Consider the following 72089-nt stretch of genomic DNA (forward strand, 5'->3'; position numbering starts at 1 on the left):
GGATGCTCAAAGGAACTGCAACAATCAAATGTAGAACTGACCACATCAGAGTTGCACCAGTTTAGCTAAAAATTACAACAATATCCCCTATTTGCAATTCCATGTGTTTCATATTGGACCTGAGAATATGAAGCATTACTCATGCCACTTTGGCCATTCCCATTTTATTGAATTGGGTTATTGTAATTTAGTTCATTGAACCAAACGTGCGCTAAAGGTTTCCTCATACCCCATTTGGATGACCCATTGTCGTGACAAACCACAAGTAGAATCCCAGATTATCGGGTGTTGGATCTACTTTGCACACTCAAAGAACTTATCTGATGGCGAATAATGATCTAATGATTACTCCAAGCAAACACTAACAAAATAAAAAAATAAAAAACATAAGATGGATTTTCATTCATGTAACTTGCACACGGTTGACAAATCAATACCAAAATTTCAAAATATCATTTCAAATTCACATTCACTGTTTCTCTCTGAACCAAACATTTATTTGTTAAGCAGCAACCATCACTAGGCTCTTCAATATGTACATAACATTAAATTCAAATGATGTGGGTGATGGAGAGAGGCTTCCACCATCACCTTAGCTTCTTGAGTTTCTGGAAGCTTCTTGAGGTTTCAAGGCTCTACAAAACAAAAACCAAACAAAGATGGAAAATATGAAAATCACAGAATGAAAGGGAGCTTAACCCAACTTCGAAAATGATGAGAAGTTGAGAGCTTGAGGGTGTGTTTGAATGCACCCCTAATCCACCCACATTGTGGGATTATGTTTTTCTACCCAAATTGATAATCAATTTCATTTTAGGTAGGATTTGCAAGGAAATGGTTACCAATTTTGGGAGAAAAGCATCCCGTCCACCCCATGACTGTTGGGACATTTGAGAGCAACATAAATATCTTAAAAAGTATTTTAAAGAACGGTGAAATAATTCATCATCTTGGTATCTAAAATTGGTTAAGAACAAAGCTTCAAAACGTCGAAATGTGTCATATCATATCTATAATGCATCACAACCATTCATCTTGTGATATGTCTGAATTGCAATATGGGCATGTACCAAAAACTATCATTAATTTGTATCAGTCTATATAATTGTTATATTGGGATACATACATACACATGCATCAAATTGCACCATCAATATATTCCTCCCCATACAATTTTAATGGAATTCAATGACCAACATACAATAAAATCAAAAGGTATTGTATGTATTATGATAAATCTATTCAACTGCATGAGACGCTATGATATTCCGAACCTTTTTAACAACAATGAAATATTTCGATTTCTTGACACTACTACTTTTCAAATGGCAGGTGCGGAAGTACAAAAATTAGATAATTGTGAAACAGGGGAAAGAAACGGCAGATATGGTTATGCCCCCAAAATCCATGATAATCCTTTTTTCTATTTTTAATCAGCTAGGAATTCTTTATGATTTTGGAAGAAGCAACAAAAATAGTAGTCTAGATCATAGTTCTAAAACTTGGTGGCTGAGGCAACTCAAATCAATGATATTTCGAGCTGGGACACCATGACACTGGGAGAGATAAAAATGTTCACGACTCTGCCGGACTAATCGAGTCGACTTGCTAACTTGATTGACCCGATGTGACTCATTATGACTTGAACCGAGTCACTCACTGGGTGATTGCTTTTCAGCATAAAAAGTAGGGGGTGGAGTGTGAGATTTGAACCCATGACCTTACTTGGAGAATCAGCTGAATCTGCCAACATATCATGGGCTTCATCTATGACCATCCATGTCAATTTTCATATTCATAATCTATTAAATAGCCACAATTACTTAATTATTCTTATTAATTTATAATTAAATACTAAGTTGAGTCTAGTCGAGTCTAGAGTCGAGCCAACCCGACCGGACATTGACTCAAGTCGAGTCGAGTTTTTCGGCTTTTGAACTATGCTCTAGATTGGTAATATACACCTTACATTCAAATAAAAAAGGAAGATCAATATGTCATGACAGTGTCAACGAGAAAGGCAAGAACTTTGCCTCATTCCATTTTTGGTGGAAAAGCTCAGTAGGCAAGGGACCCACCAACAGGATCCCCTACCCAAACAGACCCTAATGTATGACTCTGATTTCTTCCCATCATTTTATAAAAAAATTTACTGCCACTAGAACCATTTTCCCTTGTTATTTTGGACCATTTAAAAATATATGAATGAGGATTAAGGCAGCGATGCAGATTATAAAATATTGGATACATTTAAAAGGCTAAAACATGGAAAGAGTCCACAAACATCTTAGAGATGTTCATGTTTCTGGTCCTTTGTTTATTATCCTCCGACTTTGCCGCCGTTATTTCCTTCTCCCTAGCTGTTGTTTCTCTTTTCATTTTCTTACACTCTATTTCCATGGCCTTTGACAGCGTGTCAACCTTCTTTACAAGCATCTGTGGAGAAATTCAAGCACATGTTGTGAGAAAGAGAGAGGGGTGTGTTAGTGATTCAACATTGTGATACTCCGCAATGAAGAACATGAATTATATGAATCCTTTTGCGGCAACTTGGGTTCGGGTCAGGTTGTTAGGGTTGGAAACAATCACACGTATTTGGGTCGAGTTGGGTTAGGTTGGATCAGGTAAAAAGGAATTCGGGTTGGGCACCTCAGGTTGGAATTCAGGTCAGGTCGATTGCAGGTTGGTCATCTTGAGGTCAGGATGGGCTGGGGTTGACCCAAAACCTGACCCAACCTGCCCAAGTTGCACCCCTGTCCTTGACTCAAGGATATGCGTGGTACCCTCGGCTTTTCAAATAATACAAGCGGGGCCATGTCTCAAATACCTGGGCCATTGACATGATGAACCCCACGGTGGCTAGATGATGCCCCAACATCCCCTCAATGGGAAGATCCTAACCCTTCCATTGGTTGCCTGAAAATAAACAGTTACTAAAAGAAGAACCACAAGTCCTCATTCAACTGAAAAAACCACTGATGATTGGATTCACAAGGATCTCAATCTGGGAGGCTGTGGAAGCATGGCCCAACAACAGTGGGCCCATTGGATCAATGGACCATGGGACACTATTATAAACTGAAATCAAGGATAATATAGTTCGTCGACAAATAATTGCATTCTTTTATCTTAATTTATTCATCTTTGGTGCTCAAAGACCCATCTTTCTCCTCACTTGTTTTTCTTAAATTTATAACCTCTCTCTGTAGCCCATCATACAGAAAGCCAAAGCCAAAGACTAAATCTTCACCGCCACTGTCTGTAACTCTCTTATTTTCTGAATCCATGTCGCTATCAACCTTGGTTTTGATTTGTTCCGCAACCACTGCCTCATGAATAAAACCATGGACATTGGCATCCGAATTTACCTTTCTTTCTGTGTTTTCCTTTCTATCATCAGCAAATTTTTTGGTAGGAGCCCATAAGTGCTTTTCAACATATTTTCACTTGCAGCATACTTCATTTTCAAGCTATTCACTCGTTTAAGATTTCTAGATGCATCAGCAGTTTCTGGCCTCACATTCGGCTGCTGCAATACTGAGCTTTTATTGACAGCAAGAGAAGCTCTAGGCTGAAATGTTGATCTCTGTCTAGGTTGAGATGTTGATCTCCGTCTCGGTCCGATGTTATTTGCTAAGAATCCCAAGACATGCTCAGACTTGTTTTCTAGTTGTTGGGATGCAGAAGATGCATTGGGATTAGCTGAGAAACTCGACACATGCATCAAACCTTCTTCTAATGTCTTTAGCCTCAAATCTCGCTTTATCTAGAAGTGGTAGTAGTGAAAGTTAGTGTATGTTTGGATGCTCAATTGAACTGAATTGCAATCCATACAATTCAGTATAGAGGAAATGGCCAAAGTGGGCATGGCACCACTTAATTCATAATAACAAACCAACCCCTTACTTGCAATCCCATTCATTTCAAGTTGGACTTGAAAAGGTAGCAATCGCAATTTGTGGGCGAGCCACTCCTTTGCAATCCAATTCGAGTCAACATAATTTTTTTTTAAAAAACGGATATCAAGAAGCAGGGTGCAAGTACCTCATGACAGAAAGAGCAGGGTTTTCATAACTGTTAAGTTGCGCTTCTGCCTTAGCTGTTCTCTCTGACACCGTTAGCTTGTCCCTTAATCGTTGTATCTCCCCCTACAAATGCAGTACAGTTTCAAGTCACATACAATCTAAATGAAAAGAGAGATTGAAGCTTCTCCCATATGAATTTGCTTCATGATTTCCTTGTTCTTTCATGCTTCTTATATAGATCTTTCACCTAGTCCACATGAAACCTACTACTCTTATCTCTACATGTGCCACCACGGTGCTAAGTGGGACATCCTGTTCATGTATCAAGTGGGCCTCGCTACCACATGGACCACTGGCACAAAAAGTAATGGATGGTTAAAATTCCCACGCATGTCACACCAGCGGGTCTATTATTTTCAGTCTCAAAAGTAATTTTAATGGTGGGCCTTCGATCACCGCTGTTTCCTGTGGTGTAGTCTACCTAAGTTTTGGATCTGCCTTATTTTTGGGCTTATGTCTTAAGGGTCGAGTGTTTGATTTTTCAAATCCTCTGTAGATACCCTATAAATGGTGATTATTACTCTTGTACCCTATTTAAAAATCCATAGGAATTTCTACTCTGAAAACCGGTCCAAAAAGACTAGTTTAAATTTGTGGGACCCACTGTGATGTATATGACATATTGGTTTCCATTTTATCAAAAATTTTAAGGCGCGATACAACAAAAATGTGTAATACCTGCACTTTGGGTGCAGCATGCACCGGCGCTATTTAGAAGCGGGCCCACGGATGTTTCTATGTATGTTTGTATATATATATATATATATAACGCGATTGCATTTTGCTCCCAAGTCTCTCTCTTTCTCTCCCGACTCTCAGCTTCTTCCTACCTCCAACTCTCTCTCTCTCTCTCTCTCTCTCTCTCGCGCGCGCGACTCTCAGCTTCTTCCTACCCCCGACTCTCTCTCTCTCGCGCGAGCTGCCATTAATTTCAGGGCTTAGATGAAGATCTGAAACAGGTAAGAGTCTAGATTTCATCAATTTCAACCTTAGTGATTTCCTAATTAGGGATTTACTATGTTTAAACCCTAATTCAAATTTGAAACCCTAATTAGGGATCTCTCTCTCTCTCTCTCTCTCTCTCTCTCTCTCTCTCTCTCTCTCTCTCTTTCTCTCTCTACCCACGTTCTTGTTGCTGAAGCCCTACCCACGCACGCCCTCTCTCTCTGAAGCTGGGTTGAGGTATTTCTCTCTCTCTCTCTCTCTCTCTCTCTCTCTCTCTCTCTCTCAATCTCAATCTCAATGCCGATTTAGGGATTTTAGGGTGGATTGTTCAAAATAGGGATTTGGGGATTTTAGGGTGGATTGTCCAAAATAGGGACTTGGGGATTTTAGGGTGGATTTGTCAATGCATATGGGGATTTACGTGATCAGGACCCATCCATTCTGCAATCCACGTTGTAATGGGCTATGACCAAAGATCAGTCCAATTGGACAGTCCAAGCTCTGCTTGATTTGAGGAAAAAAGGCAATTCTTGGGCCCTGTTCTGATTGAGCATTTAAGATGGTCTGATAGGCCTGATTTTTTGAACCATGCTCATGTGTGGTGATCTTGTACAAGTCTTCCATACATTCCTGTGGAAACTTGTGTGTAAAAATGTGTAAAGTTAGCATTTCATCATACTCTTGCCATCCTTAAAGCTCCTGGTAACAAAGGAAATTCTAAAATGGCGCACATGCTCTGGTAATCAAGCAAAGGGCGCACATGCTCTGTGGATTTTGTGCATCTGAAGTCAGATTTAAGTGTGCTTTTAATTTATTTTTATTTTTAATGCAAATAGGCGTGTGCATTAAAGAATGGTGCATAGTATGATGTATGATATGGAATGCATCAAATGCTTCAATATAATTGCTAAATGCCTCTTTAATCAAATGAACCATATACATGTTTGCAGGAACTCTTGCATGCTTCCATTGCTTGCTGCAGGAAACTTATAGTGGAATGGGTTCCAGCTGCCCACCTTGAAGATACAATTGCAAAAGAGGTTTATTGACATTGACTTCAAGCCATACATTTCTGTCCATACTCTATTCTCTCTCTTGAATTTGCAATGCATTCAACTTTCCACTTGCAGTCGCCTGATGTTTATAAGGCTGCATGGAATATTAGGAAAGGATGAGAGTACCTTTCTAAGGCAGTTTTCCTTGGGAAGGAATCAAATCTTTATTTGCAGCATATTACCAGATGCTGAATTCTATCACCAGGGAGCAGGACTCATGTGTGACACTGGCACCTAAGTGCATTAAATGTTAATCCCACTTGGTTGTGGGCAGAGTTGTGTCAACATAGGATCTGGTAAATTACATTTCTAAAGGTACCTTTGATGTGCGTATTGACTGATTTAAAGAGTAAATATAAAGACAAAAATAGCAGTTGACTGATTTACTACTGTCGTTCATATTATTTCACTACCAGAGAAGTATCAAAAGAGGCCTGAGTCATCTATTGCAACTGCTTTGTTATCTGTGACCCTTGCTACACTGATGTGCTATCCTTTGGACACTGAGAAGGCAGATGCAAATGAGGGGTTCACCATACAGGACTATTCTGGATGCTTTTCCAGGTAAATTGGTCACCTCTAACCATTAAAAACTTGCCAACATAACCGATTGAATTGATTGATTTTGCTAACTTCGTTTAGTTGGGTTCTAATGTGTTCTTTAAGGCGCAATTTGAGTTAGGTTGTAGCTGTTTTAATTGTTCCCTACTTGTAGAAAATATCATTATCGAAATCATTTTCATATATTTCTATCGTTTTGTTTATTTTTTTATTTCCAACAGTACCTTACATGATGTGTCTTTCAAAGAAAAAAGAATAAATGATGCATTTTCATCAACAAATATGGAATGTTTGATCTGTTGGAAGTCAGAAATATGAATCCCCTTGTTGTTTAGAATATCGTGTTTTGTGCATAGTGGGATATTTTCTATCATCGTCCTCATTTCCAGATCAGTATTTTATTGTGCTTGAATTAAATATACTCCTGTATCATATTTTGCTTATTTGGACTATCTACAGCTTGAAACATAAGTACAGAAACAAGAGGTCTTCAAGAACCTTTTTTTTTTTTTTTTTTTTTTTTTTTTGAGAATTCCATTTGGTGGGGAGTTTCAGTTGTTAGGCTGGCTTCACTTGTTGAATTTCCCTTTTTTTTTTTTCCCTGGTCAGGCTATTGTTAGATGTCAGTTGTAATGTTAGTGCTTGACATCACTGCTATTCACTTTCAAACCAATCAAGCGCTTCTATGAAAAAATTCTAGGTGCAAGTGTTAGACGTTGTCCATTTACAGCTGTAAGTACATGTTTTCTGTGTACACAATTTGACTGCCTTTGTTGATGCTGGTGTAACTCGAGTGGACAGATGCCACAAATGTATCATTTTAATTTCAATTCTAGGTGTGTGGATTGCTAGTGACTGGTGAAGTAAATGTGGATGGATTGGTTGAAGGATTACATGTGGGTGTGGTTTGGGTTCTATCTGATGTGAAAAATGGAGTTCTCTGTGCTTGGATAATTGAGCATTGTGGGTTGCTCTTCTGCCTTCGGCTGTGCAGAGGTCTTTTCTGGGGACAGGATACAGAGCTGTCACAGTGTTTATTTAATGACATGCAGCTCGGTAGGCATTTACCCGCAGACTATCTAATGCTTTTATGTTGTGTACATTTAGCCTGCTCTGATTTGGATGCATACCGCATCTTAATTCCATAATGTGCGGACATCTTCTCCACTAACATGGATCCTGATGGATCCCCCTGGTGAATCATGGTAGGGTAGACAAGGACCGCATAGAATGGATTGTTCAATGGGCCATGATTGGATGGTTGGTCGTATACTAATGAGGTTGGAAATTGGACTCTGGTTAGCATGTGTTAATTTGGTTAAATTTTCAGTAATTCAACTTGAACTGACCATACACATATTGTATTTGCTGTGCACATGCATATAAAGCATCCTATGCAAAGTTAGTTATGGATGCAGATTTGAGATTATCTACAGATCCCAAATGCAATAAACTGTGTAGTTCTCTTTGTTTGAATTCTAATCAAAGTGGAATGAGATTTGCAATGTTCTGCCATAATGTAAGAACTGATGTCTTTCATGGGTGCTCATGCTATGACAGTGCATAAGCTTTGATAATTATACATTTTATTGTGTTTGTGGAAGAATTGGAGATGCCCATCAGGCGTTTGATGAAACCGGGGAAGAGGATGAGCAGGGAGTTGAAGAAGATGGAGAGTATGAAGAAGATGATGGTGAGGGTGAGGATGAGGTGAGATTCTTATCTTATTAGAAAAAAGGACTGTCCTTTGATTAATGGTTTGTTACTTATATTTTTTCGTCATCATTTCAGTGCTTTCTTTTACTTTTTTGGTGATTTCATGGTTATGTATTTTGGTTTTTCTCATTATATATGATTAATATGTTTCTATGAGGGCTCATTCTCTAGATACCTTATTTTGAATTCCTTGGTTGGATAATAGAATGTTTTTTCCACTTGTTCTGATGATAGAGGGCCCAAATGGTGAGTTTCACTGAAGAATCTTTGCAGGCTTGGAACATCAGGAAAAGATATGAATGACAGTTTTTTAGTTTATTTTTTTTCCCATTTTTTTATTGTTTGGTTATGTACTGGGAGTGTCTGTCATGTGTTAATTTCGGCGTCCACCATGTATTTTGTGGTGTTTTATCCATCTAGTAATTAATTAACTATAGACACTTTTATTTATGCATAAACCATTTTAGGAGTTAGCAAGTGGGGTAAATTGTAAGTTAATTGTATGAAGTTTGCCAATAATAATGTGGAGAATGCTTCTTCCATGCTCTCCTTCAAAATTTTGAGAACTAGTAGTTACAGCAGTCATATCATTTCCTATGCAAGCTTTTATTTTGATTTTTGGCCTTTTGAAGATTTTAAGATTGAAATGTATCCTCCCTTAGATCTGGTTTGTCGTCTAGAGGAGAGTAGGTAAAAGTGATCTTCAATGGATCTGACAGGTGTGATCTTGGACCCATGGGATTTGGGGTGTTATTGATGTTTATCTTGTATAGCTTTCAAGTAATGAAGTCTCTTTTCGGCGAGAAAGGCTTCATGTCAACAAACTTAATATTATATTAGTTCAGGTAAAAGCCAAAATGGTTGTGTTATCTATAATTTCCAATTGTAATTTTGGAATGACAACAATCTATAATTTGTAGCTGAATTGGGCTTTCTTTGGAATTCTGATTTCATTTGGAATTTTAATTTCATTGTTGTATTTTTCATTCAGATGAGTTTTTAGGTCCCACATGTAGAGTATTATACATATCCATGGATGTGCTATATTTTTCATTGTAGAATTTCATTTGCATTGTTTAGCTTGTCCTGTATAGTGATTTTTGGAAATTTTAGCCTGTAATATATGTTTTATGATCTGTTACAGACACATTTTCCATGGAAATTTTAGCCTGTAATTTTACCGACACCCCCATTTTATTAGCAATGCTAGTGACACGCAAGCAGCAACTTCAGGTACACTTGTTACAAAGTCAGATAACAACAGTTCCAAATAATCCGCTTGATTCCCCTGCCTGTAAAGCTAAAGGGGAGTTATTTGATACTCTGGCAGTGCAGGAACTTTTGATATGCATGCACCCCTACATTTCGATGGCTGGGAACTTCCATTTGGTAGAGTTTTAGGACAGCTTTTTAGTACATTCTACATTTTAATTATTCTTTTCTTTTACTTTGTGGCAGGTGCACATAGATGGATCCTCAAGCAGTACATTCAAAGTTATCCATGGTGTGGACCTAAAGTTATGGTTGATTTGTTAGAGTAGATTGGGGTAACCTTTTAAATTGCATTAGGAAAGTGGTGGTCTCTTATTTTGCTAGCAAGACCGCCCCCTCTTTTCGGTCTCTGCATGCCGGTCCAGTCATCTCATGGTCTAGTAGGTGTTCAGTACTCAACTGCTACTATATCCTTAGTTCTGTGCTTTTGCCTTTGCTCTTGAGTACCATAAGACACCAATGCCCTTGAATTTCAAAGATTGCCACCATTCCCTTTCTTCTCAGCACTTGGTTTGAGCCAATGGACTGCACGTTTTGTAAAAGTTTGCATACAACTCTAACATTCGTTCTTTATGCTACATGATATTCTGCTAGTTGAGATCCACAACTTACTGATTGCTCAGAAATTTCTGGGAGTTGATAGGCGGCTGCAGTTCCATGGTGGCCCGTTGGATTATCTTTTTTCCCTGTATGTGGATTTTTTGTAGGTTGACTACTTTAGATGATGTTTTTCTGAGGTTTGCTAAGCCCCATGTGTGTGCAGGGCATACCATGTACAAGCTACAACATCTGCCATCATGGCAGGCAGGTGGACTATTAGAAACAGGTGGATAGCTTAGAAAAATTCTGCATCTAAGTTGAGTGCAGAAAACATGGCTAGCTATTCAAATAAATGTGTCTCTTGATTTTCACTTAAACTGCAAATCATTTTTTTCAAGTGCCTGAGATCATGATCACCTATCAATAAAATATAAGCATATATGTGTATGCATGCAGATGTGCAGGGACTAAAAAAGAAAATAAATTAGATCGAGATTTAGGCAAAAAATAAAAATAAAAATAAAAATACAAACATATATGAATTTGCATTTGGCCCTTTTTTTTTTTCCTTTTATACTAAACCTCCTAATAGAGTAGTAAACCTCAGTGTGACTGTGTGATTCTAATCCTTATGAATATTATTTGGCAGTGATAGTCGCCAACTTCTGTTAGGCGTTTCTAACTTTTCCCATTTCCACTTGTTATGAAGGACACTGATTATGTGGAGTAACTGAAGGAGGCTTTCAAGGTCTTTGACAAGGATCAAAATGGTTACATTTCTACTGCAGAGGTAATTGTTTTCTTCCTTCTATGTAATATGACTAGATGTTAATGTGTAGTAGTTATCTGTCAGACAACTATCTAATGAATGGGATGCTACCAGAATTGAGGCCTTGCATTGGATTGCAACACTTTTGGCAAGACATCGGGCTGAGGCAATCATTGATGATTTCTTGTTCATTTATAACATCAGTTCATGCATATGTACTTGCTGTACATTGATCACTCGTATAGGTTTCCTGAAGTAATATCAAATGCTGTGTTCACTGCCTCTGTTCTTGTGAGTAAATATCATTTACTGGATTTTAAATATTTTAAAACAGAATAATGTTTTTATGTTTTTTCTTTTTCTTTTTATTTTTCTGCTGGTGACAATTGTAAAAATTTTGGTGACCAAGGAAAATATTGCTGCTAATGGCTTGCTATAAGAGGCATGTGCATGTTAGCTTTCCGTTTCAGGTGGCTTTCTTTTCCAAGGTGGAGTGTGTTTGTTTTATTTTTTAAGTTGATGAATTTCTTTTTCACTTATAAGTAACTGTTGCATCTCATTTGGATAGCATTGGTCAGAGAAGAATGAATCCTTTGCAATCTATCATCTATTGAGTTATACACATCACTACAGGAAATTGACTTTTGTTGGCTGGCTTTAATTATTATCTTGTGAATCATAAATTATTATCTTCAATCCACAGCAGAAGATGATCCTTTACCAGCCATAGAAGCCCTTCAGATCACTGGTGATGCTTTCCCTGGACAAGTACTTCAAGCATGTGGATATTCTACTAATGGAACAACTAGTTGTAATTTTGAGGTGTATGCTGGGTTCCCACTTTCATTTCTTTGTGAGTTTGTTTATTAGAATGTTTGGTTATTTAAGCACCTAGGATGTTCTTCCTTATTTTCCATGCATCAATGTAGGGCCAATAGATGTAATGGAATTCAAGTTACAACATTTGTTGCCTTGATAGTTTTTGACTTTTTAAGGATAGGATCAAATGATTGATTATTTTCCATGCATCAATTTGTTGAATGCTACATTTTGACTCTTTTTGTTTTCTTGTGCAGGATTTTAGTCAATTGTGCCTGAATTTAGGCCTACAAGCACGTCAGCCTTTTGACGCCACTCGTGCCACGAGTAGACCATATGGATGATTTGTTTTTATTTATTTATTCGAGACCATTTTTAATTTATTGTAATAAATATTATATTTTTTTATTATGAAATTTATTTAATATTAAGTTTTAATTGTATTGCATCATTTTTTTATGTTTCAAATATTTAAAAAATGCAGGTTTTTCAATTGAATTATATATAATAAAAAAAATATTATTGGTCTACCGGGGCCTTTCAAATCTCTACAAAGACTTTTACTGGTGTGGCGCTTTTCTGTGAAAAAAGTGTTCCTATAAGGTGCACTGGGAGAAGCTCTTGGCGGCGTTTTTATGCCTCTGCCGGCGCTTCTGTTAGAAATACCAGCAGCCACGAAAAGCGGGCGCCCGGCGCTTGCACCCGGCGCTCACACAAGCGCCGGGAAAAGAAAACAGCGGCGCTTTTAGGGTTTATCGGCACTTCTTCTTGTAGTGCACGTGACCCAAAAAATAAAGTAGATCCAATGGCTTAAGAAGTTTTTAACTACAGGTGTTTGATTTCTTTTTCGATTTCTTTTTCCCTATGATGTGGCCCACTTGAGCTATGGACTTCCCTGATTTTTTTTTGGCTCATGCCATAAATTCAGCTAGCATAATAGATAGCAGATGTGAATAAGTGACATACATCACAGCGGGTCCCACAAATATTTTGTAGCACTCTATTTCACATCTAAAAAGTAAGAGGTCAAATCAAGCATGGGGAAGGATGCAGTAAATATTTAACAAAATAATTATTATTCAAATAAATTTGGGACTGTGGACCCCACCTTTTATCTAGCTGTTGTTATGAAACAATACAAACTTTCTTTGGGAACTTAGACCTCCACGTACTGACTGCGAAATTCAAGATGAAAATACCCCTGCTTTTTACGTAGGCAGCTTATGAAGATATGGCGGCCATTTCTGGCTACGGATTATCACTGTAGCCATAATTACCATAGCCAATCTGGTAACCAACTCCAATTTAATGTCTTGTCCCACTGTCACGGTTGATGTCAGATCGGATACAGTACCTGTTGCTACGGTTATAATCCATAACCATAGGTCTATGGTAATTACTCGATATTTGTTATCGATACTATCGATCATTTCTCGATATTATTGATGACTTATGCTCGATACTATCGAACCAATCTTGATAATATCGAAAATTCATCCATTTTTCGAGTTTTGTTGCTGGGCAATTTGGCATTCATCTTCGATATTATCAAACTATGGTCGATATATCAACAATCTATGGCTACGGTTATAATCCGTAGCCATAGGTGTATGGTCATTTTCTCCTCTCTTTTCCCCACAAGTACTATTACTTTATCAACTTTCTTCTTCACACCTTATGCAAAAATAAATAAATAAATGAGACAAAACAAAAAAAAAAAAGAAGAAAAGAAAGAAAGAAACAAAGCATTAAGACACCATAGAGAATGTAACCTTAAAAGGCAATGTTTTGTCCGTCTGAGCTTCATGGACAACATCTTCCTACAACATGAGAAAGCTTAAATTATGAAAGGAGCAAGTATCAACAGGATTCTTGTCCTATTCCATAATAGGATGATGCAGTGATGATAATGCAATCAGACCAATATTTGAATTACAATATAATATATTTTATAATATAACTCATGTAATCTGAAGTCTGACTCAGTTTCTAACTTCCATCTGCCTGGCTTCAATAAATGCCTAATGTGATGAATGTTACTCTGATAGTTCACATGGTTGGAGTTGGTTATAAAGAGTGTTCCATGTAGAAACCTCTGCCATGTATTTCCTAAAAGCCAACCCAAATTCTTAGGAGAAGACTAAGATAATAATGGTGGTGATGATGCATTTGTAAATTCATACACATATACAAACATACATACTTATAGAAATATATAGATATGGATATGCACATATAGATACAGATACATGCATGTGGTTTTGATTGTATATGGCGATCACACAATGCAGTTTTTGAGATTTCGGAAAAGTCCATCTTTTTCATAGCCAACAATCATGGCCACCTAAGACCTATCACTTGCCATGAAAGAGAAAAAGCCCTCAATTTATTTTCAAAAATGCAACAAACCCAAGGCATCATTTCAGTAGCAATATTGTAGGATACGATGTAAAGTAAAAACCTACTACACCTCGTGAATCAATGTAATTTCAAAATAAAATTACGCATGCATATAGGGCTGATTTAGATAGTGGACTCAATCCAATTCCAAACAACACATTCCATCCAATTCCATTGCAAAATTCTTTTAAAAAATTCCGAATCAAGTTGAGAAGTATTAACAATATCCATTAATCAATGTAAAAATGATACCTATCAAGTTGAGATGTGACATGCCAAAGTATGTATATTACACCATAACTCTATCAAGTTATTTTGAATTTTTAGTAACATTCCTCCATATTATCATGCAACAAGAAAGGCTTGTTATTTGATTTGTTGCTCTTGAATTTAACAGGGACTCAATGTTTGAATCATTTTATGAACATGTTTGATAACAAACAAACATCACTATTGGGCCTAATATGGTTTCAACGGTGGCAATCATCATGCAAACTGTTTCTCGTGGTATGATCCACTTGATCTTTTGATATGCTTCAATTTGGGGCTCAACCCTTTAAATTAGATGGAAAAACGGATGGACGACATGGATATACTACATACATTCAATGTGGGCCCAACTGAGTTTACTCAGTATGATGGGAGTGTACTGACTAACTCAGTATGCAATCCGATTACGCTTGCTACTTAGCAGGGCAAACTAGAAATTAAGCAGGGCGAATTAGAAAATGAGCAGGGTAAACTAGAAATTGAGCGGGGCAAACATGAAATTGAGCGGGACAAACTGGAAAATGAGCAGGGCAAACTAGAAATTGAGCGGGGCAAACATGAAATTGAGTGGGGCAAATTGGAAATTGAGCGTGGCAAACTAGAAATTGAGCAGGGCAAACTGAAAATTGAGCGGGGAAAATTAGAAATTCAGTGGGGCAAATTGAAAATTCAGCGAGGGTAACATAAATTTCAATGAACTTGAAATGCAATTGAACTAGCCTAACATGAATTTCAATGAACTTGAAATGCGATTGAAGTAGCCAAACATCAAATTCTAAGGTCATTACTCGGGGAATTCAACCAATCATGAACCAGGAATGTCCGCGACAACTCGAGCATATTGCCGAGAAGTAGGTCAAATAGACCAAGAACTCTTGAAATTTGAAATCATTTTGATCAGTATGCTTTTATCGTGCTAAGTTAACTGAATTGGGCCCAAGATTCAACTTGAATGTATGTGGACTATCCACGACATTCATCCGTTTTTCTATCTATATTAAGGGTTTGAGCCCAAAACCCAATGTCACTTGTTACGCCCCATAATGATGTTTTATTTGTAATCCATCATGTTCATCAGATGATGTATGTATAGATGAACCAAAGGCCCAGATGCAAGCTTCATCCAACATGCAATATATGAAAATATACCTGTGGTGCGTGCTTTCTTCAGTGGACCAACAATTTCATATTTACCCTGCTTAATTTCATATTTGCCCCACTGAATTTCGTGCTTGCCCCGTTGAATTTCATGTTTACCTCGTTGAATTTCATTCTTGCCCCACTCAATTTCACATTTGCCCCACTCAATTTCATGCTTGCCCCACTTCATATGAAATAGAGATAGAAATTGAATGAGGAAATACCGGAAATTATGCGAGACAAACTATCAACATAAGCGAGACAAACTAGAATTTGAGCGGGACAAACTGCAAATTGAGTGGGACAAGCATGAAATTCAGTGGGGCAAATTGGAAATTGAGCAGGGCAAACATGAAATTGAGCGGGGCAAATTGGAAATTGAGCGGGGCAACCATGAAATTTAGCGGGGCAACCTGGAAATTGAGTGGGGCAAACTGGAAATTGAGCGAGGTAAACATGAAATTCAGCGGGGCAAACTAGGAATTGAGCGGGGCACGCATGAAATCCACGTGTTCTTCAATCTACTAGCTAAGGCACCACACGTGATAGAATATATTAGTCAAAACATGATACTACACATAACAGTCAGAGATGATGTTTTGTGATGAGTGCATTACTCGTCCATAACACCAAATCGCTTTGATGTATGATTTATCTCGCTGCTTGGCAATTGTGTAGGCTATGCTCAACTCGCCTATTAGCGAGGCCCGTTCTGACGCTGATGTAGAGACTCGGTATGTGATCAAAACCGGCAAACACCCCTCAAGGCTTTGCTATTTGAAATATGATCAAAGATTAATATGTAAGAAAATAAAAAAGGAAAACAGATTAAGGATTCCCGAATTAAACAGTTACCGTAAAATTCAATGCGTAATCTCAGCATTCAGTGTGTATTCCTGAATAATCTCAATTTTCAATTATTCAACCATTGCATTTTACCAAGTTTAACGTTAGCCAGATTAGTGACCATTTATATGTTTTGATGCAACAACAAGATGTTACTTGTAATAAGTAGTTTTGTTGATTGGTTAATTGGTCACATTTCCTACTCCCACACTCTTTTTATCAACTCCTATTTGGAATGTAAACCTCATGAAACTCACACAGGAGCTCAACTAGGTATCTTGTTTTGACAGTATTTAAATTCCTTCCAAAGCTTACATTCCAAACAAATTTAACCTTATTTCCATTCTATAACCCCTCCCTTTTACCCAATATGTCATTCCAAATTTGGATCATCCAAAGAAGGTGTGTTTGAGTGAAATGCCGAAAGCTGTTTAGCTCATCTCAGTTGCAAATAATTATAAGTTGTTTCTCTAAAATTACCAAACTTTCCTTTGTCACACCCTTCCCTTCTCCCTATTCTAGTATGACACTATGTTTTGTTACAAGTATAGCTGAGTATAGGCTTTGTGATTCATTTGGAAGAACTGGCTTAATTGATGCACCTACCCTTATTATCACCTTTCATATTTTAATAAACATCAAATGAACATGCTTCCTTAAAAGCAAATCATGTTTTCATATGAATAGGGTACCAACATTACCAAACAGATTATAGATATGATGCTTTTGAGTCCTAATTGCAAGAATCTTCTACTAAGTTTTCACTTCTTTAAACTGACGCTCCCACTCCTAATCCCATTGCCTAGGTTTTTGCACTTAGTAACATTTTAGAAAAAAAAAATAAGCGAGGAAATACCAGAAATTGTGCAATACAAACTATCAAAACATGAAATTGAGTAGGGCAAACTAGATATTCAGCAGGCCAAATTGACAATTCAGCGGGGCAAACTGAAAATTGAGCGGGGTAAACTGCAAAATTGAGCGGGACAAACATGAAATTCAGCGGGGCAAACATGAATTCAGCGGGGCAAACTTGAATTTGAGCGGGGCAAACTAGAAATTCAGCGGGCAAACTTGAATTTCAGCAGGGGAAACATGAATTTGAGTGGGGCAAACTAGAAATTCAGCAGGACAAACTTGAATTTTAGAGGGGGAAACTTGAATTTGTGTGGGGCAAACTAGAAAATCAGTGGGCCAAACTAGAAAATCAGCGGTGCAAATAATACCCACCTTCGATCCCTCTCCCTCCACGCCTTTCTCATCGTTATCATCTGACTTGTCATCCTCTTTATGATCATTCTTATTACCCTCCTCATCATCTTCCTGGGTCTCAGTGAGCTATAAAATGTATAGATGAATATGTCAGAGTAAGGATAACTTTACAATGACAGATAAAATATAGTTCATTTTTCATAACATCTCACCTGGAAACTGTCACGCACCGAGCGAACGGCATCCGTTTCCCATTCTCGTAGCGTTGGTTCTAATTTCATTACTACTAATATCTGCAAAAGAACAAAGGGTAATATTAAATAAAAAAGCGTATACGTCAAGTTAAGCAAAGTAAATGCTAGAGATATATATAAACTTACAGCTCTACTCTCGAAAATAACATGTATTCTCTTCTACCTCCAACCCTTCCAGCCTCGATATTAAATGAAGCATGGAATTTGATGAGGAATATACGAAACAACACACTCTTGTATGGCCAGTAATATCTTTACTGCCCATACCTGCTAGAATGAAATTGTACTAGGTTAAAAATTTAAATTTGACTATAGAGGGAAAACATATAGAAAATAAAAGGTGTTCTTACTTGTAGAGGAATGACGCAACTACATACAGTGTACTGAGGGAAACTTGATGTGGCAACGGCAGAATTGATTTCTTGTGACATTGTATTGTATCCCAAACTACCCTATGAATACCTATAGAAATCATCTAGCAAGTCTACCAGGGACAACTAGAAGTAGGGCAACCTTCATGACGTCCTCAAACACGTCCATGTTGCACATGCTTATTGGTGTCAACTAATCTCTCAAATACGTCCATTAGGTGCTTCTTTAATACTGGATATTCTTTGAAGTACTTGTCTCTTAATGTACTCATAGTGCAAGAAATCTTCGGTAAAGTAAGATCTCCAGTTTTAAGACCAATAATGTGGGCGAAGTCCATCTCGGTAAACTGCAATCGCCTCCCCCTAATCTCAAATACTAGATCACCTTTATATGTTACAAAAAGAAGGTAAAATAGAGCCCCTATAAATCTAAAGGATGTAACATGCAATAGAAACGAGAAAGGGGATTGCCTAAACAAATTTAGCCGACTATCGTGCTTCTCCACTCCCCCCTTCACCTTGTCAAACCACCATGTCAGTGTACACCTAGATGTTGGGTTGGAGATTACGGCAAAATATTCGTCGCCTACAGAGATGAATTGAAAAATATATCAAACATAAAATTCATAAGGTAAACATAGTGGACAAAATCAGACATAATTGAGAACAATGTAGCATTTCATTAATTTGAACAAGCTTCATATGACATAGAGATAGAAATTGAGTAGGAAAATACCAAAAATTGTACGAGACAAACTATCAACATAAGTGAGAAACTATAATTTGATCGGGGCAAATTGCAAATTTAGCAGGGCAAACTAGATATTGAGCAGGGCAAGCTAGATATTCATTAGGGCAAACTACCAGAAACAACTTCTGAAACAATGGGGACTAAACAGGAACAAGAGGCATCCACAAAAGAAGACCCTTCCCTTTGTTCGGAAGAAAATAAAGATCCAGACAAACTATATGGGAATCAAGGGTTTTAAGAAAATTGGAAGTTGGAAATACTTAAAGAGGATAGAGACTTCTTCTGGATTGAAAAACCTCTTGTGACACTTCTTTTTAACAATAAACGATGGAATTGTCGATTGCGATATATAAAAAATGATCCCTTTGAGAAAACATTGAGCTTGATCGAGGGAAACATGAATTTTAGCAGGGGAAACATGCAATTCAGCGGGGGAAACATGAAATTCAGCGGGAGAACATGAAATTCAGCGGGAAAACATGAAATTGAGTGGGTTAAACTTGAATTTCCGTGAAGGAAACATGAAATTAAGCAGGGCAAACTAGAAATTCAACGGGGCAAACTAGAAAATCAATGGGACAAGCATGAAATTGAGCGGGGCAAACTAGAAAATCAGCGGGGCAAACTGGAAAATCAGCGGGGCAAATATCTAAACGTATCCAATGTTCAAATGGACCACAACACATGAAAATTTTGAATTGAACTTCTCATGTTCATCATTTCTTAGGAGCCACAGAAGTTTTGGATCAAGCTTACAATTGTGTTTTCTATTAATCCATGTCTGTATAATCTTATGAATAGGTTTGATAATAAATAAACAAGTTATCCCAATGAACATGTTATCCATGTTAACACAATGACCATGGTGATGTATTATTGACATCCTTATACATTGGTGATCTAATCTTCACAGACAGTGATAGTGTTATGATTGATGAGTTTATAAAGGCTAGTTCGTAAATTTGAAATGACAAATATAGGTCTTATGAGATATTATCTTGAATCAGGATAAATTAAATAAATGATGTAATTTTTACATTTGAAAACACTTATATTCATGAAACTCAAAAAATCTTTGAGATGAAATTTCTAAATTAGTGTGCATAATCATGGAAATTAAGTTAAAATTGAGAAAGGACAAGAAAAACAATCTAATAGATCCTAAAAGGCTTCAAGTTGTCGATGAGAAGTTTTAAATACTTGACTCATACTAGCCTAAACATCTTGTATATTGTGGAATTACTTAACTACCACATGAAATTTCTAAGTTAGATTCATCTACAAGTAGGGAAAAAGATTTTGCACCATTTGAAAGGTATACTTGTAAGACCTGTGTCCTAGTCCGTACCGTTCCGTTGGCTTCCGCGGTCCTTCCAGTCAAATTTCGACAACCTTCGCACCGTATCCAATGTTTGCACGTAAGCCTAAGCCAGGTCCCGTACACCGACGTCGGCTCGATCTGAAACTTGTATCATAGCGACCGCGTCGTCGCCGCGGTTCTAACGCCGTGACTTGCGCACCGAACCGATACCCAGGCTAGAAGATGTCGATCTGCGTTTATTCCGAAGAAACGCCGCGCGTTGCGAATCTCGAGGGAATCTCTACGATATGTCCCATCAATCAATCAATGTCAAGTACAAGTCAAGTCACACCTTACCCAAGTACAACAACCCATCCCTCTTTTTCCACAAAGTCAACTCTCTTTCTCTTCACCCATCCCTCTTTTACTCATTTTTCAAATCAACCCATGCTTCATTAATTACACCCATCACTCCATCACCTCATATCACCCATCACTTCTCTCCCTCCCTCATTTCTTCCAAGCAAAAAAAATTCACACGTCCAAGCTTCCCTCTCCCTCCCAAGTGTGGTCCACCTTCTCATCTTCCATCTACACCCTCTCATCTCTCATCCACACCATTAATCTCTCATCATCCACCGTCCAAGGCAAAGGCAAGGAGCGTGCAGACGAGCTTTGGAGTTTCTATCTTTTGCATTATCTTTGTATTTCTCCTTTCAAACGCATTGTACTCAAAAGTTTTTTTTTAATCATAGTGAATTTTATGGTGGTGTTCTTGTGGTTATTGTTCGTGGGTTATGCTTTTGGTTATGCTCATTACAATTGAATTGATGATTTGAAACCCTCCTTGTAGTATCCCAAGATCGGAACCTGGTGAATGGGTGCCGGGAGCCGAGAATGGGGTTCTACGGAGGCTGTCGGCGCCGGATTCGGCAATCGGGAATTTTGTGAGCCCGGTTTCCGAGTTCGGGGCGTGACAATACTTGATCATGATATTTTTATGTGTGCTAAAGAATATAGACTCTTTTTTTGTTCACAAATAGTGATTAGGTGGGTTAATTTATATAGACAATAAAAAGGTATGTTAGGCTACTTATTTTATGTTTGAAGCGGTTCATTTACATAATTCTTAAAAAAGTAAGCTGTGATAACAAACAAACATTACTGTTGGGCCCATTATGGTTTCAACGGTGGAAATCATTATGCCCATTGTTTCCCATGGTATGATCCACTTGATCTTTTGATATGCTTCAATTTGGGGCTAAACTGCTAAAATTAGATGGAAGAATGGATGAACGACGTGGATATACTATATACATTCAATGTAGGTCTATCTGAGTTTACTTAGTACAATGGGAGCGTACTGACTAACTCAGTACGCAATCCGATTATGCTTGCTATGCCCCACAATGATGTTTTATTTGTAATACATCATATTCATCGGATTACGTAATATCCATCCGTTTTTATCGGATTATATATACACCAAAACCCCATATGTGGGAGGGAACCTAGACATTGAGGGAGGGAACTTTGACATTGAATGGGGCAAACATGAAATTCAGCGGGGGAAACATTAAATTCAGCAGGGAAAACATGAAATTGATCGGGGCAAACTTGATTTTCAGCAAGGGAAACATGAAATTCAGCAGGACAAATCATGAAATTCAACAGGTAAAACATGAAATTCAGCAGGAAAAACTGCAAATTGAACGGGGTAAACATGAAATTCAGCGGGGAAAACAGAAAATTCAGTGGGAAAAACTGCAAAATGAGCGAGGCAAACATGAAATTCAACAGGGGAAACATGAAATTCAGCGAGGTAAACGAAAAAATCAGTGGGACAAACTAGGAATTCGGCGGGGGAAACAAAAAATTCAGTGGGAAAAATTGAAAAATGAGCGGGGCAAATATGAAATTCAGCGGGAAAAATATGAAATTCAACGGGGCAAACTAGGAATTCAGCGGGGCAAGCTAAAAAATTAGCGGGGCAAACTAGGAATTCAGCGGGGCAAACTAGGAATTCAGCGGGACAAACATGAAATTCAGCATGGGAAGCAGAATTCAGTAGGAAAAACTAAAAAATGAGCGGGGTAAATATGAAATTCAATGGGGGAAACATGAAATTTAGCGGGGTAAACTAAGAATTCAACTGAGCAAACTAAAAAATCAGCGGGGCAAACATGAAATTGAGTGGGGCAAACTAGAAAATTAGCGGGGCAAACATGAAATTGAGTAGGGGAAACATGAAATCAGTGGGGCAAACTAGAAAATTAGCATGACAAACTAGAAAATCATTATGCCCACCGTTTCCCATAGTATGATCCACTTGATATTTTGATATGCTTCAATTTGGGGCTCAACCCCTTAAATTAGATAGAAAAACGGATGGATAGCGTAGATATACTACTACAAGAAACGGATTGGCTACTCCCCCTACCACCAGCCAATGGCTGGTGTTCGGTGCTTTGTGGGCCCCATCATGATGTATGTGTTTCAACCATGCCATCCATCTACTTTTATAGATCATTTTATGATATTATAAAAAAAATGAGGTGTATCTTGATCTCAATTGGACCACATTACAGGAAACAGTGTTTAATGAACATCGACCATTAAAAACTTTTGGGTAGCCATAAAAGTATTGGATTAAGATGATCTTTGTTTTTAGCCTTCATCTGGGTCTTTATGACCTAATAAACAGATTGGATTTCAGATATACAGTACAGTGGGCCTCAGGAGGATTTAAATGATTGATAGCTGATCACTATTGTTTTCCTGTAGTGTGGTACATCTAAGATTTATATCCCTCTTATTTTTAGGATAAAGCCCTAAAATGAACTTTAAAAATGGATGAACGGAATGGATGAAACACATACATCATGGTGGGGCCCACAGAGCACCGACCACCAGCCACGTATATCATGGTGGGGCCCACAGCACCGACCACCAGCCACGGGGCTGGTGTCAGGGGGAGTAGCCAATCCATTTCCTATACTACATACATTCAATGTGGGCCCAACTGAGTTTAAAATATACATGTGGTGCGTACTTTCTTCACTGGACCGACCATTTTCAGAAGAAGATGAAATGTTGATAAGGGGGGCCCACAAAAAGGGTTTTTTTGGTCTTTCTAATACCGTGAGGAAAGGTGGTAAAAGCATCAGCAGTGAAGCAGCAGTGGAAAGGGAGAGGAAAAGCAAACAGTTGAAAGGGAGAGGAAAAGCCACAACAGTGAAAAGGAGGGGTATTTTCATCCTGGAATTCGGTCTCCGCAAGTGCATGTCTAAGTTCTAAAAGAAAGTTTGTATTGCTCCATAAAAACCGCCGGATAAAAGGTGGGGTCTACAGTTACAAATTTCTCTATCATTCATTTATAAGACATTTACAGAGGATTTGAAAAATCAAACGGGCCTTAAGATTAGCTGAAAAGTGAATGGATGGTATGAATGAAGCACATACATCACGGTGGGGCCCACATTAGGTCCCTGGTATCCTCAAAATCAGATGAAGTAATGGAAACTTTTAATACAGTGCCTTATTTCATTTGGATATATAGAAGTGACCCATTTACAGTTAGGCACAATCACATGCAAACACATGCACCAGCGGTTGAAATGGCAAACGTGACATGGGCCGCTCATCAGGTTGGCCCCTTGGCTCATCCATCCAAGGACTGTGCGTAAGAAAATCTCATGTAACAAAAGATAATCATTGCTCCACATTGAATAAACATAATGGCAGGTGGAGCCTGCCTGATTTCTAAGTTCAGGAGACGTCCACACCACACTTACCGCTGTGGATGCAGCAGGTTGGCCCAACGGGTTTTTGGGTCTTGGGCTAGAGAACTAGGCTGTGGGTCAGATCGGGCTTAAAAATTCAGCCCGTTTTTCTAGTGGGCCTGGTTTACACTTAGGCTTAGCAGTTCAAAACCCATCAGCCTAACCTGGCCCGTTTATATTTTTTAAAAAAATTAAAATTAAAATGAATTTTTTTCCCTCTTTCAAAGTTTTCTCCTTTTAGCTTTTTTGAAATCATTAAAAATGGTTCTCTCCCAGCTTATCAGTACTCTCTGATGGAGGCCGATTGGCTACTGACGGGTTGGGTAGCGAGTAGAGGTGTACACGAGTCCAACCGAGTCGAGCTTGGCACATCTCGATTCGGCTTGGCCACTTGCTGACCCCAGCCCGAACTCAGCTCGGCTCGGTCCTCGAGCTTGACTGGCCAACTTAGCTCGGTTCAGTTCGGTCAGCAGCTCGGGCCAGTTCAAGCTGAGTTTGAGCCAAGATTGAGCCGAGTTCGCTTGTGCAGCATTTTTACAAACATATGGTCTGTACCTTTAAAACTTTACTGTATGTAAAACAGCAGCAGTGGTTTTACAGGTATTTTATCAAACACTTTGTAAGCAACATAAAAATCAAGAAAAATGGTATTTTTTCATATACGTACCTTCCTTGCCACCAGCCACACTGCATTGAGTCATTTCATCAAACACTTGGTGAGTAACAGCAATATCAAAGTAACTGCGTCACCGAATTGGTTCAATTTGAGTTGGGTTCGATCCGAGTTGAGTCGAGCTTGGGCAAGCTCAAACTTGGTTCGAAATTTTTTCGAGCTCAAAAAATTAGCTCAACTCGGCTCGAACTCAGTTTCGAATTGAGTTGAATCAAGCTTTTTCGAGTCGAGTCGAGCAAGCTAACCGAGCTAGCTCTAATCGTGTACAGCCCTAGTAGCGAGTTTGGCTACCGAATTGATGTCACCAAGTTCCGTGTGCCCCACCGTGATGTATGTGCTGTTTTCACACTATCATCCATTTGGAGAGATCATTTTAGGGCATGAGACAGAATGAGGCATATCCAAAGCTTAAGTAGACCCACCACAGAAAACAGTGGGACAGTGACACCCACCACTGAAATCTTTTTAAGGCTCAGTATGATGTTTATTTGAAATCTAACATGTTCATAAGTTAACACGAACATGATGAAGACCAAAAATGTCAGCTTGATTGAATACTTCTGCAGCCAAGAAGAAACTTTTAATGGTAGTCGTTCAATCCTCACTTGTTTTTTCTGGTGGGGTCCACTTGATGTTTCCGTTATTTTCTTCGTTTCCTTTCATCTCCAATTGATGTTGAGCAGTTCACAAACATTTTCATGGCAAATATGGACCACAGAAGGCCCGATCAGAAACAGAAATGATTTGGATCATCAAGACCTTAAATCAGTTATATCTCACAAATTAGGATGATTTTTCGACATATTATATATGATTTTAGGTAAGAGAAGCTACTTAAGCCAACCAACCCGGCTACGCTAGGTTGCCTATGCCAGATTTGTAAGATTCCATCAAATTAACCGTCAAGAAGTCTTAATTAATTTCATTTTTACTATAAATAATAAGTTTTAGTTTAAATATAACTTTTGATTCTTTGAGTCGTAGAAGTTGTGCCTAACATGAAAAGTGCTTAGAAAAGTGAGGAGAATAATGTGGTTGGGTCAAATGGGACACTTAACTATTTTTGACTGAAAACCATGAAGTCTAGTAGTATTAGAAGCCATATTTAAATAGTAAGTTTACTATTTATAGTAGTCCTGTTATTAGGGTGTTTGAGTTGGAGTTTAATTCTAAAACTTTATTCTAGGTTTGAGCTTATTATTTGAAGAGTTGTAATTTCATTTTTTATTATTAATTAAGTTATTTTAAGTTTATTAGAAATTATTTCTACTCTTATCCCCTGTGAGGAAGCTCTACGAGGAGTTAAGAGAGCTCCATGGATTCAGAGTAGATATCCCCTTAGGAAGGCGGTGATCCACCTCATCATGTCCCTCCCTACGTCACCAATCCTACGACCTGCATCACCTGAATGATTACCATGTTAGCCATTGTAATTTCTTTTTCATTTTCTTTCTATCTTCTTTCAGATCCAATCATAAGGTGGGCTAATTCATAAAAATAATATATACCATTCAAAATATTCTATTCAACTGTAGCCCATCTGGTTATCTGATTGACATGATGTCTTGTTCGTGTTATCACTATGGTCTGGTGTGTACGTTCGACGGATTGGATGTCATACACATATCCCATAGGCCCTACAAATTTTGAGTTTCACCAATTTTAAAGAAAAATAAATAAGGGCAATTTTGTAATTTCATCCCTCAAAGAGCACATTCTCACAATAATCGAGAAAGTAGAGGCATTATTTGGTACGATGTAGGTTCCTAAGGAATTTTTGTAGTTTTTTTTTTCTTTTTTCTTTGCTGGAAGGTAGAGAACACTACCTATAATTTAAAATGGGACTTTCATAACAAATTTTCTATTAGATATTAATTTTACCAAAAAGTTCTTTTAAAATTTAATTTTACTAAATCATACTTCTTATTGTATAAGCTGGGGCTAGATAGATGTTCTTACCCATCCATTCTCATATATTCTCTAACGTTGAGACCGGTTACAACCGATTGCAAATGGACCAAGTATGTAATCGCCACCAATAAATTTTTTTTTTTTTTTTTAAATCACGTCCCCTCATGTTCTGCAAGCATTTTTTTTTTTTTCCGTCTCTCACGTAAATGGGGGTCACTACTGTGTTTCTGAAATCCAATATGATCAATTATTTGTGAGACTTAATTTTAGGCATTGTTAGTAGCTCGGTTTATTTTTAATTATGCAGGCGTGCCAGAATCAATACAGCGGCTCGATTCAAACTTATCAACTTTGACCCCCAGTGCTAAAATAGGCAGATACACCCAATATGAACACATATCTCAAATAGGTTGCTTACATGAGGAGGGTGAAGTTCAGCCACTTGTAGAAGTTTATAATAATTAAGCGATAATCGGAGGGTAAGGTTCTTACTTCGAAGGTAAGTTATTTCATGCCTTTTACAAGAAAAGACTTTCAGCCCTTATAGAATATCAGTGCAAATTGGACAAAAGGAAAAACTCACAATCGGTCACTAAGAGCGATTGTAAGAAAGCGTCTCTTGAAAGAACTGCTTGACATTGGATAAAAATCAAATCTAACATATGAGTGTATACTTGGATTACACCTAAAGATTATAACTAAGGATTATCGCTACTTGATTATTGCTACTCCTAGGATAGACTGAAATGAAAGATAAATTCGACTGAATTGTAATTTAATCGATTGTTTGTTGTGTTGGATTGTTGAGATATTTTCTAATGTTGCATCCCTCTGCTATTTATAGAGCTTTGTTGCATATTGCTCTTCCAGATCCTTCTTTCATTACTGCAACGATTACGGTAACTTGAAAGTCATTCTAGATCCTTCTCTTTTATTATCTTTCCTTGGGTATCTCTCTCTAGATCCTTCTTTTTATTACGTTTCTTCTTTTTTATTGTCACTCTTCCATACGATTCTCGTCTGCTTGCATTGCCCTTGTTAACCAAGGTTTTGTTTTGGTTATCATCGGTTGTCTTTTTGTCTTAAACAACTCAACCACGCTTCCTGTATGTTGACTGCAACATCCTGTCGACTACCTACTAACTTGTAGAATTGAAATTACGCCAGTTGTAAACCCGCAAAAAGTTCTTTAGATCTTTGAAGATGTTTTTATCCACTTCCTATTTCTCATATAATGCAACATGTCTCTTTTCTATTGGCTTTCCTAGAATTGCTAGAAATAGGGTACATCATTGCCCTCCACATCTCTTCGCCTTTGGTAAAAATGTGACAGCGATGTCATTCTGTTATTCAAAACCATAAATGCAATCAGCCGTTAATCCACGTGTTGTTCCCCCATTGATTCCACTCAATTGATGTCGTATCGATAAATATTCTTTACCTCACACTTCTAGGCTGTCCATGTGACACGTCGCATAAGAGCGTATCGTACGAGGAATCATGATCACATCTTCACTAATGCACATATATCGCGACTAATATATATATATATATATATATATATATATATATATAAGTAATTATAAAGTCGGTGCTTCACCCTTTGCTTTTTCTTTGTCATAAAACACTTCCCGATTTCTTCCCTTTAAGCAGCACCATGGCTGCATCTTCTTCTTTTGCTGCTCCAGCTTTTCACTTGGAAGCTTTCATCAAAGACCTCGATGCCTTATCTTCTAGTGTGATTAATGATCTTCTCTTCAATTCTCCAACCGATCCAGATACTACAGTGCTAACACTTGGTCTTGCTCTCCATCCATCAGTCACCTATGAACAACTTCGTGAAATCGAACACAACTTTCCAAAGTGTCTAGATGAAGTTTTGTTTGTCCAATCGGATGGTCTTCCGGATCTCTCTAATGCATTGAATCTCCGTGAGCATGGTCGAAGCTGATGAATGGCTGGGCTGAATCGTTTGCTCGTGTTAAAGCTCAACATGGATATACATGGAGGCAAGTAGGAATTTACTAGTGCATTAAACTTTCTCTACACGAGTTTCCAATTAATCCCTTACAACAACATTGATCTTCTAGAGTTGATCGACCAATACATTTCACTTCAGATGTAGCCCCATGGGTCCATCAATCAGGGATGTATGTGCATTCACTCGTCTTCTTCCCTTTAGCGAGCTAGTCTACCCAAGCTTCGCTCTAAAAGATCCACATCCTTTCATTCATCCAGACAAAACCAGTGAGGCATATTATACATTTATAGCTTTACAACACAAGTCTCGGGTGAAAGTAGATGAATAAGAATATACAACATTCCTATTGATGTGAATATGTCATTTTCTATTATGTATGAGCGATCTACAAATTACTAAGGAATATATTCATTTGGCTGAGGCACTCTCCCAGGAACGTCAACTTGCTCTTGCCCCTTTCATGCTTAGCCACCTTTACCGCAACATGTATAAAACAACCGCTAAAAGATTCTACCAATCTAGTGGGCCTATCTAGCTTGTCATGTAACGTCCTATATTTTTGCTATTTTGAACTTCCAAAACTCCTTGAAAATTTTCAATATAACTAACTTAGATTGTCACTTACTGACCCTTGACACTCGAGGTGAGCCTATACGTAGGTGGTACTAGTAAAGAACCGCACAAATTCGATTAATCAATCATATGAAGCTAATGAATCCGTCCGATAACTTAAACATCGGGCTTAGCCTTGTGATTTGTTCACATATGGCGTAAATCTAGCTGACCTATCACTGACTAATCAAGACAACTGCATCTAAATAAAGACCTACCAAAAGCCGAGACAAGTAGGGGTCAGATCTTAATTAACAAAGCAAATTGACCTATTTATCCTTTTAACCTAAGAACGGACAATTTAGAGTAATTATGACCGAATCGCTATTTTCGCTAATTATGAATAAGCTACACTATAGACTTAGCAAATCAAGACCTTAATCATTGCGCACAAAAAATCTCCCTAAATCTCCCTACCATTACAAGAAATTAGGCCTTTAGCTACAATTTTTTAGCCTTAGTTGAAAAAATGGAGGCTAAATGTATTTTTTAGCCTCGGTTGCTAAGGAACTGAGGTTAAAAGTTCATTTTTCGTTTCAGTTGCTACAGAACTGAGGTTAAAAGTTTATATTTTGCCTCGGTTATTGAGAAATTGAGGTTAAAAATTTACCATTTTGCTTCAATTGGTGAAAAATCGAGGCTAAAAGTCTACCATTTCACATCATTTAATAAGAAACCAAGGTTAAAGTCCACTTTTTAGCCTCAGTTGTTAGGAAACTGAGGATAATAGTTTACTTTTTTGCTTAAGTTGTAAAGGAGGCCAAAAGTTTATTTATTTTTACCTCAGTAGATAAGAAATTGAGGTTAAAAGTCTACCATTTCGCCTCAATTAGTGTAAAACCGAAGCTAAAAGTCTTTCATTTTACCTTAGTTGGTAAAAAAATTGAGGTTAATAGTTCACAATTTTGTCTCAGTTAGTAAGAAACTATGGTTAAAAGTTCACTTTTTAGCCTCGGTTGCATAGGAACATAGGCTAAAAGCCTACTTTTTGGCTTCAGTTGCATAGGAACCGAGACTGAAAGTCTACTTTTTGACCTCAGTTGCATAAGAACCGAGGCTAAAAGTCTACTTTTTAGCTTCAGTTACATAGGAACCAGGGCTAAAAGTCTAATATTTTGCCTTAGTAAGAAATGGAGGTTAAAAGTTTAATTTTTAACCTCAGTTGCTGGGAAAGTGAAGTTATAAGTCAACTTTTTAGCCTCAGTTGCATAGGAACCGAGGTTAAAAGTCTACTTTTTAGCCTCAGTTGTATAAGAACCGAAGTTAAAAGTTTATTATTTTGTTTCAGTTAGTAAGAAATGGAAGTTAAAAGTTCAATTTTTAGCCTCAGTTGTTGAGAAAGTGAAGTTATAAGTCAACTTTTTAACATCAGTTGCGTAGGAACCGAAGCTAAAAATTTACTATTTTGCCTCAGTTAGTAAAAAATGAAAGTTAAAAGTTTACTTTTTAACTTCAATTGTTAATAAAGTGAAGTTATAAGTCAAACTTTTTAGCTTCAGTTGTATGAGAATCGACGCTAAAAGTCTACTATTTTACCTCAGGTTGCAAAGATTGGAGGTTAAAAGTTTACTTTCTAGTATTGGTCACTAAGAAAGTAAAACTATAAGCCAACTTTTTAGCCTCAATTGCATATGAACCAAGGTAAAAATCTACCATTTTGCCTCACTTGTTAGGAAACGGAGGTTAAAAGTTTACATTTTTACCTCACTCTTGGATGTGGGGCACGCTTCTATGATGCTGATACGGTGGTCCACACATAATACTCGTACAGTCTTTAGTAGATTCTGGCCGTTAAATTGTTAAATATATCTCCCGGGAACCAAATTCTGATGGTTAACCACAGTTAAAATTGGGGATCATCAACAATCCACGTGGCATAGTTGTATGGAGATCCAGACAGTCCAAATTCCTGATCTAAATGTGGATGGAGCATAACCTGAGAATTACACCAAGAAGATGACGTAAACTATCTGATTTTTCCTTTTGATTTTTGGCGGCTCACTATTTTACTTTTAACCGTCCATTTGATAGTAGTCAGTTGGATGGTTAGGATTGATTGGTGAGTTTGATTTTTAGAGATGCTCACAGACAATGTGCCCCATAATTTGGATTGCCTAGTAGCCGTACATGCCACATGTGAGGACGACTAATATTACAGGATTCTAACCGTCGATTAGATGTCCATCAATCAGCCACCTATGACGTCATTTCAAGTATAGCTATTGGATCACGAGCCGTCGAAAGTGGACACCGTAATTGGAAAAGTTGAATACATATAATGCAAGTTTTGTAGTTTATGAGTGCATGTGCATGAGATATCATACCGCCCGGGTATTAAAGTTTCTTTTTTTTTTTCTTCTTCCTCTTCTTTTTCTTCTCTACATGGCAGGATCTCTCTGCACGATGCTCTCCAACGCTCATGGGAACGGATTGGCTACTTTCCCTGACACCATCCCCGTGGCTGGTGGCTGGTGATCCGTGGGCCCCACAACAATGTATGTATTTCATCCATTCTGTTCATCTATTTTTAAAGATGATTTTAGGGCTTTATCTCAAAAATGAGAGGGATATAAATCTCAAGAGACCACACCACAGGAAAACAATAGTGATTGGATATCCATCATTTAAATCCTACTAAGGCCCACTGTACTATTTATTTGACATCCAATCTGTTGATTAGGTCATAAAGACCCAGATGATCCAATACTTTTATGGCCCCCAAAAGGTTTTTAATGGCTACTCCCCCTGCCACCAGCCAATGGCTGATGTCGGTGCTCTGTGAGCCCCACCATGATGTGTGTGTTTCATCAATGCCGTTCATCTATTTTTGTAGATCATTTTATTGTATTACACAAAAAATTAGGTATATCCCAATCTCAAGTGGACCACATTATAGGAAACAATGTTGAATGAACGTCAAGCATTAAAAACCTTTTGGGGCCCATAAAAATATTGGATCAAGCTGATATTTCTTTTTTCCCTTCACCTGGGTCTTTATGACCTAATCAATAGATTGGATGTCAAATAAACAGTACAGTGGGCCTTAGTAGGATTTAAATGATGGATATCCAATCACTATTGTTTTCCTGTGGTGTGGTCCACCTGAGATTTATATCCCTCTCATTTTTGAGATAAAGCCCTAAAATCATCTTTAAAAATGGATGAACAGAATGGATGAAATACATACATCATTGTGGGGCCCACAGATCACCAACCACCAGCCACGGGGCTCGTGTCAGGGAAAGTAGCCAATCCGTTCCCACGCTCATGGCCAGTTTTCCCGCATTGTGGAGCTGAGAAATCCAATGGCTACTCGCGGGAGTAAACATCGGAAATGATACTGTCCCCAATGTGGCATTTATCAGAGAGATCTGGCCGTTCATCAGGCCGGACACCACGTGTTATATACTTTGTTAGAATAATCATGCATGTAGTATTATCAGATGAGGGGTACTTGTGTGAAGAAAATGGACGGTTGGGTCCTTACTCTGGCTCGGGTGGTAGACTTTCAGGAGTTTCAACTCGCGGTCAAGGGTTCGAGTGCCCATAGGCGCTGAAATTCTGCTAGCGTGAGTGTGTGGGGTGTGTGTGCGTGTGTTTTAAAAAAATAAAATAAAAATGGACGGTTGAATTAATATATATATATATATATATATATATATATATATATATATATATATATATATCTACTTACCGTCCACCTGATGGCCAGATCGGCCTGGCTCTTGTGCCAATGGGTATACTAAGTGAGGAACAGTTGATGAAATGTCCAAATTTCTCCCGCGGTGCACCTTACTCTTGGGCCAATGGGTATATGAATCCTTCTCTCCACTATCCTTCCTTTATCTCCACGGCCGGGACTGGAGGAGTTGGTTAAAAACAACAACAACAAAAAAAAAAAAAAAAAAAAAAAAAAACACCTAGCTATCGTTCGCTCACACTCTGTCCTCTTATCGTCTAATGAAGGAAAGCCACTTCAAGTTGCTTTATGGAGTAGCTTTCCTTAAGAGAGCATTTTCTCCCCTTATAGATGAAACCTAAGTTTGAAATTGGGTAACAAAAATCTATCCCTAGAAAGCATAATAAATCCAAGATATCTTCGATCTTCAACAAGCATTGGAGAACATTGGCCCCAAACAACTCTAGCATTGAGTCACTAGAAATTCAAAGCTTGTTATTTGTTTCTGCAAGGATAGAATAACAATATGAAAAACTACAAAAATGAGCCTGGAAATAGGATAAAAAATGAGAAGTTTAGAAAACTTATTTTGCAGAGAGGAAGTGGTCGTTGGAGTGTGTAAAACTCTCTTCCTGGACTCTTTGTTTACCGTCACATGGCTGTTCAAAGCACCTTATCAACTATGTTAACTGCTTTGACCATTTCACAAATGTAACTAATGGACAACTACTTTTCATCCATTGAGATGGTGTGAGCATTCCTCTAGCTGATAATAGCACAAGAAATCTTACAATTGAATTCATGATCTATGCTTTCTTTTCACAGATATATGGATAGCAGCGGGCTAAGTGGCGAGATTTCTTCAACATTTGCTAGCTTGAGAAACATGCAGATCTTGTAAGAGCTCGTGATTATAAGAAGCATGGAAATCATTGAAATCATAGGCCCTACCTTAGATTGCTCTTGAACTAGCAGTGGCACAGCTTATGGTTTGCATCCAATGGGCATTAAAATGGGAAAATTCACAATGATCTGATTTCGACAGATTAATGCCCATTATCCAGGGCTTAGTACAGTTCAATCAATCTGATTTTGGGTTATGACCCATCTACTGTGGGCCCCCAAGATTTTGGACAGTTCAATTTTGGTTACTTGCATTCCATGTCTATCATTTCTGATCCCTTAATTTGTCAATATTCGCATTTACGGTGGAAAATCTGATTGGATTTCAGGTGGGCCTCCGATAACCAGTTCACAGGAAGGATACCTGATTTCATTGGGAGTTGGAATCTTACCAATTTGTAAGCTAATACATCACTATTGAATCACCTCCTGCTGCATCAAAGGAAGTTTCTCCAGGAATAACTGTGGACAACCTCAAAGTGAATAGAGGTGGCCTAAGAGGATATTCCATGCTGATCTTGATCTGCCATGAATGATGAACGTCAAAGCAGAGGTCAAAAGCACAAACCAAGAAAAGAATTAACAGCAAAAACTTATCTTACCTCTGGGAAATGAGATCTGAATCGGTACATAACATATCTATTTGAATGAGAATTGAAGACTCTTTCTCGGGTTTCTTGGGTTTTATTTGAGAGGAAAAACCCATTTAAGTTTTTTGCTTTTCAAGCATTTGATTTTATGGTGTCTTGCATTGGAAATTAAAGAAACTGTCTGGGTTCTGTTTCAGAGAAACGGATTATCTTTGTGTTTTTCATGTTCTAGACTTTGAAGTTTCAAGTTACTTAAAATAAGACTTGTGAACTGAGGTTAAAATATTGTAGCTAATGTTGTGGATCTTATTAACTATGCACAAGTTTACGAATAGGTTACAATAAATGATTTAGCCTTAGTTGTTGAGAACTGAAGTTAAAAAGTGAATTTAGCCTCAGTTGATGCCAACAAACGCTAAATCCATCTTTAGTCTCAATTTTGCCTCATGTTATCTAAACTGAGACTACAACTCCTGCTGCTAAAGGCTTTAGCCTCGATTGTTGAGAATCGATGTTAAAAATCGATTTAGCTTCAAATGGAGGCAACCGAGGCTAAAATTTGGATTTAGTCTCAGTTGGAAACAACGGAGGCTAAAATTTTGATTTAGCCTCATTTTGAGGCCTCGGTTGCTAAAACCAAGGCTAAAGCCTTTAGTCACTGAGGTTCCAGCTTCGGTTTGGATAATTGAGGCAAAATTGCGGTTAAAGGCTTTAACCTCACTTTATAACCTTTTTAGCCACAATTTTGAACTAAGGCTAAAGGCCTTTTTTGTTGTAGTGTATACCCAATTCATTTCAAAAATACCATTATTATCTGAATAAACTCTAAATCACTCATTAGTGGGCTACTAAACACGAAGCTATAGAAAGACGTTCGTCTTATTAAGTTTGACGGCCATCATGAGCGGTGAATCAAGAAAGTGTCCAAAACAGTTCAACTTGGGTCAAAGGCCTAGTGCTTGAAATACACGAATACCTTAGGCTGAAGCCTAAAGCTTAAGTAAAATAAACATTCCATTTCTTTGCAAAAGTTGTCTTTTTGACAATTAGATCATGACCAAACTTGAAGTGCGAGTTAAAGATATTTCCTCGCTCATATCCGGATAGTCGTGACCCCAATTGATCACCGACGATCGTTAATCGTAAGTGGGGCCCCCACGGTTGATCAAAGTGTCCGATTGTCGTCGGGTTGTAACCAAACATAGATCATTTAGCAGGGTACCTCTTCCATGGTGTATATAACTCAATGTCCCCTCAGAATGCCCCATAAGTAAAAAACAACCGCCTTCAGGGTTAATATAATGAAAAAAGGATCATTGGGGTCATTTCTGCACCATCTGACATTATAAATGCCATTTCATGTAACAACCCCTCTCCCCATACGAATTTTTCCTAAAAATTATGGAGAAAGAGAGAAATAGAGGGAGAAAGGGAGAGAGAAAGAGAAAGAAAGTAAGAGAGATAGAGAGTGAGGTCCTTGGTGTTTGTTTGCACCGGAATTCATTCAATACAACCCAAGCTATTACCGTTTTTCTCTGTTGAATCCATCCCTACGCACGATCGGAGGTAAGAAATGCTTCCTGCCTCATGTTTAAACTATCTTATGTTAAATTTTATGAATCTTACTTAAGTTTTATTTGATTTGATTAGGAATTTGTGTTTTTCTCTAACTTGGAGGCTCTAAGTCGGACGAATCATTGTAAAGGTACAGACTATTATGCCTAGGTTTCCATTTATTGACCATTGAAGGTCTCAGTTAATGATGTCTTGCGGTGAATGGTTTGTAAATAGTTAGCATATTCATATTTCGAGTTTGATTGCAATATGTGCACTACCCAAAAACTGGGCAAAGGATACGGATAAAAGTCATAGCCATAGATCTATGGCTACGGTTTTAGTCCGTAGCACGACCGTAGTTGTAGGTGCCGTAACAATAAGCCTTGAACCTATGGCTACGGATTTAATCCGTAGCTATAGATTATAATAGCTACAGATTTAATCCGTAGCAATTATATTTGTAGCGAAAAGCACAATAGCTATGGATATTATTTGCAGCTAAAAGTCCGTAGCAATATGCCAAATTAATAATGGCTATAGCTGTCAGATTACCGGCTACGGTTAATATCTGTAGCTATTTCGTACATTAAAAAATATATATGATCATTTGTTTATTCAATTACCACCTTCATAGTCATTCATTCATTCAATTACAATCAATTACAATCAATTACAATCCTTAATTCAATCAATTACAATCCTTCATTCATCAATTACAATCAACTACAATCCTTCATTTAATCAATTACAATTACAATTACAATAATGCTGAAAATATAGGTAACTTAATGATGGTTTCTCTCTTATTCATCTGATTTCAACAACATTGTTGCATTAGAACCCAATTCAGGAATAGGTGGTAACTACCTCATATAGTCAATGTTATTTATGGTCTACCATACACAACACATTTTTTTTTTGAAGAAACAACCATCTCTTTCTTCTTACAGTGAAGATCTATGTCATTGTTAATGTGGTTGTAATTGTAATTTATTGTAATTGTAATTCATTCATCAATTAACTGTGCTTCTTCTTCTTCTCCTTCTTGCGGCGAAAGGGGGTTTTGAAAATAGAGAGAGGGGAATGCGGCCAAGAGAGAGGGAGAGAGGGTTAAGGAGAGTGGGAGATTGAGATAGGGCAAGGGAAAGAGAGAGGTTGAGTGCGAGAGAGAGAGATGGAGAGATCGTTTTTCGTCTGATGTGCGCGGGAGAAAATGGCGGACAGACGGGTTTTATTTTTGGGAGGGCGCTTTGGGTTTTGGAGGGGCGCGTGACGGATGGCCCCTTTGGGACGTTGGGTTTTAGGATCGTGGGGCTCACTGTGATGCATTTTATATATCCACTCATCCATTAATTTTAAATTATTATTTTAAGTGCTGATACAAAAAATGAGTCAGATCGAATCATTAATGAGACCACACAACATATTAATAGTAGAAATTAATTTTTATTATTTTATATGGTGTGGTCCACTTAGACATTTAATCTACATAATTTTTGAGCTTATCCACTAAAATTTCACTAGCGGATGAGCGATTCATTACTATTGTTGTTCGGTCAGATCTAGGTAGATGTTACTTCAACATTATGCTCTTTCTTTTATGTAGTGATTATGTAATTCCCTTTATTGACTTGTCTTCTTTTCTTTAGTAATAAGGGAACTCTCGGTCACTGAAAAGTCAATTGTTACATTAACCCTCTAGACCGAGGAATCCGCTCAAATCATCCGTGTCGATGTTGCTCAGCCCTAGGCCGAAGTATTTGAAATTTCAAACTCAGAAAGGACTATGAGCGACATTCGACAATATTTAGATCAAATTGAAGGCCAAGAGAAGATAATAATACACAAACCTATGGAATCCTTCAATATTCTTTTGTAATCCATAATCGCATCTGTAATGTCCTAAATTTTATCTATTTTGGATTATCAAAAAAATCTTAAATTTTTTTTTATATAACCAGCCCATGTCGTCACTTATTGACCCTTGACGCTCGAGGTGAGCCTATATGTAGATGATACCAGTAAAGAACTGTACAAATTCGATTAACCAACTATATGAAGCCAACGAATCTGCCTAATCACTTAGACCTCATGTCTAACCTCGTGAATTGTTCACTAGGGCCCAAATCTAATTGACAAATCAAGACAAATGTAACTAAATTAAAGGTCTACCTAAAAACCGAGCCAGCTATGGCCCGGATCTTGACTAATGGACCAAATCAACCCGGTCACTCATTTAGCCTAAGAACCAATGATCTAGAGTGATCATGACTAAATAACCATTTCTGCTAATTTCGAATAGGCCACACTATGAAATTAATTAATCCAGACCCTAAAAACTATGCCCAAGAAATCTCCCTACCCAATTCATTTGAAAAATGCCCCGATTATTGGAACAAGCTTTAGATTGCTCGTTAGTGGGCCACTAGTTCTGAAAGTTTAAAATAATGTTCGTCTCACTAGGCTTGACATTTATCGTAGATGGTGGACCCAAATGATGCCCCAAACCACACAACTTGGACCATGAAGGTAGAGCTTGAAAGGCGCGACTCACCAGGACTTGAAACCTGAAACTTAAATGAGTTGGCCCTGCCACTAAAATGGCGAAGTTGCGACTTTCCAACCATTGAATTGCAACCAAACTCGGGCCATGAGTTAAGAATATTTTCCTACTCATATACATATAACTAGGGCCCTGATTAAACATCGGTGACCGTTGATCACAAATCAGACCCCTGCAATCAATTGTCACATCTGTTTGCCACTAAACTTTGGACAACCCCTCATCAGACTACAGGACACCTATCCCATGGCATAGATGGGCCAAGGGGCCACTGGGAGAACCTCAAGGACCATAAATGAACCTCATATGGTCATATGCAATAAGACTTGCCACCCTAGGGCCATTTGAACTAAAATTCAGACTATATAAGCTCAAAACACTCTCTCCCTCACTCCCATACGAATTTTTTCAGCAAAGGAGGGAGAGAGGGAGAGAGAGAGAGAGAGAGAGCTTAAAGGGGTGGGAATTGAGAGAATTCCCTCTCCTACCATGACCTCATGTCGGAAACCGCATCTTCGCCGCCACAAGAGGCGATTTGCTATGATCGAAAGGTAACCACCCTATCATCTCCCTAATTCCAGGAAAATGAGCCACATCCATGTGACACAGGCCCCGACGCGTCAACTCACGAGTCCGGCACCCCAAAAACCACTCTGCGAGCCTTCGGCAACCCCCAGTTGCAGACCATTAGCTATAGGTGGCCGTTTATCTAATCTAGGCCGAAACTAGTGATTATGGGTGTAGAATTTGATTGCATGTCAGTTGCATGCATGTTAATTGTGGAATTGGAGTGTTATTTTGAATGTTTTCTGATTTTTGGGGAACTTGGGCTCTTAATCGCCCAAGATTCTTGCATTGCCTTAATTCCTGTTATTTATAACATAAAATTAGGACACAATCCCCAAATCCCAAAATTTATAGAAAAAATTTGCTGCATGTCCCCTATGCACATGATTAATTACTGATTTTCATTATATGCATGTTGTTTCTCTGAAATTGAGCTTGTTTACATGCTTATTTGAATTCTTCCCTATATTTAAGAATCCTCGATGAATCATGATAACAATGTCTATAGTTTATCACTATATATGTCTAAATCTTTCACAACTATGAGTAGATCGACACCTATGTTAATATGTTTCATTTATACACTGTTCCCTTTTCCGGATCGGCCAGCAATTTCAAAATATGCATGGGCAGCCCATCTAATAGGGCCACCCAATGGCTAATTTAACCCAACTAATCGAAATACGGATAGTCGGCAGTAGTTGGACTATGCAGGACTTTGCTCTCAATGTCGTACGACTCATAGTTCGTTTATAGGGGATAAATTGGCTCATAAGCTAGCCGACGATGCCTGTTAACCATGTTTATACATGCCTGCTTGAACCTGAGACACCTTGCGCCCACTTCCTCCTACTGGTAACTAACTTGTTGCAGCCCACAAGTCTCAGGAGCTGGGCATGGTGTATGGGACACTATGCCCGAGCTGTCGGCTTACGCTGGGGTGACGAGTCTTCCTGTAGTGACTACGAGCAAGGACTCTTTCTTACAATTTTCCTCATATGTTTTCTTTATTATTGGGAGTGACGAACCCAAATGGGCCAAGGATGGCGAGAGCAAGATAACCACGGCCGCTAAGGTCACGTGATCAGAATAGGGCATTGATCTGTCAATGTGTTCCAGTTTCTCCAAATTGCTGGTTGAATGAATGAAATTAATCAACGTGGCCAACATCTCACCATCACATCGCATTAGTTAGGTTGGCGACTCAGCAGTCGAGGTCACATTGATGGAGTGTTTTGCATTACAATTGTTAAATAGCGTCGCTCGAGAGAATATTGGAAGTAAGGGCATGCATCATATCATGAAACCATGCATATGCATTAATAAGAGTAGTTAAGATTTTGTGAATGAAATCTTTTCACTAAATTTGTCTATGTATTTGATAATATGCATAACTTATTGTTCTTGGTATCCATTGAGTTAATTACTCACTCCCACTCTGGGACGGTGTTTTAAAACACCAACCAAAACCTGTCTTAGATGTAGGGATTACGGAGCTCGACGCGCTTGATGGAGCGAGCGTGGATGAGGACAAGTTGTCGTATTTTTAGATTTTCGGTGGATCTTCGTAGACCGCTATAGGATTAGCCATAGGGCTCAAGGCTGGGGTCCATTCATTTTTTTAGATGATATATTTTGCGGAACGTAGTTCCCTCAAGTTTATTTACATTACCTTTTTGTTTGGATATGGATTTACTTTATTTAGTTGCACATGAGTTCATCATATTGTTTTGATTTATGTTACATGGTCCTCTTCGCTTCCCCATTGCTTATGAATTGAAATAACTATACCGATTCTGAAAACCCAGTAGGGCATAAGTGGCACCCAGGAATTCGAGAGCCGAGTACCTACTTAGCCCCCAAAATTTGGGGCGTTACATCGTCACTTGCATTTTTTAAGGATCAAGAAGTGATAGAGAGTCAGTTGCGCTATCGGACTTACCTTCTGTCCAACCACCTTCTCCCCCAAAATCGACTGATCAATCAATCTCTCTGGTCGATGAGCATCAGATTGCGCCCATGGATGAAGAAATAACAATTGAATAAGAAATACTTCAACCAGTTGAAATCGCTTCTGGTCAAGATACTGAGGTTGCAATGGTCGATGTCTCTACTTCACTGGTCCCCTTGACTAATGGTGCTCATACCTAGTCTTCTGGAGAGAAACTACTTCCTATAGAAGATATACTATCTTGTTTCAACTAGACTTTTCCATATGACATCCTAACTCCCAATCCTCCTGCACTTCAATGAAAATTCAGTAACTGCAGGAAGAATTACGCATCGTCATTCAGTTTGGTGCTTCTAACATGATTGTGTCAAGATCGATTAAGAGACTAAACTTCCTTGTTCACCAATTCCAAACTCTCATTCCATTGGATAAAACTTTATTAGCCAAGCTACTTGCATTGTATGAATTCTTAAGCTTGATTCTCGAACTCTAGGACACACTCACCATGGTTGATAGACTTTAAAATATTAAGTCAGTCGTGTCCCTCAAGATGATTACAATCATAGATGCTAGGGAGAAACTTGTTGTAGCATATAACAACTTAAAGGAGTCCAATGCTTCGTTGATTGATCTAGAGGATAAAATCTTAGTTATGGAGAATAATATGAGATTGTTGAAGGAAGAACAAAAGTCTATGATCAGGCGCAGACAGAATTAGATGATCGAAATCACTCAACTGGGTATCTTCATGCAAGAGCATACTTCATTGATTGGTGAGATTGCCCATTATGAAGTCAACACCAAAGCTGCTCTCCATCATTGGGAAATTAAGCGGTCAAAGCTTTAAGAAGAAATTGGATCTTTCTCATTTTTTGATTTCTTATTGGTTTTGTACCTGTCCATCATTGGCCATGCAATTTTTTTAATCTTTAATACAATTGACCAGAAAACTTGCTATCGGTATTTCATTTTTGGTACTTAGCATTTTTCTCTTGCGTGCATTACTATATTACTAGCAATTTTTCATGAGAAATCATGCACTTGTTCGTTTCCTCTCTCTAGGAAATGCTTCATATCATTAATGGACATTGTAATCAATGTGACACCTCGCCTTTGGGCATGATTGTTTATGTCAAATGCCTATTTGAAGGGATTCACTGGTGCCTAATCACTACAGACTCAGTTTCCTTTCTTCTCATCTTTAGGCGTTCTTTATTTCTGTAATGGCTGATTCTTCCATGGCTAATATTGATTATGCTCAGAGATTTTTGAGAGAAATCTTTGACATGGATATCAAAACCTTCTCTCATTTCATCCTTCTATGTGATATCTATCCATTTGTCCACGACCTTCGATTCACTGCCAGTGATAATTTTCCCATGAAAGAATTTCTAGATGCTTTAACAAAGCTCTAGAGCTTCGACAACACATACTTCATTGCAACAAATGATTTGGAAACCCTTGACACTCATGTAAATGAGCACTCTGACATTCATAGGGAAACCAATATCTTATCCGATCAATACGATTGGGCATGGTAAAATCATATGCACTGGACTCAACAACATCACTTTTGCAAAGTGATGATAAGAACTATGCAAGTTCAGTGCATAGAAATCAATGACGACCTCCAGGAAATTGAACGAATCTATGCTTTTGTAAAATCTAACAGCTGGAGTAGATTTCTTATAATCTTCACCATGAGCCCTATTAAAAATCAATGTTGGATATCTCTCCCAATTGTTTCTTTGTAGCGTGGCCTATCCAAATCATAGGTCAGGCAAAATTTTTAAGCCTTATGCCTAACGTGGAATTACACAACTCATGTTTGGAGTGAATTTCTGTAACGTCTCGAAAAAATCCGTCCAAAGACCCGAGTATCACCTTAGGCAGAAATCGCTAAGGATTAAATTATATAGGAATTAAAAGAAAATTAACTAAGTACTAAACTAAATTAATTAGTAGATTATCTTGAACCACTTTCTATACAAACTGCAAGACCCAAACCCAGTAGAATCGCTAACTCTACATTACAAACCTAGGATCAATCTCAAAACCCAGTTACTCTTGGGAGGACACTGAAACTCCGTATCGGACCAGGACCACACGTCGAAAGTTCGATTACCGCAAAACATTACGATTATGACCGCCTTACTGGGCTTGGCAACCATCGCGGGAATCAAGTCCAAATAGTATCCAGAAACGCACAACTTGAGCCTGGAGCGAAGTGTGTGGGGAATGCGAATATCTTTAGAAAGTGAACTCAAACTTAAGTGAATTGGGCCATTCGCTCGTAGGCTAAATTTAAGGTTTTAGACCGTCAGATTCTGACCTAATTACACCCTTGGATCAGAAAAATTTCCCAACACATGTTAATGCACTTGTGGCCATAATCAAGTGACGATGGCCGTTGAACTGAAACTGGTCCTCCACGGTCGATATACAAATTTGATCACACTGAAAATTTAACTTAGCATAGATCCATTGTTTGGAAGCTTTCTCTAAACCGTATGCGAGGTATAGACATCCAGATGAGCTCCGTTGGCCCGAAACAGCCACTCTTTGGCTATAACCTAAGTATACCATGGCCTTGGGGCCATTGACATCAGTTCTGGGCCTATATAAGAGCCTTAACCTACCCCTCTCTCATTTCTTACGAATTTCCTAACTCTAGGAGAGAGAAGAGAGAAAAGAGAAGGAAAGAGTGAGGAGAAGAGAGAGAGAGAGAGAGAGTGAGAGATAGTTGCTGGGATTCGTTCCCACCGCTCCCCGTGCCGAATCATCCCTCCTATATCCCTACACCATCTAATCTGAATCCATTTTTGGGTAAGAAATCCTAACCCTAATTTGTTTTAGGAATATAAATAGAGGAATCAATGAAATAGCTAACCTATTTCATAATTTAGGTAGCCGTTGTGTCATAGACAAAGGCGTAGTGTACGAACCGAGTTCGTAATCGGTGTACCGACAGAAGGTGCGGACTATAAATGTTTAGGTTATGGTTTTCAAGGCTTTCAATGTCAGTAATAGTTTATGTTTGACTTGATTGCTGCCATATGATCGTAGTTACGGTGTATTCAATAAACTATACTTGATTGTTGAAATGTTTGAATGAAGGTGAAATTGTGATTTATACTTGCCATGATTATTAACCTAAAATACATGTGTGTTGTGTGTATGACAACTCCTTGGTGAAAGAATTTGCCAAAATATGTATTATAACTAATTTAGTTTGTGTATATAGTACTATGTATTCTAAGTGTTTGATAAAATGTCTGAATGAGATTTGGTGAATGGAATGTACTTATTAAGTGTATTAAGACCGGATTCTTAGTCTCTTTAGTCATATGAATAGTTTTCTCATGTAATACAAATTGCTACTACGTGATTTATGGCTGAAATGCACATGTATAACTATATGTTCAATATATTCGATAAAATGCTCAATGGGAATTATGCTTGAATTGTTGGTCAAATGTTGTTATGATTAACATATGTGACTGCCTATTACATTTGAGTATGATTGAGACTCTAGGAAATCAGTAACGGTTCCCGATGAAGTGGCGAAACCAGTCTCGCCACATTGGATATGTTTGATGAATCCGGGTCGCACGATGATTGTCGACAGTGGTTAGACCACGTGGAGTGCTTATGCGCTCCATGTCGACTAATTTAACGTGTGCTTGTACCAGTCAGCTTGTCAAGTAACTCAATTGGCCTAATGTACGTTCACCATATATTGACGCAACTGCTTGAATCTAAGGTACCACTTACCATTGAAAAGCCCGTTTAACCTTGGTACCACGATCCGCTAAGACTCATGAGCCGGGTATGGTGGTATGAGACACCGTGGTCGAGTTGTCAGCCTACGCTGGAGTGACGAGCCTCCCCGTAGTGTCCATTGAGCAACCTAAACTCGTGAGTTTAATACGGTGGTATGGGACACTATATTCGAGCTGTCAGCCTATACTAAGGTAACGAGCCTTTCCCGTAGTGACCTCGAGTATAAACTAGGCCTATGCCGAGGTGACGAGCCTCCCGTAGTGACCTGAACTTGTTTGTCCACTTTTTTTTTTAAAATCAGGGGTGACGTTGCCCTTAACTTGCCTATCATATGTGATTAACTAGGATTGACGACCCTAGATGGATCATTTTTTGGGTAAATGATATAAAGGGAGGTACCTTAGATTCTCGAACCGGCTGTATGAATAAACCTAATTAAGTATTGGCTAACACGATCATGCATCGCATTGCATGTGCTTTGGCGAGGAAGTGCACTTGTCCGGAGTAATGCATGCCACGATCGTGAGATGATGTCGCTGAGGGAGTGTAGGTGAGGGCATGCATCATTCCAACATATCATTCTTGCATTAATAAGAGTATTTAGGACATACTTGTTGTACTGCTTTATCATTACTGCTTGATTGAATTGATAACATGTTAACCTTTACCTTATAGCTCCACTAAGTTGATCACTCACTCCCACTATAGGACGGTGTTTTAAAACACCAACCAGACTCTGTTGTAGCTTCAGGTGATGGCGATGCTTACGAGGCGGAGCCTGACTTTTATGATGACAAGGAGGAGTTCTCTTATATGCAACTTTCGAGCGAGTCTATGTAGAACTGGAGTTGCGTCGACGAGGTTATAGGGATACAGACTCCTTAGTGACATGTTCAGACTCTAGGAACTTCAATCACTGATACGCTTTATATATCTATCACAGTCTTCCGCTTGCATAATGAAATTATTTCTGGAGTATGATATGCTGCTTTAATGTAATCTCATTCATGTTTAATGCACTAATACGGACAACATTTAATCATCACTATCTATGCTGCATAAGTGATGCATCAGAACTCGGGAGTTGAGCCTGCACTTGACCCCTGATTTTCGGGGTGCTACAAGTTAGTATTAGAGCATGATTTGGATTAAACTAGATTTGGGTTATGGTAATACGATGCACGTTGACGTACTTTGACTTAGGAGGGAGCGATAAAATATAGAAACGAATGTAAGATTCCAAGTTTCGCCAATGGGCAAAACTGACTGTAGAAACAGGACCTGTATGGATCTGTGATTATGTGAGATGACCCCAATTCCCTTCTAGACCATCAATCGATGGGTTTTTAGATGATAATTCAGCCTAGTCCACACTTAAATGACCGGAACGCGTGAATATGCACGAGATGGGACCCGAAACGTCTCAAACAGACTCGGGGGGTCAAATGATACAAATCGGGGGAGACCAAAGTGGACCCTACACAATTCCAGCACACCGGGGGGGGGGGGGGCCTCGCCCTAGGTCCAGTGGACCGCGATGACATCGCGCCTACTGTGAGGCCTCGCGGTTCACCTTCAGCAGGCCTGTCGGGTTGTAGCGGGCCGGGCGGGCCGATCGTTGTACACGCACGTGGGATCCACAAAATCATGTGGGACCCCTTATATCACCCCTTTTTATTTCATTTCACCCCCACCTAGACTCTGTACCCTTCCAACCCCTCAAATCTTCCCCTCCAATCTCATCTTCTTCCTTTTCTTGCACCCACCTCCACCATTCTCTCAAACCCAACTTCTACACCCACCTATCCCCCTTAATCCCTCTCATTTGAGCACACCAAGCTATCTTTGTGTCACATACACCTCCAAATCTATCAATCCATTCCATCTTGCAAGTTCCCTTGACTTCATGGCTCGTTTTAAGCTCATGGATGCTATTTTCTCTCTCTCTCCACACTTCTTTCCCTCATGGGAAAGAAGGGGGCTTCCACAGATGAAGCTGGGCCTAGCCGCCTAACCCGTCCGAGGAAGAAATTGGGTGCCGAAGCAAGTATAAGCGTCGCACGAGAGCTGAAGACAAAGCGGGATCTCGATCCCCAGATTCCTCTCGATAGGGTTCTATAGGCAGACATGGGACATGACAGGTTTCAAGGCCGTAGAGTCATCTTTGATGCACACGTGGATGAAAAGCTATTCGGCCTTTATTCGACGATAGACCTCCTGTTGGACTCCGGGTGGGGTTTAATATTTGAGGGCAAGTTGTGTGCGAATAAGAGCATTGTCTGAGTCTTCTACGCTCACATACGAGACCCACTGCTAGAGCCTTTACAGTTCTCTATCCCCGTGGGAAGACGAGAAGCCATTGTCAACGTAGACTTGATAGCTCAAATCATGGGGATTCCGCGTGGAGAGGTTTATGCTAGCGAGAGGAATCTCAGGAGTGTGCGTGAAAGAGATCGACGTACGCGATTTCTTTGTGGCTGATTGATCCACTGGAATCGAGGCAACTGTCTCCCAATGACCAAGATGACCAATGACTTCTGCCTACTACACCACATCTTCACACACAACATGTTCCTAGGTGGAGCAATCGCAGCAAATGCACGCATCTGATGGTAGACTTCCTATATAGAGCTGGGCAAGGAGACAAGCTGTGCCTACCTACGTACATGCTACTATAGATAGTTCAGACCGCACGCTCTCCTAGGTAAGGCATTTCACTCTCATTCGGTTGACTCATATGTAAGCTTGCTCGTGAATTTAGCTATAGACTTGGCTTAGAAAATCTTGCGCCGATCCACTTTAACAACAACACTACGCTTAACAACGTGGGTATAAGGCCATGACAACGTCAAGCCCAACTCGATGAGAGTGAGGATGAGAAGGGAAGTAAAGAGGAAGAAAGTGATGAAGAAGAGGAGGAAAATGAAATAGAGGAAGGAAGCGAGGAAGAGGGAGAGCAGGAAGAGGAAGAAGAGGAGGCCTAAGACTCTGATGAGGGCTCTCCACTTGCAACACATGAGCACCACCATGATCGGGCTACTTTAAAAGCCCGCTTGGCTCAGATTGAGGAGGGCCAAGTCGCCCTGAGACAGGAGGTCAGAGAGACCCAGGCCGAACTTAAAGAGAATAGGGCCTTCAGGAAACAGAAATTTAAGAAGGTGTCCCGCACCTTGAAGGCTCTCCTGTGCTATCTGCAGGACAAGGGCGCTCCTTCACCATCATTAGATTCAGACGACTAGTCCTATGTTATAGTCATCATTGAGTCTTTTCTTTCCTCGCTCTTCTTGCTTCCTATGTTAAAGCTTTGATAGGCCTAGTAGTAGGGTAGAGTTGTTGGTGTGTTTTGGTGTTTAAAGCTTTGATTAGATTAGCTCACATGCATCTTCTGTCATGATCCATGCAATACTACATCTCATGTATTGTGACAATTTTGGTTAAATGAAATGTATGAAGCTCCTTTTACTATGAAATGTGTAGAATGCTTGAGAAATTGAGTGTTGTTATGTAAAATCTTACACGTGTTGTACCTTATTTTGTGTATAGGGAATGTCTCCGAAAGTCACTCGGACTACAGCATGTCTTGCACTTGGTGGATCGTTTGACGATGCACCTCCCCTAAGTGATAGCCACATGGACCCCAGTTTGGGCCCTGAAAGTGACACTATGCCGGATCCTCAGCCAGCCACTGGCCCCACAAATGGACCAACACTTACTACACCACCAGTTCTAGAGCAAAACCGTGCATCTTCATCGACGCCTCACATGCATCAGGCTCCTCCTCCTAATAGGTTGGAGCAGATGATTTTCCTTATGCAGCAGCAGCAACAGATTTAGACCACCATCACTGGTGCCCTTGCCCAAAACATGAATGTGGTTCCACCTACACCACTTGTGCACCCTACTGGGAACCTGAGTGCCAGCGGCTTATTCGAGCGATTCCAGTGCTTCTGACCTCCTACTTTTGCGGTACTCATAGACCCGAGAAGGCCGAATATTGGCTTGACCGCATCTTTAAGATGCTAAAGCCACTACACAGCACTGAGGCAGAGCAGGTTGAGTAGTCACGTAGTTCGAAAAGAAAGCCAGTCTCTAGTGGGACAACATCCTTCAGACCGTTCCCAAGGGGTATGTGTGGACATGGGATGCCTTTGAGACCCGCTTCTAGGGAAAGTATTTCCCCCACACTTACGGTAACGAGAAGAAGAGTGACTTCCTTCACCTCCGTCAGGGAGGAATGACTGTGGCCGAGTATGAAAATAGGTTCATGAAGCTGGCCAGATATACTCCCTTGATATTGACAAGCGAGTCGATGCAAATCCAACGATTTTCTGAGGGTTTACTACCTGAGATACGTACAAAGATGTGTTGCACTAACATTCTCAACTATCCTGAGTTAGTGAACAAGTCTCTACGAGCTGAGCAGGACGGGGATAGACTATCCCATTCACGCATACCCGTGGGCCTGAGGCCTTAGCTAGATTTGCCAAACAGACCGTTCCTCGGCAAGAGGCCACGTGCAGATTCGCTTCTCAGACTTACGGCTCCACCGACTCAGTTGAGACGAGCAGACTTGTGGTGTACTTACTGTAAGAGGTCAGGCCACACTGACACTTATTGTTTCACCAAGATGAGGGACATCAGCTTTGCGCCTCCTCAAAAGATCAACCGTCAGTTACCTCAGGCCATCTCAACTTCACCTCTATGATTAGCACCACCTGCACCTCGATTTAGGCCGCCTTAACGACCTATCGCGCCGTACCCGAACTGTACTCAATAGGCGCGAGTACATGCGCTTGCAACTGAAGCGTCTGAGTCAGCAGCTGCAGTGCCTTTAGCCTTCGAGGTCACTACCCACATCCAAGGTACACCTGTATTCCTGTTAGTGGACACTAGGTCCACTATTTCGATGATATTATGATCTACAGTCAAGCACTTAGGGCTGAATACGACCCCTATGGTTGGGGTGAGAGTGATCGCAGCAGTAGGAACTTTTACAGATGCCACTAAGTTGTGTGAGGGTTGCTTGATAGATTTAGGGAGCAGGACGATATGCATTGACTTGATTGTCACCACGATATACCATTACGACGTCATCCTTAGCATGGATTGTCTTACAAAAATGAGGGCCGAGATTGACTATGAGACCCGACTAGTGATGGCACACGGACCCGAAAATATGACCTTCACATTCCCTGTTCAAGTCAGTTGCCCCTTTCGGGTTCTTTGTTATTCTGCCTTATTGAAAGATCATAATGGTCCAACACTTGGAAACACGCTTGTGGTCCAGGACTTTTAGAAAGTATTTAAGACGATACTTAGATTACCTCCCCGGTGTGAGATCGAGTTTACTATCGACCTTGTGCCTAGTGTGACACCCATTTCCTTACTCACGTATTGCACGCCTCCATGTGAGATGGAGGAATTGAGGAGACAGATTGATGACATGTTGGACTCAGGTTTCATAGGGCCTAGCATGTCTCCTCGGGGAGCACTTATGTTGTTCGTGAAGAAGAAAGATGGTTCGCTGTGTTTGTGTATTGACTATCGCAGGTTGAACCAAGTCACAGTGAAGAACAAGTATCCTTTACCCATGATAGATGATCTGTTTGATTAGTTGAAAAGGTCACAGTATTTCTCAAAGATCGACTTGCAGTCAGGGTATCACCAGTTGTGCATCAGGGATGAAGATGTAAAGAAGATAGTGTTCAGAACCAGCTTCAGGCACTGTGAGTTCCTGGTGATGTCATTTGGACTCACAAACACCCCGCCATGTTCATGGACCTGATGAACCGGGTGTTTCGGCCTTATCTGTACCGATTTGTCATTATATTTATAGATGACATCCCGATATACTCAAAGAGTTGGGAAGATCACAAGGAGCACCTCCGACCAGTCTTTGATACGCTCAGGAAGAACCAGTTCTTTGCCTAGTACAAGAAGTGTGACTTATGAAAAGAAGAGGTCAAGTTCCTGGGACATGTTGTGTCCAAGGAAGGAATAGCCATGGACCTTACTAAGGTGACCACAGTTCAAGACTGGGAGCAGCCCGGTTCGGTTACTGAAAAGGCCAAGCTATATGTCCTAGAGGGGGGGTGAATAGGACAATGCCAAATAAAAACTTATAACAGCGGAATAATAAAGAAAATGATAGCCAAATTAAATAACAATGCAGGAAAGAAAAACAACATCAAAATTCAGATCTTGAGAGGTTGATACAAACGTTATTCTAAGGACAACCTTACACCAAAAACAGAGTTTATGGTAGGACAACCTTATTTCTAGAAAGGTCTTTGTATCAAGTCTCAAATCGAAGAGGAATAAATATAAACTGAATTGAAATAACTTGTAATTAAAGATGTATTGTTCTAGGGACAGCCATACACCATAAAAATGGCAGGGCAACCTTGCTGGAACAACTTTCAAATGAAATTGAAAATCAAGCTTATAAAGGAATAGCAGAAAGTAAATTCTAAGCTATTACAACATTCTCACAAAGCTTGAAATAATTACAACATTCACCACCATACATACATCCCACAAAAAGAATAAAAAATTAGAAGAGTAAAACAATCAACCACAACACAAGGGTTTATAGTGGTTCGCCTGTGTGTTCACCAACTGTTAAACAACAGCCACACAAAATGCTACTCCACTCCTAATATCCTCACACAGGGGATATTAGCGTTCACTAAAAATAGGTTTTCCCAGGTTCACCCAAAACCCTTACAATTGTGTCTTTGTATGTGGGCTTACACAATTAAAAAACCCCCACTTCTGAGTTTTCCTGGCTCTCCTCAGATAACCAATATAACAAGATTTTTCTGACAAATCTTGAAGGAAACTAAAATAATAGAAAGGAATTTACAATATGTAAAATACCTGAATATCTTCTTCGTTGTAGCAGCCCGGTAGAACCAAATCAAAGTAGATGATTGAATGTCCAAGTTCAATGTCCAGTACTCGATTACAATGGTTCTAATTCTAATTGATTTTAAATTAAACCAAACAGGGCTTGCCTTAATTGATTTTGATTCCAAAGAAAGGGAATAACAATTCCTCTTTTCAAATCAGATTGGAATAGCAGAAACAAAATCAATTAAAATAAAGCTAAGGAAAGAAGAATATTAAATAAGCACACTTAGCTTAGATGGAGCACAGAATTATCTCTCAGAAGTTCGACGAGGATTGGCTTGAATACTATAATTAATTCGATGATTTCTTCTGAGATTCGTGCACTATTTATAGGTGAGAAGATCGAGTCTTCGACTGGTCTAGAGTGCTCTTCGACTAGTCGAAGCGAAGAAATATTTGAAAAATCCGGCGGAATATACTTTGACCGCTCTACGATCGGTTGTAGCCCTCCTACGATCGGGTCGTAGTCACCTACGATCGGTCGTAAGTTTCCTTCGATCGGTCATAGTCCTGTAAACCTTATTTGGACTTCGAGTCGAAGGTTGTACGATTGGTCGAAGATCGATCGACACTGTTCCTACGATTGGTCGAACAGATTCCTGGACTAGTCGAAGCCTAACTGATTTTATCCGAAATTTGTAACAAACTTACGACTGATCGAGGAATTTCTTAGATTGGTCGAAGCAACTCTAGACTGGTCGAAGCAAGTCTAGGACTAGTCGAAGAACAGACCAATCACATGTAAAATAACATTCGGTTTATGTATCCGAAATGACCTACTTCTAAGGTCATCCTATGGTCAAACAAACCTCAATCATGAAGTATGGACATTGAAACAAGAGACCATGAAGAATGAGCCTTGAAGTCTTGATGTAGTTGAACTCTTCATGTAACTCAATCTTGAAAGTGGCTTGAGTTTCAGCTTGAGTCTTGAGTTCAGCTTGAGTTTCAGCTTGAGTCTTGATTTCAGCTTGAGTCTTGCCTTGTACTTTCTTTTCAGCTTGAGTCTTGTTTTGTGAGCAGTTCTTGCATTCAAGAGTCTTGTCTTGAGATCAGTTCTTTCATTCAAGATCTTGAGTCTTGTATTTGAGAGCTTTGCTTGTTGTGAGCTTAGCTTGTTCATGAATGTTGATCCTTGAGAGAGCTTCACTTAAGCAAGTTATATATAACATAACAGTGATTTTGTCATCACAAATTTGACAACAAACAGGGATAGAAACTATAGCACTTACAATCTCCCCCTTTGTCAAATTAGTGACAAAACACATAACCATAATAAACAAAAGTAAAACAACTGGTTAATACCTGCAAATCAATATTCAATATTCAACATTCAACCAGTTTCAACATTCAACCATTATCATTCAACAAGATCAAACATATATTCTCCTTGACACCCCACTCCCCCTGAGTAACATAACCAATGCTACTCCTCTCACAATCACATTAACAACAAACCATTCTCCCCCTTTTTGTCACAATATGACAAAGGAGAACTAAATAAAGGAATGAGAGTAAACATGAGGAGGAAATAGAGTATAGCAAAAGAGTCATAGATATACTCAAGATAGCATCACATATTCCAGCATAAATAGTACATTAAGAACAAATATCCAGCATAAAATCCAACTCAAACTCAAGCAAACAGGAGATAAGTAATAAAGTTATTACATACAAAAAGTCTCATAGAAATTAGTCAGAACTAGAACTTGATAAAGGATGTAAGCCCCGTATCCTAGACCGTACCTTTCCATAGGCTTCCGCGGTCTTCCCGGTCAAATTTCGGCAACCTTCGACCCTTAACTGGTGTTTACGCGCGACCTAAATTCTCGTGCCGTCAACCCGAGTTGACTCAACCCAGGGCTTATACCTTAGCGACCGCGTCGTCGCCGCGGTTCCGATGCCGCGACTCGGGCGCTGATGCGATGCTCTGGTTGGGAGATGAGGGCCAGCGTTCGGTGCGAGAAAACGCCGCGCGTGTGAATTTCGAGGGAATCTCTACGAGGTGTCACATCAATCAATCAATCCCATCAATCCCATCATGTCAAGTACACATCAACTTTCACCCTTTCCCAAGCAAGCCCTAAAAGTCAAAAAGCTCTTACACCACCCATGCTTTTCTTACAACTTTTGCCAAAAAAGTCATAAAGTTCTTACACACCCATCCCTCTCTCCCATCCATCACTCCATCACCCATCATTCTCTCTCTCTCTCTCTCTCTCCCTTACAAGTCTCTCTCTCATTCCATACTCTCCTATAAGCAAGTCCCATACGTATGAGTTCCCCATGGTGAGAAAATGGCATTTGTGAGGCCCACCTTTCCTACCCCTTCATCTCTCATCTCAACCATCCATTTCTCATCTTCCTCCATCAAAGAGTAGCACAAGGAGCTAAGGAAGCCAAGGGAGCAAGAAGATCAAGTGGTGGGTGTCTTGATAGGGTAGATTTTGATATTTTTAAGATGGGCCAAGTGAGGCCAACCGATCAATGGTTTGGATCTCGCTTTGGACCCTAAGATGTGGCCGATGGCCCACTTGGATCATCATGATCATTCCATGATGGGGCCATTCTCCATGGACCCCATCATGATGTTTATTTCCTTACATGCTTAGGGTCATCTAGACCGTTTATTTTAAGTGGAGAAGGGATCTCCACCGTCGAATTTCGATTTCATGGACCCACTTGTAATGGGACCCACTTGATGTATGATTTAGTGCAAGGGAGGGCCCATAGTGCCGGGGTCCCTCCATCACACGGTCTCACTCTCTATCTCTCTCCCTTTTATCTTATTTATTTTATTTATTTTATTTTTGTAATAATGAGGTTATGTGGCCCACTTGAATGGACCCCACCATGAGGTAGGTATTTTATCCAAATCATTTAAAAGTGGGGCCCACTTTATATGTGTAAGTACCCTGCCATCCATCCCCTGGTGGCCCACCTAAGCAGGGCCCACCTCCTAAGTACATGGAAAGTCCAGCGTCCAGGGACGCTGGACGTTGCTGGAAAGAAAAATAAATATCATCTTTTCTTTTCCAAGCCTTGGAGTGGTCCACTCATGTAGGCCCCACCTTGATGTATGTATTAAATCCACACCATCCATTCCTTTCCCAAGCTCTTTTTAGGCGTTGACCTGAAAGATGGGATCCATCAGACCTTCAGGCGGGCCATACCATAGCAAATGGTGGTTTTCACCATTAAAAACTTCCTTGATTGGTTATACATTGAAATATGTCCAATATTGGACTTGTTTTGCTCGTGGTGAGCCATGGAAGAACATTGGACGGCGTAGATTCATTGGATATGGACCCCACCTGCAAAATCCCTGAAGAATCAAAAATAAAATCAAAAAAAAATTAATCAACACAGCAGCAGCAGCTGCTGTGTCAGAAGGCAGCAGCGCTGCCTGCGCGCCAGCGCCCAGCGGGCTGACGTACAGCCACCACGGCTGTAGCCGTGGGCCCCACCCCAAAAATCAGACTGATCCAAGACTCGGGTGGCCCACATCAAAGGAAACAGTGTGATTTGGACTCTACCGTTGGAACCCTTTCTGGGCCCACAGAAGTTTGGGATCAAGGTGAAATTTGTTTTCACCCTTCATTTGGGCCCATGTGACCTTATCAACGGTCTGGATGGATTATAAACATTATGGTGGGCCCCACATGGAGCCCACATAGATGTATGTGTTTCATTACCACCGTCCGCCTGGACGGTGGACGTGGAGCCCACTGTAAACGTGGAGCCCCCTATATGGGTGGGTGTACGTGTGCGTGTGTGTTGGTGTGTATATATTTATATATAATATTATATTCTATATAATATTATATGTTATATGTATATATACAATATTATATTATATATAATATTATATATTACATATATATATATATATGTATATATATTATATTGCATATAATTTATTGATGGTGGGAGGCCCATTTCAGTTCACTTGTGGGCCATGGTTGAGGCCCACTTTGATGTATATGCGAGGCCCACTTTGATATACATATATAAGGCCCATTTAATGCATTAGGGGCCCATGGGTCGAGGCCCATTAAGACGTAATGGGGCCAATGGGTTGAGGCCCACTTGATGTACATATGGGGCCCAATTGGTGTAGCCCATTTGATACTCATAAGGCCCATGAGATTAGGCCCATTTAATGCATTCTAAGGCCCACGGGTTATGGCCCATTGCAATGCACATAGGGCCCATTGGCGCGGCCCAATGATGTGGCCCACTTGATGAATATAAGGCCCATATGATATGGCCCATTTGACGTATTTAAGGCCTAATGGGATGTACCTAAGGTCCATTGCAATGTACGATCCCAACATGATTTATGTAATGATGTTTACGTCAGGGCTATGCCTTGGGAGCAATGGTGGTTTGACGTCCACATTGCAAGTATAGTGTGGTTAAATGTCCGCATTATGACTTTCCCTAGGGCCCATTGTTAGGCTCATACGTCTGATGTGTAGGCCGTCTAGGCCCATCTTTGTTATGATTATCATCCATTCTATATAGCATGCTCAGTTCCATGATTCATGACCATATGCATCATACGTATGCTTGATATGAGAAATGACTGATCATCGCATATGCCTTCGGGCAGATTGATTAGGGGCTCTCGTATAGGGGGTGTTGCCCTACATGAGCGCACAATACGTGCAGGATTGCTGCATAACTGAATAGTGTGATTCATGCATTCGCATTGTGTGATATGGTTACTGTACGCCCTAGCGACATCAGGGCCGTAGCCTCCACAGACGTATCGTGGTTGGCAGGATTGGATACCGGAAATACTGTTCTACATGGGGTGCGATAGATATCCTTGGGTGAAAGTCCCTAAACCCTTATGGTACCAGGAGGTTGCTCTAACGTCTAGACCGAGTGGATGCATGAGCGCTGAGTGCCGATTACCAGACGGTTGCGCTTTCCACTGTGTCGTGGTCGGTTGGAAGGGGGTGCGGCCTTACCCGCCCGAGAGTAGGGGGCAATGCTAGGCTGAGTCTGACCAGCTCGAGGAATGGGTCCGCTATTGACGAGCCGAGCCCGATATTGGCAGGCGGATAGTGAGGTCTTTTCCACTCACCTTATTGCGCGCGATGGGGCGGCAATCTGGCTTGGAGTGTACTAGACCCCGGTGATATTCCAGATTTGAGCCGTATTGACATGTGGACTTAGATGAGGATTTGTATGCTTGTGTTGCATTTCGCATTGCATGGCCTTGGTATGGCCGACATCATTCTTTGCACCGCATGGCCTTGGTACGGCTAATGGGATTCTTGGCATTCATCAGCATGTTCCGCATTACTCTGATACTGCATAACTGCATTATCACCTTGAGCATACACTTTCACCATCCTCTAAGCTTTCCATAAGCTTATGCACGACCGTTGCGTGCAGGTGACGTAGGATCGCAGCAGCGCTGAGGCTTGGGCGCGTAGCTGATCTTTTTGGAGCTTTTGGTCTATCATCATTGTATTTCCCTTATGCTCATTGTACTTGTAAAGTTTTTGATTATAGTGGAAATGTGATGGAGTTTTTGGTTGTTGTTTGTGGGTTATGCCTTTGGTTATGCTTATTACGAATCAAACTGAAGTTGAAAATCCTCCTTGTAGCATCCCAGGATCGGAACATGGCGAATGGGCGCTGAGAGCCGAAAATGGGGTTCTACGGAGGCTGTCGGCGCCGGATTCGGTGATCGGGAATTTTGTGAGCCCGGTCTCCGAGTTTGGGGCGTGACAAAGGAGCAGGAATAGAAGGATCAAGTTGGTGCATGCCTTTGTTCAAGCGCCTTAGATATTTGCGCATGTATTTGAATTGCAAATCATGAGCAACAGACATGTTCTCCAACTTAACATTAATATTCTCAACTCTACCTTCTAATGCACTCAGACGTGCATCAACATCAGATGGTACAAAATCTGGATCATTAGCAGAGTCAGAATCCAGTTCCTCAAAAATATCATCCATATTAATATCAACACCAGCTTCTTCAGGACCACCACCAACACCACCACCTTGTTCAGGAAGCAGATCCAACTTCATCTTATTAATATTTGTATTGTTGAAGATCAGATGATGGATAGGTGCTTCATCAACAGGCATATCGACTAACATATGAGTAGCCAATACAGTCATAAAGTATGCAAATGGAATGTCACTATGACCAGGATGGAGTCGAAATCGAATGATAAAGTGACAAATCAGGATGGCAAACAAATCCGAGTACCATTTGAGATAGCATGGATAACACGAACCATAAATGAAGTTAAATCGATTTATTACCCGATCGAGGATACAGATTAGACACAAAGATTCTGTGAAGAATTCGTATTTGGGTAACAAATACCTTGCGGGAGCGCATTCCCTTTTGAGTCCATTGAACATCCATATTGCACAAGTCTTTAGTTAGCATACGTTTTTCAGTCATTGAGGGTTTATCAGTTAAATTATGAATTGGAATACCCTCATCATTCACAGGAATTTCCATAAGGGCTGAAATTAAATGACGATCAACGTCAAATGGCCCTTCTCTAGTAGAAATTTGGAAAGTTAAATTATCTTGTGAAAATGCACTAATACATGAAAACATGGATTGGGCAATGGACCGGTATGCAGGCCCACCCCAATGCAATAAGTTAGTCCAACCTATAGCTTCAAGCATAGGAAGGATGTCAAATGGAGCAATGTGATTGACATCAACAGGATGTTCAACGATAACCTTACGAGATCTAATGTCCCTAACAAATGACGGATCATCATTGGGAACAAGAAGATGACGTTTAGAGATAGGGGTTGATCTGGAGGAAGAAGAAGGACCACGTGAAGTAGTTTTCCTTCCTCTAGAAGCCATTTGCAACAAGGAATTAAAGGAATAAAGAAGTTGCAAAGGATTGAGAAGAGGGTTTGCTCAAAACAGATTTTTCACAACCCAAACCCCAAATCTCAATGATTTTCAAGATAGAAAGCTTCAAGAGAGAAAAGGAAGCAATCTTGACACAAATATGCAAGAAAAACGGATTTGGAACACTAACCTTGAAGAACTTGAAGGATGGGTTCGACGAGTCGAAGTTCGGCTCCAAGGAGAAGAAAGAAGAAATGAGGAAGAAAGTGAAAAAATCCCCAATTTGAAGTGAAACCCGTGCTCCACGACTGGTCGTGGGTATCTACGACCGGTCGTAGTACAACTGGTCGTGTATACTCACGACTGGTCGTATAAACTCCAAAAAATTCAATTTACATGCAAATTTTACAAAAATTGAAATACAATCTAGCAAATATATACAATATTATACAAGAAGGCATAAATTATCAATTTAAAATGCACATGCCAAGATCAAATTTCATCTTTTTAAACCTGCTTTTATCAAGAGGTTTTGTAAAAATATCAGCACGTTGATCTTCAGTAGGAATATATTCTAGAGATATAACTTTTTCTTCTACTAATTCCCTTATATAATGAAATCTAATGACAATATGCTTAGTACGAGAATGCTGAATAGGATTTTTGAAATATTTATCGCCGGAATTATCATAATGTAATAACATAGAATCTGTTTAATTCCATAATCACTTAACATTCGTTGCATCCAAATAAGTGTGTACATGCATTACCAGCTGCGATAACTCCAGTTGTTGAAAGTGATATAGAATTTTGTTTCTTGTTAAACCAGGAAACTAGACAATTTCCAATAAAAACAACCACCACCGGTTGATTTTCTATCATCTAGATTACCAGCCCAATCGGCATCCGAGTACCCACTAATTGGACATTGGTTTCATGAGGATACCAGAGACCAAGATTTACTGATGCTTGCGACATATCTAATAATTAACTACAGGAATCAAGTGAGATTCTTTTGGATCGATTGATATCTTGCGCAAATACCAACACTTAGAGAAATATCGGTCTACTAGCAGTTAAATATAACAAACTACCAATCATACTCCGATAAAGTTTTGAGTCAACATTTTTACCATTAGAGTCTTTTGATAGTTTCAGGGTAGTACTCATAGGAGTATCGAAATTCTTGCCATTCTCAAATCCAAATCTTTTGATTAGATTCAAGGCATACTTAGATTGAGAAATGAATATTCCTTCAGGTTGTTGCTTTACTTGCAATCCAATGAAATAAGTCAATTCCCCAACCATGCTCATTTCGAACTGTGATTTCATCAAATCTGCAAACTCAGTAGTCAAGTCAGTACAAGTTGATCCATAAATGATATCATCAACATAAATCTGTACCATTAAGATATGATCATTATGTTTCTTAACAAACAGAGTTTTATCAACAGATCCCAGTTGAAAATTATGAGTTAAAAGAAATTTTGTTAGTTTCTCATACCATGCCCTAGGTGCTTGTTTTAATCCATAAAGTGCCTTTTTAAGCCGATATACATGATCAATATTTTTGAAATCTTCAAATCCCATTGGCTGTTCAACATAGACTTCTTCATGTAAATCGCCATTTAGAAAAGCACTTTTCACATCCATCTGATAGATCTTTATCTTTCTAAAACATGCAATGGATATAAATAGTCTGATAGATTCAAGACGTGCTACTGGTGCAAAAGTTTCATCGAAATCAATCCCTTCAATTTGAGTATAACCTTGTACCACTAGTCTAGCCTTGTTTCTAATTATATTTCTACACTCGTCAGACTTATTTTTGAAAATTCATTTTGTTCCAATGATGTGTTTATCTTTAGGTCTTGGTACGAGATACCAAACATCATTTCTTACGAATTGGTTGAGTTTTACTTGCATCGCAACAATCCAGTTCTCATCAGCAAGAGCTTCTTTTACATTAGATGGTTCTATTTGGGATGTAAAACATACATAATTACATATATCCTCAAGTTGTCTACGGGTGCAAACACCGGTGAGAGGGTTTCCAAGAATTTGTGTGGTTGGATGATCTTTAACAGTTCTCAACTCAGAATCAGTCTGATTTGATGAAGTATCGGGTTTATCAATGATTAGTACTTCATCATTATCTGAATTAGAAATTGGTGTGTTTAAGTGATCATCAATGACAACATTAATGGATTCTTGAATCACACCAGTCCTTTTGTTCAGAACCCTATAAGCTCGACTGTTTAAGGAATATCCTAGAAAAATACCTTCATCACTCTTCGTATCGAATTTTCTCAAATTTTCACGATCACGTAAAATATAGCACTTGCTGCCAAAAACTCGAAAGTATTTAACAGTAGGCTTTTTATTGAACCACAATTCGTAAGCCGTTTTATTATTATCTTTGCTAGTGTAGACTCGGTTAATAATATAGCAAGTTGTGTTGACTGGACCCAAAGATTTTTAGAGAGCTTCATGCTATTCAACATGACATTAGCCATTTCTTGAAGCACCTTATTCTTTCTTTCTACAATTCCATTTTATTGTGGAGTTTTGGGAGCAGAGAATTCATGTAATATTCCTTGGTCGGTACAGAACTTTTCAAAATTGCTATTCTCAAATTCAGATCCATGATCACTACGAATTTTACTAATTTGAGAAGATTTTTCAGTTTGAATCCTTTTGAAAACTTTTCTTACTTCTTCAAGGGTTTCAGATTTATCCCTTAAGAAGACTACCCAAGTGAATCTAGTAAAGTCATCAACTATTACCAGGATATACTTTTTCCCACCACAACTTTCTGTTCTGGTAGGTCCTATCAGATCCATGTGGAGAAGTTCGAGTGGTCTTGATGTGGTATTTGAATTCACCTTTTTGTGTGAGTTCTTTATTTGTTTGCCTATCTGGCACTCACCACTTATTTTATCTAATTTCTGAAGTTTGGGTAAACCTCTTATAAGTTCTCGTTTGCTCAATCTATATAAATTTCGATAATGTACATGTCCAAGACGTTTATGCCATAAATCAGTCTCGTCTGTATGGACCATGTAACATGTTTGACTAGATAAGCTGGATTCGCTAATAATATAGCAATTTTTAGACGTTCTACGTCCAGTTAATATTACAGAACCCTTATTGTTTAGTATCTCACAGCTTTGATTAGAAAACCGAACACTATAGTTATTATCACATATTTGAGATATACTAAGCAAGTTATGTTTTAAGCCTTCAACATATAAAACATTTTTAAACACAGGAAGATTAAAAAGTTGAACCGTACCTTGGCCTATAATCTTGCAGTTGCTACCATCACCAAATGTGACTGAACCATCAGTCATATCTTTCAGATCCGTGAATAAAGCTTTGTCACCTGTCATATGCCTGGAGCATCCACTGTCTAGGTACCACTTTGAATGACTTGTTGCTTTGAAAGCAGTGTAAGCAACCAAGCAGGTAACTTTAGGAACCCATTTCATAACTATTTTGGGTTTAGGAACATAGTTGGTCTTCTTTTGTGCATATTTGTAGGAATGACCTATAGAATTAGATTTTAAGAGCTCTTTGAGTAAATCAACTATCTTTTCAGCTAGTGGATTTCGTTTCTGATTAAAGTTGACATGGCTGCTTCTAGGTTTTTGAAAAGTTTTTGAATTTCTAGAAAAATCTTGATAAGTACTTTTCCCTTTTGAGTTTGAGGACTCTCCTTTAACAAACATAGGAGGAATATACTTTTGTTTAGGAGGTAGATTTTTATCATAGCCCAACCCGGATCGATCGCCACATTTTCTTGATCCGGATAATAGTTTTTCTAACTTTGGATCACCTTGTGCATATTTCCATGTGTCCTTTAGACTCAGAAGAGAAGATACTTCAGTTTTAAGTTTCTCAATTTCAGATTTTAAATCAATAATTAGGGAGTTTTTGAATTCCAAATCGCATTATGATTTTTCAAAACAATCTGAAATTTGTGATTTTTCTAAGACAAGTGATTCAAAACATTTTTTGAGTTTAGAAAACTTTTCTTTTTGAAGTTTAAGTTTGACAACAATTTTACAACTTTCCTTATATAGGGCATTGTAAGCGTCTTGAAGATCATCTTCATTTTCACATTCACTACTCAGATTTTCTTCACTTGTTGAGTCATTATTTGAAAATGTGAATTTGGCTAGAGTCATAAGAGCTTTAACCTCATTGCCCGACTTAGTTTCAGAATCTTCTGATTCAGAAGAACCTTCAGAATCAGATGATTCATCCCATGTAGCCAACATACCCTTCTTCTTCTTGGGTTTGTCCCTTTTAGGACATCTATTTGCTAAGTGCTTATATTCTTGACAGTTGTAACATTGACTATCTTTCAAAGATTTTCGAGATTTGGGTCTAAACTTCTTTTTATCATTTGATTTTTGAAAATCAACCCTTTTCTTGCTTTTGAAAATCTTGTAAAATTTCTTAGCTAAAAGAGTCATATCATCTTCTGAATCAGAATTTTCTTCTGAATTACATTTAGAAGATTTTAATGCGATAGATTTTCCTTTAGGAGCTTTAAAGTTTAACTCATAGGTTTGTAGTGAGCCAACTAGTTCTTCTACCCTCATATTATCCGTATCACGAAGTTCCTGGATCGCGGTTACTTTAGAATTGAACCGTTCAGGAAGTGAGCGTAATATTTTTGCACACACTTTACTTTCTGGGATTTTATTGCTAAGACCCCACATTGAGTTTACAATGTCATTCAATCTAGTGTAAAAGTCCATAAACATTTCATTTTCCTCCATATGAATTTCTTCAAATCTAGTTGTGAGGAGTTGGACTTCAGATTTTTTGACAATTGTAGTACCCTCATGTGTCATTTCTAATATATCCCAAGCTTGCTTTGCAGTATCACAGAAAATGATTCTTTTGAACTCATCCGGTGATAGTGCGCAAGTAATTGCATTTAGTGCTTTAGCATTTGCACTACTCTCACTTTTCTGAAGAGTGGTCCATTGGTAATATGGTGTGACTTTCATAGATTTTGAACCATCAACCCCAGTAACTTCCATGATAGGAGGATTCCATTCAGTCATTGTGGCTTGCCACACATTTTCATCCATTAATTTGAGGAAGATCCTCATTCTGGCTTTCCAATAGGCATAGTTGGAGCCATCAAAGGGTGGAGGCCTTGTGACTGAAAGGCTATCAAAATTTGACATCTTAAATAGCTTAAATCGTTAGCTCAGGAATTAAATCCAAGAATAAAAAAGAGCTATTAGGCTCTGATACCACTTGAAAAGGCCTAGCTATATGTCCTAGAGGGGGGGTGAATAGGACAATGCCAAATAAAACTTATAACAGCGGAATTAAAAAGAATATGATAGCCAAAATAAATCACAATGCAAGAAAGTAAAATAACTTCAAAATTCAGATCTTGAGAGGTTGATACAAATGTTGTTCTAAGGACAACCTTACACCAAAAACCAGGGTTTATGGTAGGACAACCTTATTTCTAGAAAGACCTTTGTATCAAATCTCAAACCGAAGAGGAATACAGAAATAAATACAAACAGAATTAAAATAAATTGTAATCACAAATGTATTGTTCTAGGGACAGCCATACACCATAAAAATGGCAGGGCAACCTTGCTGGAACAACTTTTAAAGGAAATTGAATATCAAGCTGATAAAGGAATAGCAGAAAATAAATTCTAAACTATTACAAAATTCTCACAAAGCTTGAATTAAATGATTACAACATTCACCACCATACATACATCCCACAAAAGAATAATTAAAGATCAGAAGTATAAATCATTCAACCACAACACAAGGGATTATAGTGGTTCGCCTGTGTGTTCACCAACTGTTAAACAACAGCCACACAGAATGCTACTCCACTCCTAATATCCTCACACAGGGGATATTAGTGTTCACTAACAAAATAGGTTTTCCCAGGTTCACCTAAAACCTTTACAATTGTGTCTTTGTCTGTGGGCTTACACAATTAAAAAAACCCCACTTCTGAGTTTTCCTGGCTCTCCTCAGATAACCAATACAACAAGATTTTTTTTTTTGGCAAATCTTGAAAGAAACTAAAATAGAAAGGAATTTACAATTAAATGTAAAATACCTGATTATCTCCTTCGTTGTAGCAGCTTGGTAGAACCAAATCAGAGTAAATGATTGAATGTCCAAGTTCAATGTCCAGTACTCAATTACAATGGTTCTAATTCTAATATATTTTAAATTAAACCAAATAGGGCTTGCCTTAATTGATTTTGATTCCAAAGAAAGGGAATAACAATTCCTCTTATCAAATTAGATTAGAATAGCAGAAACAAAATCAATTAAATAAAGCTAAGGAAAGAGAATATTAAATAAGCACACTTAGCTTAGATGGAGCACAGAATTATCTCTCAGAAGTTCGACGAAGATTGGCTTGAATGGATAATTAATTCGATGATTTCTTCTGAGATTCGTGCAATATTTATAGGTGAGTAGATCGCGTCTTCGACTGGTCTAGGGAGCTCTTCGACTAGTCGAAGCAATAACAGATATTTGAAAGATCCGGCGGGATACGATTTGACCGTTCTACGACTGGTCGAAGGTCTCCTTCAACTGGTCATAGGTCACCTTCGACTGGTCGTAGGTTTCCTTCGACAGGTCGAAGAACCTGAAAAACATCGCTGGATTTTGAGTCGAAGATTTTCGACTGGTCGAAGATGCAGTCGACACTGTTCCTTCGACTGGTCGAACAGATTCCTGGACTAGTCGAAGCCTAACAGATTTCATCCAAAATTTGTAACAAACTCACGACTGATCGAGGAATTTCTTAGACTGGTCGAAGTAACTCTAGAACTAGTCGAAGAAGGCCTAGGACTAGTCGAAGAACAGACCAAACTAATGTAAAATAAACATTTGACTTATGTATCCAAAATGACCTACTTCTAAGGTCAACCTATGGTCAGTCAAACCTCAACCATGAAGTAAGGACATTGAAACATTAGGAACTAGTGACCTTGAAGTATGAGCCTTGAAGTCTTGATGTAGTTGAAATCTTGATGTAGCTCAATCTTGAAAGTGTCTTGAGTTCTTTACAAGCTGCCTTGAACTCTTCTTGAAGTCTTGCAGCTTGAGTCTTGTCTTGTGAGCAGTTCTTGCATTCAAGATTGATCCTTGTACTTGTGAGCTTTGCTTGTTGTGAGCAGTTCTTGCATTCAAGATTGATCCTTGTACTTGTGAGCTTTGCTTGTTCATGAATGTTGATCCTTGAGAGAGCTTCACTTATGCAAGTTATATATAACAGTGATTTTGGCACCACAAATTTGACAACAGACAGGGATATAAACTATAGCACTTACAGAACATGGTAGAGTTTGTGCGAGACTTTGAGCAGAAACTTATGGTAGAGGAGTCGTTTGAGAGCGGCGCACATATTCGTGTACAGCCACTTATCGATGACCGAATTATAGTGGCTCAGGAGGAAGATGATTGGTTAGTAGAGTTAAGAAAGCGAGCTAGTGACTTGAAGACTCTGAATGGAGAGTTGGTACCGATAGGGTTTTACATTATCGTGGCTGCTTATGTGTCCCAAATCTTTATGACTTGAGAAGAGAAGTTCTCGACGCTGCTCACAATTCGAATATGACGATGCATCCTGGTAGTATGAAGATGTATCGAGATATGAAGCACTCGTATTGGTGGGACAACATGAAGGCCCATATAGCCGACTATGTATCCCGTTGTCTCACGTGCCAGCTGGTCAAGGCTGAACATCGCCGACCTCCTTGTTTACTTCAGCCCATGCCCATAGCTGAATGGAAATGGGATTTCATCTCTATGGATTTCATTTCAGGGTTACTGAAGACGAGGAAGGGACATGACTCCATTTGGGTGATTGTAAACCAGTTGACGAAATCGGCTCATTTCCTCCCGATTAGAGTCTCAAACTCAGCAGACAATTTGGCCAGGCTGTACATCAAGGAGATAGTACATCTACATGGAGTTCCTATGAAGATCTTTTTGAACCGAGACACGTGATTCACATCTATCTTTTGAACTCGTATCCAAGAAGCAATGGGTGTGAAATTGAAGTTCAGTACCGCGTTCCACCCACAAACAGATGGGCAGACGGAAAGGGTGAATCAGGTGTTGAAAGATATGTTACGCGCTTATGTGCTTGATTTCAAAGATAGTTGGGATGACTGTCTTCCTTATGATGAGTTCGCTTATAACAACAGTTTTCAAGCGAATATTGGCATGGCTCCCTACAAGGCCTTGTATGGGCGCCCATGTCGAGCACCGCATTGCTGGGCAGGGGTTGGCGAGAAGAGTTTGATTGGCCCAGAGTTAGTGTAGGCGACCTCAAAGAAGATCGACATTATCAGGCGTCGACTTCTGGTAGCACAAAGTAGACAGAAGAGTTACGTCGATACGAGGTGGCAACCACTAGAGTTTGAGGTTGGGGACCATTTGTTTCTTAAGGTTTTCCCCATGAAAGGAGTCCTTCGTTTTAGAAAGAAGGGGAAACTCACGCTGAGATTCATCGGCCCATTGTAGATACTAGACCGAGTGAGGGTGGTAGCATACCGCTTTGCTTTGCCCACGCCACCCGCAGGTGTGCACAACGTATTTCATGTATCGATGTTGAAGAAATACATTCTTGATCCTTCCCACATTATCAAATGGGAGTAGGTACAGTTGAGTAAAGATGCTACTTATGTACTGCGACCGACGCGTATCCTAAAAATGAAGGAATAGGTGCTGCTAGTAAAGTTATCCCGCTTGTGAAAGTACTGTGGACGCATCACACTGAGGAAGAAGCTACTTGGGAAACAGAAGCCGAGGTCCGCAAGAACTACCGTTAGATTCTCGAGGAGTATGAAAAGGTACTAATTTCGAGGATAAAATTTTTCTTTAAGGGGGATAGATTATAACGTCTCGGAAAAATCCGTACAAAGACCCGAGTATCACCTCAGGCAGAAATCGCTAAGGATCAAATTATGTAGGAATTAGACAAAAATTAACTAAGTACTAAACTAAATTAATTAGTAGATTAGCTTATACGGCTTTGTATACGAACTGCAAGACCCAAACCCAGTAGAATTGCTAACTCTACATTACCTAGAAACCTAGGATCAATCTTAAAACCTAGTTGCTCTCGAGAGCACACTAAAACTCTGTATCGAACCAGGACCGCGCGTCGAAAATTCGATTACGGCGAAACATTACAATTATGACCGCCTTACTGGGCTTAACAACCATCGTAGGAATCAAGTCCAAATAGTATCCAGAAACGCACAACTTGAGCCCGGAGCGAAGTGTGTAGGGAACACAAATATCTTTAGAAAGTCAACTCAAACTTAAGTGAATTGGGCCGTTCGCTTTTAGGTCAAATTTAAGATTTCAGATCATCAGATTCTAACCCAATTACACCCTTAGATCAGGAAAATTTCCCAACACATGATAGTACACTTGTGGCCCTGATCGAGTGATGATGGCTGTTGAACTGAAACTGATCCTCCATAGTCGATATACAAATTCGATTAAACTGAAACTTTAACCTGGCATAGATCTATTGTCTGGGAACTTTCTCCAGACCATATGTGAGATATGAACCTCTAGATGAGCTCAGTTGGCCCGAAACAACCACTCCTTGGCTATAACCTAAGTATACCATGGCCATGGGGCCATTGACATCAGTTCTGGGCCTATATAAGGGCCTTAACCCACCCCTCTCTCATTTCATACGAATTTCCTAACCTTAGGAGAGAGAAGAGAGAAAAGAGAAGGAAAGAGTGAGGAGAAGAGAGAGAGAGAGAGAGAGAGAGAGAGAGAGATAGATAGTTGCTGGGATTCGTTCTCAGCACTCCACGTGCCAAATCATCCATCCTGTACCGCTACACCATCGAATTTAAATTCATTTTTGGGTAAGAAATCCTAACCCTAATCTGTTTTAAGAATCCAAATAGAAGAATCGATAAAATAGCTAACCTATTTCATGATTTAGGTAGCCATTGTGCCATAGACAAAGGCGTAGTGTACGAACCGAGTTCATAATTGGCATACCGACAGAAGGTGCGGACTATAAATTTTTAGGTTATGGTTTTCAAGGCTTTCAATGTCACTGATGGTTTATGTCTAACTTAATTGTTGCCATATGATCGTAGTTACGGTGTATTCGATAAACTATACATGTGCATGAATTATGTGAATATAAAATGCATTTCATGTGTTTGTTGAAATGTTTGAATGAAGGTGAAATTGTGATTTATGCTTGGCATGATTATTAACTTAGAATACATGTGCGTTCTGTGTATGACAACTCCTTGGTGAAAGGATTTGCCAAAATATGTACTATAACATTTTAACAAATGCATTCCATGTGTTTGTTGAAATGTTTGAATGAAGGTGAAATTGTAATTTATGCTTGCCATGATTATTAACCTAGAATACATGTGTGTTGTGTGTATGACAACTCCTTGGTGAAAGGATTTGCCAAAATATGTACTATAACTAATTTAGTTTGTGTATATAGTATTATGTATTCTAAGTGTTTGATAAAATGTTTGAATGAGACTTGGTGGATGGAATGTACTTATTAAGTTTATTAAGACCGGATTCTTAGTCTATTTAGTCATATGAATAGTTTTCTCATGTAATACAAATTGCTACTATGTGATTTATGGCTGAAATGCACATGTATAACTATATGTTCAATATGTTCGGTCAAATACTCAATGGGAATTATGCTTGAATTGTTCGTCAAATGCTGTTATGATTAACATATGTGACTGCCTATTACATCTGAGTATGATTGGGACTCTAGGCAATCAGTAACGGTTCTCGATGAAGTGGCGGAAACAGTCTTGCCACATTGGATATGTTCGATAAATTCGGGTCGCACGATGAATGTCGATAGTGGTTAGGCCACGTGGAGTGCTTATGCGCTCCATGTCGACTAATTTAACGTGTGCTCATACTAGTTGAGCTTGTCAAGTAACTCGATTTGCCTAATGTATGTTCACCATGTATGGACGCAACTGCTTGAATTTAAGGTACCACTTACCACTGAAAAGTTTGTTTAACCTTGGTACCACGATCCGCTAAGACTCATGAGCTGAGCATGGTGGTATGGGATATCGTGGTTGAGCTGTCGGCCTACGCTGGGGTGATGAGCCTCCCTGTAATGTCCATTGAGCAACTCAAACTCATGAGCCGAATACGGTGGTATGGGACACTATATTCGAACTGTCAGCCTACGCTAAGGTGACGAGCCTTTTCCTTAGTAACCTCGAGTATAAACTAGGCCTACACCGTGGTGACGAGCCTCTCGTAGCAACCTGAACTTGCCTGTCCACTGTTTTTTTAAAATCAAGGGTGACATTGCCCTATAACTTACTTATCGTATGTGATTAAATAGGATTGATGACTCTAGATGGATCATTGTTTGAGTAAATGATATAAAGGGAGGTACCTTAGCTTCCCGAACCGGCTGTATGAATAAACCTAATTAAGTATTGGCTAACACAATCTTGCACCGCATTGCATGTGCTTTGGCGAGGAAGTGCACGTGTCTGAAGTGGTGCATGCCGCGATCGTGAGATGATGTCGCTGAGGGAGTGCGGGTGAGGGCATGCATCATTACAGCATATCATTCCTACATTAACAAGAGTATTTAGGACATGATTTTTATACTGCTTTATCATTACTGCTTGATTGAATTAACAACATGTTAACCTTTGCCTTATAGCTCCACTGAGTTGAGCACTCACTCCCACTCTGGAATGGTGTTTTAAAACACCAACTAGACTCTGTTGTAGCTTCAGGTGATGGCAATGCTTACGAGGCAAAGCCTGACTTTTATGATGATGAGGAGGAGTTCTCCTATATGCAACTTTCGGACGGGTCTATGTAGACCTGGAGTTGCGTCAACGGGGTTATAGGGATACAGACTACCTGGTGACATGTTCATACTTTAGGAACTTACAATCACTTATATGCTTTATATATCTATCATAGTCTTCCGCTTGCATAATCAAATTGTTTCTGGAGTATGATATGCTGCTTTAGTGTAATCTCATTCATGTTTAATGCACTAATACAGACAACATTCAATCATCACTATCTATGTTGCATAAGTGATGCATCGGAACTCGGGAGTTGAGCCTGTGCTCGACCCCCGATTTGCAGGGCGTTACAATTTCACATAGAGTACAGTGGGCTTTGGTGTGCTTCTTGTACTTTTTTTTTTCTTTTTCTTATATAGGAAAGCAAATCTCTTCAAGCAATTGGGAAAAAGGGAAAGTGGATTGCATTGTGTGCCATGTCACCAAGTTCTATGGTGCCCAACATGATCTGTGTTATATCCACACCTTCCATCCACTTTTGAGATCATTTTAAGGCATGAGCCAAAAAAAAAAAGTAGATCCATAGCCCAAGTGGACCACACCAAAAAAAGTAGTGGGGACAGCAACACCCACCATTGACACCTTCCTAAGGCCCACCATGATGGCTATTTTCTATCCAATGTGTCCATAAGATCACACAGACATGAACGAAGGTAATGCACAAATATCAGCTAGATCCCAAACTTGTCGCCCCATAAAGATATCAATGATAGGTGTTCAATCCTCATTTCCTTGTGTCGCATAGTCTACTCGAGCTGTGGATTTGCCTCATTTTTTGGATAATGACATAAAATTATATATCTTGCAAAATGGATGGGCAATGTGGATATAACTCATACATTATGATGGGGCCATGGAACTTGATGTCTTTATCACCCCACCTGTAACAACCCTAAATTTTGGTTCATTAAAAACTAAAATAAATACTTAAATATTTTATTTTTAATTAAATAAACAAAAATAAGTTAATAGTTAAATTGGTAAAGATAATCTTAATTAAGAGAGAGGTGGAGGGATCAATTCTTAGAGTAGTAATAATAATTTTTTTTTAATCAAATGTCATAAAAATTTCAAATTCGAGATAAAGGAGGATGTGCTCATTTTATGGAGAGGAGATTCTAAGAGGGCTTGATCAGATAAGTTCCTACCCTTAGATCTTTTTAATTTTTTATTATGTTGTTAATTTTTTCCCGATCTATACAATGGATGGTGTAAATCATCTACACGATCATTGTATAGGTGTGTAGAGAAAATTTTAATAAAGTGATGTTTTATGATTTCAGATCTGGTTAGTAATATTTTACGAATAAATTTAATGGATAATATCTGACTATGTTAAGATAGATCTGAACTGGTCATTTGATCCTAAGAACCAAAAGATAATAGTGCCTTGAATTTTATATCAATCTAATCAGTGGATGGGCCATTTTATCAGATTTAACTATAAGAACCATTTACACCTTAGATATAAAATGGTGATCGGATAGATCAGATCAGATCCCCACTATGTATACTCATTCTAGAACAAATATAAAATGTGGTCTAGAGAATATGGGTAGATCTGAC

General features: G+C 39.1%; 1 protein-coding gene and 1 long non-coding RNA gene across 4 annotated transcripts; one reads left to right on the forward strand and one right to left on the reverse strand.

Annotated features, from left to right (window-relative positions):
• Window positions 1-386: 386 nt before the first annotated feature.
• On the reverse strand, window positions 387-2941 carry LOC131218418 (uncharacterized). Its single transcript, XR_009157721.1, has 2 exons — window positions 2285-2941; window positions 387-635 (listed from the first exon to the last, which is right to left on the reverse strand). It is a non-coding gene; the product is annotated as an uncharacterized LOC131218418 (long non-coding RNA).
• Window positions 2942-4888: 1947 nt separating this feature from the next.
• LOC131219288 (uncharacterized) lies at window positions 4889-11189 on the forward strand. Of its 3 annotated transcripts, XM_058214356.1 has the most exons (6): window positions 4889-5044; window positions 5981-6070; window positions 6260-6381; window positions 6502-6613; window positions 8251-8356; window positions 10342-10669. In XM_058214356.1, exons 3-6 carry the CDS (start codon window positions 6333-6335, stop codon window positions 10357-10359), a joined length of 285 nt encoding a protein of 94 aa, XP_058070339.1. In that variant the 5' UTR covers window positions 4889-5044; window positions 5981-6070; window positions 6260-6332; the 3' UTR covers window positions 10360-10669. The 3 variants fall into 3 exon arrangements, 1 of the variants encoding a protein (XP_058070339.1); XR_009158089.1 differs by lacking the exons at window positions 4889-5044; window positions 5981-6070; window positions 6260-6381; window positions 6502-6613; window positions 10342-10669 and adding exons at window positions 7172-7458; window positions 10884-10964; window positions 11058-11189 and having other exon boundaries at window positions 7876-8356; XR_009158090.1 differs by lacking the exons at window positions 4889-5044; window positions 5981-6070; window positions 6260-6381; window positions 6502-6613; window positions 10342-10669 and adding exons at window positions 7176-7458; window positions 9082-9503 and having other exon boundaries at window positions 7876-8356.
• Window positions 11190-72089: the final 60900 nt, after the last annotated feature.

This window comes from Magnolia sinica, chromosome 11, assembly GCF_029962835.1.
Source record: "Magnolia sinica isolate HGM2019 chromosome 11, MsV1, whole genome shotgun sequence".
In the NCBI taxonomy this organism is placed as follows: domain Eukaryota; kingdom Viridiplantae; phylum Streptophyta; class Magnoliopsida; order Magnoliales; family Magnoliaceae; genus Magnolia; species Magnolia sinica.

Coding starts and splice junctions, on each gene's coding strand:
- LOC131219288 (XM_058214356.1), top strand. CDS start 6,333: ATGTTAATCCCACTTGGTTGTGGGCAGAGTTGTGTCAACATAGGATCT. Junction 6,382..6,501: donor TTGTGTCAACATAGGATCTG/GTAAATTACATT, acceptor TTTCACTACCAG/AGAAGTATCAAAAGAGGCCT. Junction 6,614..8,250: donor AAGGCAGATGCAAATGAGGG/GTTCACCATACA, acceptor TGTTTGTGGAAG/AATTGGAGATGCCCATCAGG.